Source organism: Rhinoraja longicauda, chromosome 41 (genome assembly GCF_053455715.1).
Source record: "Rhinoraja longicauda isolate Sanriku21f chromosome 41, sRhiLon1.1, whole genome shotgun sequence".
Classification (NCBI taxonomy): Eukaryota; Metazoa; Chordata; class Chondrichthyes; order Rajiformes; family Arhynchobatidae; genus Rhinoraja; species Rhinoraja longicauda.
This window is the reverse complement of record NC_135993.1, coordinates 4,449,231-4,520,878: the sequence shown is the minus strand read 5'-3', so window position 1 is coordinate 4,520,878 and position 71,648 is coordinate 4,449,231. Positions and strand designations below refer to the sequence as shown.

The 71,648-nt window shown below is 48.7% G+C and overlaps 1 protein-coding gene and 1 non-coding gene across 3 annotated transcripts; one reads left to right on the top strand and one right to left on the bottom strand.

Moving 5' to 3' along the window:
* The first annotated feature begins 16,744 nt into the window (after positions 1-16,744).
* Positions 16,745-70,915, top strand: LOC144611669 (coiled-coil domain-containing protein 9-like). 2 transcript variants are annotated; one of them, XM_078430874.1, is made up of 16 exons: positions 16,745-16,845; positions 24,122-24,175; positions 24,555-24,665; positions 25,476-25,619; positions 27,194-27,505; positions 31,930-32,013; positions 38,738-38,899; positions 44,140-44,321; positions 50,963-51,006; positions 54,162-54,206; positions 56,967-57,069; positions 59,077-59,128; positions 60,364-60,901; positions 62,173-62,385; positions 63,969-64,040; positions 70,550-70,915. In XM_078430874.1, the coding sequence occupies exons 2-16, from the start codon at positions 24,173-24,175 to the stop codon at positions 70,552-70,554; spliced, it is 2,070 nt and encodes a 689-aa protein (XP_078287000.1). In that variant the 5' UTR covers positions 16,745-16,845; positions 24,122-24,172; the 3' UTR covers positions 70,555-70,915. The 2 variants fall into 2 exon arrangements, with proteins under 2 accessions (XP_078287000.1, XP_078287001.1); XM_078430875.1 differs by lacking the exon at positions 63,969-64,040.
* On the bottom strand, positions 53,727-53,854 carry LOC144611894 (U6atac minor spliceosomal RNA). The gene has a single exon (XR_013549593.1). It is a non-coding gene; the product is annotated as a U6atac minor spliceosomal RNA (small nuclear RNA).
* Positions 70,916-71,648: the final 733 nt, after the last annotated feature.

Here is a 71,648-nt window from a genome sequence, read left to right as displayed (position 1 = left end):
TCTGGAGAAAAAGAATGGGTGACGTTTAGGGGTCGAGACCCTTCTTCAGACCCGACCCGAAACGTCACCCATTCCTTCTCTCCAGAGGTGCTGCCTGTCCCGCTGAGTTACTCCAGCATTTTGTGTCTCTCTTTGGTTTAAACCAGCATCTGCAGTTCCTTCCTAAACTAAACATTGAACAGTCGGCGCCTCGGTGATTGGAGGTGGTAGGTTATGCATCAAGACCTCCAGAGGATCTGTCCAACCAGAATTGCTAAGTGCAGTCAGGGGGAGAAATAATTCCCAGAGGATTGCATGGATTTAACGAGATCCTTTGTGTTGCTGGAATTTCCCTTCAGAGTGGCAGGATGGAGGGTAAAACCTGCATCATTCAAGATTCAAGATTCAAGATTCAAGATAGCTATATTTGTCATCCAATATTGGACGAAATTCAGTCATGCATTCATGGGAACTTTCCCACAGTCAAACACATTCCCACTTGCCATTTAGTTCATCAGGATGTTTAGGAAAAAAACTGCAGATGCCGGTTTAAATGGCAGGTAGACACAAAATGCTGGAGTAACTCAGCGGGTCAGGCAGCATCCCTGGAGAGAAGGAATGGGTGACGTTTCGGGTCGAGTCCGAAGAAGGGTCTTGACCCGAAACGTCACCCATTCCTTCTCTCCAGAGATGCTGCCTGACCCGCTGAGTTACTCCAGCACTTTGTGTCTACCTGCCATTTAGTTCAGTTTAGTTTAGAGATACACCACGGAAACAGGCCCTTCAGCCCACTGAGTCCATGCCGACCAGCGATCCCCGTACATTAACACTGTCCTCCACATCGCTGGCAGCATCTCTGGAGTACATTGATCGATGACATTTCGGGTCGGGGCCCTTCTTCAGACTTGCTGTATCCACCTATCACTTGTCCTGCCCACACCTCTCCCCCAACTCTCCCCCCTCCCCCCCCCCCCCCCCCCACCACCTCAGTCTGTAGAAGGGTCCCGACTCCGAAACGTCAACTATCCATGTTCTCCAGAGATGGTCTCGACCCGAAACGTCGCCCATTCCTTCTCTCCAGAGATGCTGCCTGTCCCGCTGAGACACTCCAGCTTTTTTGTGTCTTTCTCCAGAGGTGCTGCCTGGCCCGCTGAGTTACTCCGGCACTTTGTGCCTTTTTTTTTTTTTTGGACCAGCACCTGCAGTTCCAAAGAGTAAACAGTGGCAGTTTAGAGATCCTCAACTGTTTTGCAAAGAGATCTCAGTGAACCAGTCGCTCCACATTTTTCAGTGTTTAGTGTGACCTCTGCAGGGACTCACCAGAGTGGATTCACCAGGCGTAGAATTCCCCCTGAAGGCAGCTTTTGCATATTTATTTGTTCTTATTGTGTTTAATGATGCAGTAAAGCTGCAGCTAGTGGGGGTGTCATTGCTCCTCTCATAGGGTTGCCAACTCCCTCACTCCCAAATACAGGACAAAGTGATGTCACCGCCCCGCCATTGGTGGAGCGGGAGCACGTGGCCGCTGGCTGGGTGAGGTCACGTGGGGCGCGGGGCGGTGACGTCACCCTTTGTCCCTTATTTGGGAGTGAGGGAGTTGGCAACCCTACTAACACGGGACAAGGGCAGTCCCGTACGGGACAAACTAATTTAGACAATAGACAATAGGTGCAGGAGGAGGCCATATCATATCATATCATATCATATATCATATCATATATATACAGCCGGAAACAGGCCTTTTCGACCCTCCAAGTCCGTGCCGCCCAGCGATCCCCGTACATTAACATTATCCTACACCCACTAGGGACAATTTTTACATTTACCCATTCGGCCCTTCGAGCCAGATCCGCCATTCAATGTGATCATGGCTGATCATTCTCAATCAGTACCCCGTTCCTGCCTTCTCCCCATACCCCCTGACTCCGCTATCCTTAAGAGCTCTATCCAGCTCTCTCTTGAATGCATTCAGAGAATTGGCCTCCACTGCCTTCTGAGGCAGAGAATTCCACAGATTCACAACTCTCTGATGAAAAAGTTTTTCCTCATCTCAGTTCTAAATGGCCTACCCCTTATTCTTAAACTGTGGCCCCTTGTTCTGGACTCCCCCAACATTGGGAACATGTTTCCTGCCTCTAACGTGTCCAACCTCTTATACGTTTCAATAAGATCTCCTCTCATCCTTCTTTAGCCCAAAATACGGGATGTCCCGGCTAATACGGGACAGTTGGCGACCCGATCCTCTCATGATCAATTATGAGGGATACACATAGAGTAGATGGGTCATAGAGTCTAAAACCAGAGGACATAGTTGAGTTTATTACAAATATAGGCACAAAAAGCTGGAGCAACTCAGCGGGTCAGGCAGCATCTCTGGGGGAAAGGAATAGGTGACGTTTCGAGACCCTTCTTCGGACTGAGATTCAGGGAAAGGGGGAACAAGAGGTGTAGACGGTGATGTGGAGAGATACAGGACCAATGAACGAAAGATTTGCAAAAAAGTAACGATGATAAAGGAAACAGGCCATTGTTGGCTGTGGGCTAGGTGAAAACCAGCTACGGACAACGAGACTCAACAAGACGACTTTGAAACTGATACATTGGCTCGGGTGGAGGAGGGACAAAGAGAGAGGGGTTGCAAGGGTTACTTAAAGTTAGAGAAATCAATGTTCATTGTTTATTATTGTCACGTGCACCAGGATACAGTGAAAAGTTTTTTTGTGGCGTGCTATCTAGTCAGCAAAAGACTATACATGATTACAATCCAGCCGTCCAATAGACAATAGGTGCAGGAGGAGGCCATTCGGCCCTTCGAGCCTGTACGCACCGCCATTCAATGTGATCATGGCTGATCATTCTCAATCAGTACCCCGTTCCTGCCTTCTCCCCATACCCCCTGACTCCGCTATCCTTAAGAGCTCTATCCAGCTCTCTCTTGAATGCGTTCAGAGAATCGGCCTCCACTGCCTTCTGAGGCAGAGAATTCCACAGATTCACAACTCTCTGACTGAAAAAGTTTTTCCTCATCTCAGTTCTAAATGGCCGACCCCTTATTCTTAAACTGTGGCCCCTTGTTCTGGACTCCCCCAACATTGGGAACATGTTTCCTGCCTCTAACGTGTCCAACCCCTTAATAATCTTATACGTTTCGATACGATCTCCTCTCATCCTTCTAAATTCCGGTGTAATCAAGCCTAGTCGCTCCAGTCTTTCAACATATGATAGTCCCGCCATTCCGGGAATTAACCTAGTAAACCTACGCTGCACGCCCTCAATAGCAAGAATATCCTTCCTCAAATTTGGAGACCAAAACTGCACACAGTACTCCAGGTGTGGTCTCACTAGGGACCTGTACAACTGCAGAAGGACCTCTTTGCTCCTATACTCAACTCCTCTTGTTATGAACATTCCATTGGCTTTCTTCACTGCCTGCTGTACCTGCATGTTTCCTTTCAGTGACTGATGCACTAGGACACCCAGATCTCGTTGTACGCCCACAATGTACTGATACAGGATAAAGGGAATAAGGTTTAGTCCAAGGCAAAGTCTAGAAAAGTCCGATTAAAGATAGACCAAGGGTCTCCAATGAGGTTGATGAGAGGTCATAGATAGAGGCAAAAAGCTGGAGTAACTCAGCAGGTCAGACAGCACCTCTGGAGAAAAGGAATGGGTGACATTTCGGGTCGAGAACCCTCTTCAGACTGACGTATCACAAAATGCTGGAGTAACTCAGGAGGTCAGGCAGCATCTACGAGAGAGGGAATGGGTGACGTTTCGGGTCGAGACCCTTCTTCAGACTGAGAGTCAGGAGAGAGAGAAACGAGAAAACTTTTTCAGTCAGCGAGTTGTGAATCTGTGGAATTCTCTGCCTCAGAAGGCAGTGGAGGCCAATTCTCTGAATGCATTCAAGAGAGAGCTGGATAGAGCTCTTAAGGATAGCGGAGTCAGGGGGGTATGGGGAGAAGGCAGGAACGGGGTACTGATTGAGAATGATCAGCCATGATCACATTGAATGGCGGTGCTGGCTCGAAGGGCCAAATGGCCTCCTCCTGCACCTATTGTCTATTGTCTATTGAGAGATACCAGAGGTGCAAGTGAAACGAGAGAATGGTACGTCAGTTTAAAGAAAGAGAGGATATATTTGAAAGAATCCTGAAGGAAAAGTGCTTTATACAGAGGGTCGTGGATATATGGGACAAGTGGCCAGAGGAGCTGAGAGGGGGAGGAATGACCAGGGTGGGACAAGTTATTGGTTGTGTGCAGGAATGAACTGCAGATGCTGGTTTACACCGAAGTTGGACACAAAACGCTGGAGTAACTCAGCGGGACAGGCAGCATCTCTGGAGAGAAGGGAGGGGTGACGTTTCGGGTCGAGACCCTTCTTCAGCCTCGCTGTCACCTTCCCCACTGCCAACGATGAACCATTCATATCATCATATCATATCATATATATACAGCCGGAAACAGGCCTTTTCGGCCCTCCAAGTCCGTGCCGCCCAGTGATCCCCGCACATTAACACTATCCTACACCCACTAGGGACAATTTTCACATTTACCCAGCCAATTAACCTACATATACCTGTACGTCTTTGGAGTGTGGGAGGAAACCGAAGATCTCGGAGAAAACCCACGCAGGTCACGGGGAGAACGTACAAACTCCTTACAGTGCAGCACCCGTAGTCAGGATCGAACCTGAGTCTCCGGCGCTGTCTACCGTGCCTTAGTCTGAAGAAGGGTCTCGACCCAAAACGTCACCCATTCCTTCCCTCCTGAGGTGCTGCCTGACCTGCTGAGTTACTCCAACGTTTTGTGAATAAATACCTTCGATTTGTACCAGCATCTGCAGTTATTTTCTTATTCTACCTTGCCTTGATCAGCGTCTGCTTTGATCTGTCGTTTTCACACCTTACATTCTCTTTTGTACCCTTCCATATCCCCAGTTTCCCTCCCCCCCCTGACCATCCTTTCCTCCACAGGTGCTGCCTGACCTGCTGAGTTACTCCAGCTTTATGCCTCTATCTATGACCTACCATCAACCTCACTGGAGACCCTCGGACTATCGTTAATCGGACTTTTTCTAGACTTTGCCTTGAAGGATGAGAGGGGATCTTATCGAAACGTATAAGATTATTAAGGGGTTGGACACGTTAGAGGCAGGAAACATGTTCCCAATGTTGGGGGAGTCCAGAACAAGGGGCCACAGTTTCAGAATAAGGGGTAGGCCATTTAGAACTGAGATGGCCTACCCCTTGTGAATCTGTGGAATTCTCTGCCTCAGAAGGCAGTGGAGGCCAATTCTCTGAATGCATATGTTGAAAGACTGGAGCGACTAGGCTTGTATACACTGGAATTTAGAAGGATGAGAGGGGATCTTATCGAAACGTATAAGATTATTAAGGGGTTGGACACATTAGAGGCAGGAAACATGTTCCCAATGTTGGGGGAGTCCAGAACAAGGGGCCACTGTTTAAGAATAAGGGGTAGGCCATTTAGAACTGAGATGAGGAAAAACCTTTTCAGTCAGAAAGTTGTGAATCTGTAGAATTCTCTGCCTCAGAAGGCAGTGGAGGCCAATTCTCTGAATGCATTCAAGAGAGAGCTGGATAGAGCTCTTAAGGATAGCGGAGTCAGGGGGCATGGGGAGAAGGCAGGAACGAGGTACTGATTGAGAATGATCAGCCATGATCACATTGAATGGCGGTGCTGGCTCGAAGGGCCGAATGGCCTCCTCCTGTACCTATTGTCTATTGTCTATAAGAAGGGTCTCGATCCGAAAACGTTACCCCTCCCTTCTCTCCAGAGATGCTGCCTGTCCCGCTGAGTTATTCCAGCAGTCTGTGTAAGTCATTGATTATGTTGGCTGCTTCTCCCAGGAGCAGCGTAAAGTGTAGATGGAGTCAATGGTTTACACAGATAGCATCTGATTCCACTCTGGGTTGAGATGAATGCCAACTGCAGTGGTTGTCGCCACCTAGTGGCTGTGCACATTGCAGCCTCAAGCGACCTCCCTCGAACTTCACTTCACTTACAATCCCAGTCTAAATGCACAGATTCCAGGGAAAGGCTGCTCCATCGTTGATCTTTCAGTGGAAATAAGGAACCGCAGCTAGGCACAAAACGCTGGAGTAACTCAGCAGGACAGGCAGCATCTCCGGAGAGAAGGAACGGGTGACATTTCGGGTCGAGACCCTTCTTCAGATCTGCAACTGCCGGTTATCACACAAAAGGACACGAAGGATACTATCTACCCCATTAGCGATCCTCAGACTATCCTTGTTCCGACTTTGCTGGCTTCACCCTCACACTAAATGTACGGTTGCCAACTTCCCTCACCCTGAACATAGGATCCCCCCAGGGTTGCGTCCTTAGCCCCCTACTGTACTCCCTGTACACACATGACTGTGAGGCCAGGTTCAGCTCAAACTCCATCATCAAGTTTGCTGATGACACTGTGGTGGTGGGCCGGATCTCCGACAACGATGAGAAGGAGGAGGTGGCTGATCTGGCACTCTGGTGTCAGGACAATAGCCTCCTCTTGAATGTCACTAAAACTAAGGAGCTGATTGTGGACTTTAGAAGGGCTAAACATCCAAGGACGTACACGCCACTGGAGATAAATGGGTCTACTGTGGATAGGGTGAGCAGCTTTAAATACTTGGGAGTCCGCATCACAGAGGATCTGACATGGACAACACACATTGCCGCACTGGTGGGTAAGGCAAGGCAGCGCCTTTACCACCTTAGACAGCTGAGGAAATTCAGAGTGTCTCTGAGGATCCTTCATTGCTTCTACTCTGGGGCTGTAGAGAGCATCCTGTCCGGCAACATCACAGTCTGGTTTGGGAACAGCTCTGCCCAGGACAGGAAGGCCCTGCAGAGAGTAGTGCGTTCGGCAGAACGCACCATGGGAACTACACTCGCCCCCCTGCAGGACCTATACATCAGGAGGTGCAGATCCAGAGCAAGTAAGATCATGAGGGACCCCTGCCACCCCAGTAACGGACTGTTCCAGATGCTACGGTCAGGCAAACGCCTCCGCTGTCACGCTGTGAAAACGGAGAGGATGAGACGGAGTTTCTTCCCACAGGCCATCAGGACTGTCAACTTTTATAACTCCAGACACTAAATTTTTGTCTACACTATAGTAACTTATTAACTTTATTTATATGCTGTAACTCTAATTCTTTTTTGTGCACAATCCGCAGGCATTGCCACTTTCATTTCACTGCACATCGTGTATGTGTATGTGACAAATAAACTTGACTTGACTTTCCTGGGAAGTTGATGGGATGTGACACAGCTGGCGTCCTGGTGCCATCGCAACTACCTGGAGCTCAATACAATACAATACAATACAATACAATACAATATATCTTTATTGTCATTGTACAGGGGTACAACGAGATTGGGAATGCACCTCCCATACAATGCAATAATTTAATTAGCTAGTCAGTATTAGTTTAAACAACCCAATGAAACAAATTGTAACAGTTTTAAAACAGAATAAAGTGCAAGTAGATCTGTGCCGGTTCACTGTGCGATGTGACCATCCGGCTCAGCAGGACCGGTTCATAGCAGCTATGGCCCTGGGGATGAAGCTGTTCCTGAGTCTGGAGGTGCGGGCGTAGAAGGCCTTGTATCGTCTGCCCGATGGTAGAAGTTCGAACAGACTGTTGCAGGGGTGTGAAGAGTCTTTGTGGATGCTGGTGGCTTTTCAGAGGCATTGTGTGTTGTAGATGCCCTCCAAGGCTGGTAGCTGTGTTCCGATGGTCCTCTGAGCTCTATGGACTACATGCTGAAGAGCTTTCCTCTCTGCCACCGTGCAGCTGAGATACCACACAGGGATGCCATGTGCTAGGATGCTCTCTATGGTGCAGCGGTAGAAGGTCGTCAGCAGCTGTTGGGGTAGACCAGACTTTTTCAGTGTTCTTAGGTAGAACAGTCGTTGCTGTGCCTTCTTGACCAGCGCAGCAGTGTTATTGGACCATGTTAGGTCCTCCGAAATGTGAGTGCCCAGAAACTTGAAGCTGCAACATTGGCGATCTTCAGATTATCCTTGTTCCGACTTTGCTGGCTTCACCCTCGCAATCAATGTACGGTTGCCAACTTCCTGGGAAGTTGATGGGAAGTTGATGGGAAGTGACACAGCTGGCGTCCTGGTGCCATCGCAACAACCTGGAGCTCAATGCTCTCAAGACAGTGGAACTAATTGTAGACTTTCGAAGAGATCCCCCTCCCCTCCCCCCACTCACCATCAACAACACCATAGTCACATCTGTGGAGTCATTGAAGTTCCTTGGAACCATCATCTCCAGGGACCTTAAATGGGGGGCCACCATCGACTCCACAGTCAAAAAAGGCCCAACAGAGGATGTACTTCCTGCGGCAACTGAAGAAACACAATCTGCCACAGGCAATGATGGTCCAATTCTATACTGCTATCATTGAGTCCGTCCTCACCTTCTCCATCATGGTCTGGTTTGGCTCAGCCACCAAGCACGACATCCGGAGGCTGCAACGGATCGTTGGCACAGCTGAGAAGGTTGGTGGCTGCAACCTTCCCCCCATTGACGAACTGTACACTGCAAGGGCCAGGAAGCGAGCGGGCACGATCATCTCTGACCCCTCTCACCCTGGCCACAAACTCTTCAAAGCACTTCCCTCTGGAAGACGACTCCGGACTGTTAAAGCAGCCACAGCCAGACATAAAAACAGTTTTTTTCCCACGAATGATAGTTATTTTCACCCACATGTTTAGACCGTAATGGTGTATCCTTATTGTTTTGAGGTGTTTATGCTTTATTCTTAATTGTTAACTGTATGTTTGTGTTGTCATTTGTGAGCGGAGCACCAAGGCACATTCCTTGTATCTGCATACTTGGCCAATAAACGTATTCATTCATTCATTCATTCATTCCTCACTCCCAAATACGGGACAAAGGGTGACGTCACCGCCCCACACCCCATGTGACCTCACCGAGCCAGTGGCCACGTGCTCCCGCTCCACCAATGGCGGCCGCCATTGGTGGAGCGGGAGCACGTGGCCGCTGGCTGGGTGAGGTCACACGGGGCGCGGGGCGGTAACATAGAAACATAGAAAATAGGTGCAGGAGTAGGCCATTCGGCCCTTCGAGCCTGCACCTCCATTCAATATGATCATGGCTGATCATCCAACTCAGTATCCCGTACCTGCCTTCTCTCCATACCCCCTGATCCCTTTAGCCACAAGTGCCACATCTAACTCCCTCTTAAATATAGCCAATGAACTGGCCTCAACTATCTCTGTACTTCCTCTATGGCAAGAATGTCTTTCCTTAGATTAGGAGACCAAAACTGTACGCAATACTCCAGGTGTGGTCTCACCAATGCCCTGTACAACTGCAGCCGATCCTCCCTGCTCCTATACTCAAATCCCCTCGCTATGAATGCCAACATACCATTCGCTTCCTTCACTGCCTTCGTCACGCTCTGTCCCGTATTTGGGAGTGAGGAAGTTGGCAACCCTACTAATACGGGACAAGGGCGGTCCCGTACGGGACAAACCAATGTAGCCCAAAATACAGGATGTCCCGGCTAATACGGGACAGTTGGCAACCCTAACTAAATATTATTCCCTTATCATGTATCTATACACTGTAATTGTTCAATTGTAATCGTGTATTGTCTTTCCGCTGACTGGCTGGCACGCCACAAAAAGCTTTTCACTGTACCTCGGCACACGTGACAATAAACTAAACTGACGCTGAAACTGAAACAAAGTGCTGGAGTAACTCAGCGGGGTCAGGCAGCATCTCTGGAGAGCGTGGACTGGTGACGTTTCGGGATCTTTCTTCAGCACCGTGTATTAATCTTCCAGGCTGTTATTAGGTCGTAAGGGTTAGGAGTAGAATTAGGCCATTCAGCCCATCAAGTCTACTCTGCCATTCAATCATGGCTGATCTATCTCTCCTAACTCCATTCTCCTGCCTTTTCCCCTTAACCTCTGACACCCGTACTAATCAAAAATCTATCTATATCTCTGTCTTAAAATTATCTACTGGCTCGGCCGCCTATTGTGTGGCAAATAATTCCACAGGTTCACCACCCTCTGACTAGATTTTAGATTTAAATTTAGAGATACAGCGTGGAAACAGGCCCTTCGGCCCACCGAGTCCGCGCCGCCCAGCGATCCCCGCACACTGACACTATCCTACACCCACTAGGGACAATTTTTACATTTACCCAGCCAATTAACCTACATACCTGTACGTCTTTGGAGTGTGGGAGGAAACCGAATATCTCGGAGAAAACCCACGCAGGTCACGGGGAGAACGTACAAACTCCGTACAGACGGCGCCCGTAGTCAGGATCGAACATGAGTCTCCGGCGCTGCATTCGCTGTAAGGCAGCAACTCTACCGCTGTGCCACCGCCACTAAAGACATTCCTCCTCATCTCCTTCAAAAAAGAACTTCCTTTAATTCTGAGGCTGTGGCCTCTAGTCCTAGACTCTCCTACTAGTGGAAATATCCTCTCCGCGTTCACTGTATCCAAGCCTTTCACATCTAGACCAACTGAAATCATTGCTGGAGCCTCACAAACACTTTTTTGGAGTGGGGATGGAAAGAAACTACTCGCACAATCGGAACAATTGAGACTAGTTTAGTTTACACTGGAATTTAGAAGGATGAGAGGAGATCTTATCGAAATGTATAAGATTATTAAGGGGTTGGACACGTTAGAGGCAGGAAACATGTTCCCAATGTTGGGGGAGTCCAGAACAAGGGGCCACAGTTTAAGAATAAGGGGTAGGCCATTTAGAACTGAGATGAGGAAAAAAAAATTCAATCAGAGAGTTGTGAATCTGTGGAATTCTCTGCCTCAGAAGGCAGTGGAGGCCAATTCTCTGAATGCATTCAAGTGAGAGGTAGATAGAGCTCTTAAGGATAGCGGAGTCAGGGGGTATGGGGAGAAGGCAGGAACGGGGTACTGATTGAGAATGATCAGCCATGATCACATTGAATGGCGGTGCTGTCTCGAAGGGCCGAATGGCCTCCTCCTGCACCTATTGTCTATTGTTTAGCGATACTGTGCGGAAACAGACCCTTTAGTCCACACTGACCAGCACTATCCAACACACTAGGAACAATTTACAGAGGCCAAACACCCTACAAACTTGTACGTCTTTGGAATGTGGGAGGAAACCGGAGCACCCGGAGAAAACCCACACAACCCACAGGCAGAACATACAAACTCCATACAAACAGCTCCCATAGTCAGGATCGAACCCGGGTCTTTGGCGCGGTGAGGCAGCAATTCTACCGCCTCGCCAACGTGCCGCCCAATCTCAAAACTGTATCTCTAAACTAAACCGTACTAAACGAATCAGGAGAATGATATCCAATGTTCCTACTTGTGTAGTACACAACTAGGGCGGCATGTTGGCACAGCAGTAGAGTTGCTGCCTTGCAGCGCTGTGTTCGATCCCGACTGCGGGTGCTGTCTGTACGATCTCCCCGTGACCTGCGTGGGTTTTCTCCGAGATCTTCGGTTTCCTCCCACACTCCAAAGACGTGCAGGTTTGTAGGTTAATTGGCATGGTGGGTGTGTGAGTTGGCCCTAATGTGTCACGGGGGAGCATGCACAAACTCCATACAGGCAGCACCAATGGTCGGGATCGAACCTGCGTCTCTGGCGCTGTAGCTCTATGGCCGCCCTTGACCCGAAACGTCGACGTACATCTTCAGCCTCCACGGACGCCGATCGACCCGCTGATTCTTCCAGCGTTTTGCCTCATTATATTCCAGAATCCGGCATCTGCTGCCTCTCCTGTCCCTGTGTAGGTGTGCACTGACTGACAAGCCACAAGGAGGAGACAATTGCCTTGAAATTGTACAGCAGCCACTGCAGCGAGCGTTTCAGGGCAGTAGTGAGCTGTGTAGGAAGGAACTGCAGATGCTGGTTTACACAAAAAGCTGGAGTAACTCAGCGGGACAGGCAGTATCTCTGGAGAGAAGGGATGGGGGACATGTCGAGTCGAGACCCTTCTTCAGACCCTGAATGTCAGGCTCAGTAATGGATTGCTCTTCTCCGCGGATTGTCACCTTGTCGTGGTGGAGAAGCTCGTGTGGTCCTGAGATCCTGAGGGCGATGCCGTCTGGAGCTAAGCTCCTGGTAGGGTCACCATGGCGGTATGGTCGAGGGGGAGGTCCCAGACAAAGAGCGATCCAACCAAGACCTCAATGGTGGAACAGGCGGAGGGAGGATGATGGCTGACTTTAGTGGAGCGTCACAGCGGCTGGGAAGGCGGATGGATGAAGGCTGCAGTAGAAAAGGGTCCCCGGTCGTCTTGGACTCCACGCCACTGGATCCTGACCCAGATCTGTCAAGGACCGTCTGTGCACCAGTCTCCCCACGTTAAACAAAGTCACGCACAGGCGTCCTTTCAAGAGGACAGTCATACTCTCTTCCAGTGACCGCCGATGAATGAACTGCTACATGTTTCAGTGGCACCAAGAGGCTCTCGAACACTTCCCTGGGACTGGGCTAGAGGAAATGAAGGGACCTGTGTGGCAGATGAATGGAAAAATGAGAAGGAAGGAAGGAACACAAAGATTTTTGCAGTACCTCAGTACAGGTTACAATAATAAACCTAATAAACCTATTGATAATAAACCTAATAGAAAATACCTACAAGTCAAAAACCGTGCAAAAACTTAATACATTCTTGATCTTTTTGAGGTGTATAAAATCACGAGAGGAATAGATCGGGTAGATTCCCAGTAGGAAAAAAACTGCAGATGCTGGTATAAATCGAAGGTAGACAAAAAATGCTGGAGTAACTCAGCGGGCAGATGCTCAGAGGCTCTTGCCCAGAGTAGGTGAATCGAGGAACAGATTCTGGTTTAAGGTGAAGGGGAAAAGATTTAATAGGAATCTGAGGGGTAACTTTTTCACACAAAGGGTGGTGGGTGTATGGAACGAGCTGCCAGAGGAGGTAGTTGAGGCTGGGACTGTCCCAACGTTTAAGAAACAGTTAGACAGGTACATGGATAGGGCAGGTTTGGAGGGATATGGGCCAAGCGCAGGCTGGTGAATTAATTAATTAATTACGCAATTAATTGATTGATTAATTGATTGATTGATTACTGCTTTATTGTCACACGTCACAATTAAATTCTTTGCTTGAATACCAAAGGTATACAATAGTCGCTACATAAAGAGCACTTACAAAGTTACAAAATGTACACGAAGGACTCGTGTAGCTGGTAGACACAAAATGCCGGAGTAACTCAGCGGGACAGGCAGCAACTCTGGAGAGAAGGAATGGGCGACGTTTCGGGTCGAGACCCTTCCTCAGACGTCTTCAGACCCGAAACCTGCGTGGGTTTCTCCCCGTGACCTGCGCGGGTTTTCTTCGAGATCTTCGGTTTCCTCCCACACTCCAAAGACGTACAGGTTTGTAGGTTAATTGACTGGGTAAATGTAAAAATTGTCCCTAGTGTGTGTAGGATAGTGTTAGTGTGCGGGGATCGCTGGGAGGCGCGGACTCGGTGGGCCGAAGGGCCTGTTTCCGCGCTGTATCTCTAAATCTAAATCTAAAATCTAGTCAGAGGGTGGTGAATCTGTGGAATTATTTGCCACACAATAGGAGGCCGAGCCAGTAGATAATTTTAAGACAGATATAGATAGATTCTTGATTAGTACGGGTGTCAGAGGTTAAGGGGAAAAGGCAGGAGAATGGGGTTAGGAGGGAGAGATGGATCAGCCCGTTAGAAACGTCGGCCATTAAACGGGCCCATTCCTTCTCTCCAGAGATGCTGCCTGTCCCGCTGAGTTACTCCAGCATTTTGCGTCCACCTTCGATTTAAACCAGCACCTGCAGTTCTTTCCTAGGGCCTCAGGGCCTGTTTTCACGTTGTATTCACTCTGTGATTCTTTGTGACTCGATTCTTAGTGTCTTACATTCAATATTGTGAGTGTAATTGTACTTGTAGCAATGTTGATACATCTTGATGTACTTGACAGTCTCCTTTCCTGTGCCTTGCTACTCTGTCTCTGAATACTGTCCCACAGCGCTCAGTCACAGTGCACTAACCTGAGGGACTCTCAGCTCACCTGATACTGTGTATCGGCGCTGAACACAGAGTTCTGCTCCTGGTGTCTCCTCAATCCAGTCTGAGCGTCTTCAATGAGGTTAGTCAGTTTTAGGTAGACAGACACAATGCTGGAGTAACCCAGCGGGTCAGGCAGCATCTCAGGAGAGAAGGAATGGGTGACGTTTCGGGTCCAGACCCTCCTTCAGACTGATGTCAGGCGAGGGGGGCGGGGACAAAGATAGGATGTAGTAGGAGACAGGAAGACTAGTGGGAGAACTGGGAAGGGGAGGGGATAGAGAGAGAAAGCAAGGGCTAAGAAGTTGTGCCCTACTCGACCCGAAACGTCACCCATTCCTTCTCTCCCGAGACACTGCCTGACCCGCTGAGTTACTCCAGCATTTTGTGTCTACCTTCGATTTAATTCAGCCTCTGCAGATTTTTTTCCCAGTTTAGTTTATTGTCACGTGTGCCGAGGTACAGTGAAAAGCTTTTGTTGCGTGCTAACCAGTCAGCGGAAAGACAATACATGGTTACAAACGAGCCGTCCGCAGTGTATATAAGTGTACGTGATATGGGAATAACGTTAGTGCAAGGTAAATCCCAGTAAAATCCAATCAAAGATAGTCCGAGGGTCTCCAATGAGGTAGATTGTAGTTCAGGACTGCTCTCTGGTTGTGGTAGGATGGTTCAGTGGCCTGATAACAGCTGGGAAGAAACTGCTCCTGAATCTGGAGGTGTGCGTTTTCACACTTCTGTACCTCTTGCCCGATGGGAGAGGGGTGAAGAGAGAGTGGCCAGGGTGCGACTCGCCCTTCATTATGTCCTGCACGGAACGTACCATCCAGTAGCCACGGCTGGGAATAGATGGGTGACATTTCGGAAGGGCACCCTTCTTCAGACTTGTTCTGCACTGTCAAGAAACTGCAGACGCAGGTTGACACAAAAATAACACAAAATACTGGAGTAACTCACCAGAGCATGGTGACACAGAGGCAGAGTTGCTGCGTCACAGCGCCAGAGACCCGGGTTCGATCCTAACTACCTGTACGTGTCGGTACGGAGTTTATCCGTTCTTCCCGTGACCTGCGTGGGTTTTCTCCGAGATCTTCGGTTTCCTCCACATTCCAAAGACGTACAGGTTCGGAGGTTAATTGGCTTGGTATAAATATTTTTTTAATTGTCCCCAGTGTTAGTGTTAGTGTGCGGGGATCGCTGGTCGGCATGGACTCGGTGGGCCGAAGGGCCTGTTTCCGTGCTGTATCTCTAAACTAAACTAAACTAAATCAGGCAGCGTCCTCAAGCTACTTTGAAAAAGTTCTCCTGATGCTGTCTGACCTGCTGAGTTACTCCAGCACTATGTGTCTTTTTTTCCCTACTTTCAATAAGTCACATGTGGACAGGTACATGAATAAGAAAGGTTTAGAGGGATATGTGTCAAACTCTGGCAGGTGGGGCTAGTATAGATGGGGCACCTTGGTCGGTGTGGGCAATATGGGCCAAAGGGCTGTATCTATGACTCCTCTGTTCTCCTCTGGTCTGAAGAAGGGTCCCGACCCGAAACGTCACCTGTTCTCCAGAGATGCTGCCTGACCCACCGAGTTACTCCAGCACTTTGTGTCTTTTCCCCCCATTCTGCAGCCTCTTGGGTCTCTTCGTTAAGAAAGAATCGAAGGATTATTTTCAACGTTGTCAGGGGTTTATGGGGAGAAGGCAGGAGAATGGGGTTCGGAGGGAGAGATAGATCAGCCATGATTGAATGGCGGAGTAGAATTAATGGGCCGATTGGCCTAATTCTGCCTAATCAAGACGGCAGGGGAAGAGAAAAGACATTCTAGCCTTCCATCACAGTGAGGAGGTGACTGGAGGAGACTCACTGTGATGGATGTTTCTTTTTGTTTGGTGTTGGTTTATGATTGTGTGCGTTGTTGCTTATTTTTATTGCTCTTATTGTTGGGTAATCTTTCATTTCACTGCACATTTATGTGTATGTGACAAATATACACATCAGTCTGAAGAAGGGTCTCGACCCGAAATGTCACCCATTCCTTCTCTCCAGAGATGCTGCCTGACCCGCTGAGTTACTCCAGCATTTTGTGAATAAATACCTTCGATTTGTACCAGCATCTGCAGTTATTTTCTTATACTAAATATACACATCAGTCTGAAGAAGGGTCTCGACCCGAAACGTCGCCCATTCCTTCTCTCCTGAGATGCTGCCCGACCCCCTGAGTTACTCCAGCATTTTGTGAATAAATACCTTCGATTTGTACCAGCATCTGCAGTTATTTCCTTATACTAAATATACACATCAGTCTGAAGAAGGGTCTCGACCCGAAACGTCACCCATTCCTTCTCCCCTGAGATGCTGCCTGAGTTACTCCAGCATTTTGTGAATTAATACCTTCGATTTGTACCAGCATCTGCAGTTCATTTCTTATAAATAAAATGGACTATTGACTATTTTATGTGCAGACACAAATTCAATGTGCATTGCCTTTAAGAGTGGTTATCCTTTGAGCCTCCTTGCAAAGCTGTTTAATGCAACATTTGATACGTTTTTGAGGGCATTGCATTGAGTGGGATTGCATTGAGTGGGGTGAGTGAGGTTTTCTTCTCTATTAGAGAGTTTTACAGGCAGGGCAGGGCTCAGTATTTGGCAGGAAACGTGGGTCCTTGTGTGCAGGAAGTGGGCGGAGAGGGGGGAGCAGGATTTGGCAGCTGAGAGCGGTGGTGGGACCTGGGACCTGGGACCGGGACCGTCCGCGCCCCCCGAGGCTCCGGAGATACAGGTAGAGGGGGCGCCGCGGGGAGGGAGGGAGAAGGGGACGGGTGGCTGGGTGGGTGGGGGGCAGCCAGCCAGCTCAGCCGGAGCTTGGAGCACACCAGCCGGGGAGAGTGAGCAGCCCGACCCAGGGACAAGGGAAGGCCCTGCCTGGGCTGGTGCAGAGAGAGAGAGGGGGGGGGAGAGAGGGGGACAGGGGGAGGCTCAGGTTGGGTTTGGTGGGACCCCTTGCCTTGTAACTCCAGACCCAGTGCCCCCTGCACTGACTCCCGGTGTGGGCTTCGCCCGTGTGGGCCCGGAGGAGGACCTCCTCTGTTCGGCCCAGGGTCTTGAGGACCTCTGCCCGGCACATGGACATGGTCATGAGGGGATCTCCTCTCGTTAGCCTCAGCTCAGGGTCTTGTGGACCTCCTCTGTTTGGCCCAGGGTCTTGAGGACCTCCTCTGTTCGGCCCAGGGTCTTGTGGACCTCCTCTGCTCGGCACATGGACATGGTCATGAGGGGATCTCCTCTCTTTAGCCTCAGGGTCTTGTGGACCTCCTCTGTTTGGCCCAGGGTCTTGAGGACCTCCTCTGTTTGGCCCAGGGTCTTGTGGACCTCCTCTGTTTGGCCCAGGGTCTTGAGGACCTCCTCTGTTTGGCCCAGGGTCTTGTGGACCTCCTCTACTCAGCACATGGACATGGTCATGAGGGGATCTCCTCTCGTTAGCCTCAGCTCAGGGTCTTGTGGACCTCCTCTGCTCGGCACATGGACATGGTCATGAGGGGATCTCCTCTCTTTAGCCTCAGGGTCTTGTGGACCTCCTCTGTTTGGCCCAGGGTCTTGTGGACCTCCTCTGTTTGGCCCAGGGTCTTGTGGACCTCCTCTACTCAGCACATGGACATGGTCATGAGGGGATCTCCTCTCGTTAGCCTCAGCTCAGGGTCTTGTGGACCTCCTCTGCTCGGTCCCAGGACCTTCTCTGCTTGGATCAGGGTCTTGAGAAGATTTCCTCTGCTTGATCCCAGGGTCTTGTGGACCTCCTCTGCTCGGTCCCAGGACCTTCTCTGCTTGGATCAGGGTCTTGAGAAGATCTCTTCTGCTTGGCCCAGGGTCTTGAGAACCTCTGCCCGGCACAGGGTCATGAGGGGATCTCCTCTCTTTAGCCTCAGCTCAGGGTCTTGTGGACCTCCTCTGCTCGGTCCCAGGACCTTCTCTGCTTGGATCAGGGTCTTGAGAAGATCTCCTCTACTTGCCCCAGGGTCTTGTGGACCTCCTCTGCTCGGTCCCAGGACCTTCTCTGCTTGGATCAGGGTCTTGGGAAGATCTCCTCTGTTTGGCCCAGGGTCTTGAGGACCTCTGCTCGGCACATGGACATGGTCATGAGGGGATTGAGGGCGTGCAGCATAGGTTTACTAGGTTAATTCCCGGAATGGCGGGACTGTCATATGTTGAAAGACTGGAGCGACTAGGCTTGTATACACTGGAATTTAGAAGGATGAGAGGGGATCTTATCGAAACGTATAAGATTATTAAGGGGTTGGACACGTTAGAGGCAGGAAACATGTTCCCAATGTTGGGGGAGTCCAGAACCAGGGGTCACAGTTTAAGAATAAGGGGTAGGCCGTTTAGAACCGAGATGAGGAAAAACTTTTTTAATCAGAGAGTTGTGAATCTGTGGAATTCTCTGCCTCAGAAGGCAGTGGAGGCCTATTCTCTGAATACATTCAAGAGAGAGCTAGATAGAGCTCTTAAGGATAGCGGAGTCAGGGGGTATGGGGAGAAAGCAGGAACGGGGTACTGATTGCGAATGATCAGCCATGATCACATTGAATGGCGGTGCTGGCTCGAAGGGCCGAATGGCCTACTCCTGCACCTATTGTCTATTGTCTATCTCCTCTCGTTAGCCTCAGCTCAGGGTCTTGTGGACCTCCTCTGCTCGGTCCCAGGACCTGCTCTGTTTGGCCCAGGGTCTTGAGATCTCTGCCCGCCACATGGACATGGACATAGAAACATAGAAAATAGGTGCAGGAGTAGGCCGTTCGGCCCTTCGAGCCTGTACGCACCGCCATTCAATATGATCATGGCTGATCATCCAACTAAGTATCCCGTACCTGCCTTCTCTCCATACCCCCGATCCCCTTTAGCCACAAGGGCCACATCTAACTCCCTCTTAAATATAGCCAATGAACTGGCCTCAACTACCTTCTGTGGCAGAGAATTCCACAGATTCACCGCTCTCTGTGTGAAAAAAAAAAGTTCTCATCTCGGTCCTAAAAGACTTCCCCCTTATCCTTAAACTGTGACCCCTTGTTCTGGACTTCCCCAACATCGGGAACAATCTTCCTGCATCATGAGGGGATCTCTTCTCTTTAGCCTCAGGGTCTTGAGGACCTCTGCTCGGTCCCAGGACCTTCTCTGCTTGGCCCAGGGTCTTGAGGACTGTCTTTTCTCGGTCCAGGGCCTTGAGAAGATCTCCTCTACTTGGTCGCTGGGCCTTGAGGACCTGGGGTGCTGCACCAATGCAGGAGAGGTTTGGGCCCAACTTTGTCTAGTAGATGTTAAAGCTGCTGAGAACACTAGAGTTGCAAGGTAGAATAAAACTAGTCAGAAGAGCAAAAGACTGCAGATGCTGGATTCTTGAACTAAATATAAGCCCTAGAGTATCTCAGCAGGTCAGGCAGCGACAATGGAAGAAATGGGGAGTGTGGCGGTAGAGTTGCTGCCTTACAGCACTTGCAGTGCCAGAGACCCTGGTTCGGTCCCAACTACGGGTGCTGTCTATACGGAGTTCCCCCAGTGACTGCGTGGATTTTCTCCGAGCCTCACAGCGAATGCAGCGCCTGAGACTCAGGTTCGATCCTGACTACGGGCGCCGTCTGTACGGAGTTTGTACGTTCTCCCCGTGACCTGCGTGGGTTTTCTCCGAGATCTTCGTTTTCCTCCCACACTCCAAAGACGTATAGGTATGTAGGTTAATTGACTGGGTAAAATGTAAAAATTGTCCCTAGTGTGTGTAGGATAGTGTTAATGTGCGGGGATCGCTGGGCGGCGCGGACCCGGTGGGCCGAAGGGCCTGTTTCCGTGCTGTATCTCTAAATCTAAATCTAAAAAAAATCTTCGGTTTCCTCCCACACTCCAAAGACGTGCAGGTTAATTGTAAGTGTAAATTGTCCCCAGTGTGTGTGCAGGATAGTGTTAAAGTGCGGGGATCGCTGGTTGGTGCGCACTAGGTGGGCCGAAGGGCCTGTTTCCCACGATGTATTTCTAAACTAAACTAAACTAGAGATTTACAAAGCGTGGCGCGATTGTAATAAGTGATTGTAGATCTGTTTCTGTGGCCAGCAAGCAAATAGTGGCCTGGGTTGGGCGCCATCTTGGAACTCTTGGTGCGGTCTGTAGCTGGGTCTGATTTCTTTGTAGGAATCTACTCGTGTTGGAGGTCACGTAGTGTGGATGTGCTGACTGGATAATCGTGGCCAGGTTTAGTGTTTCACTGCCCGCTGCGCTCTGTCACTTCATTAATCTCCTGAGCTGGGATTTCCTTGGTGATGAAGCATTCAGGTGAACTTTCTTCCAAGGTCACCAAAGTGCTGGAGTAACTCAGCGGGCCAGGCGGCATCGCTGGAGAACATGGGGAGCTGACGTTTCAGGTCGGGAGTCTATACAGTTCAGTTTAGTTTCGGTTCACTTTAGTTTATTGTCACGTGTACTGAGAGAGGTACAGTGAAAAGCTTTTGTTGCATCAGCAGAAAGATAGTACATGATCCCAATCGATCCATTTACAGTGTACAGAAACATGATAAGGGAACAATGGTACCGAGCGAGGTACAGTGAAGAGCTTTTGTTGTATAGATTTGAGTATAGGAGCAGGGAGGTTCTGCTGCAGTTGTACAGGGCATTGGTGAGACCGCACCTGGAGTATTGTGTGCAGTTTTGGTCTCCTAATCTGAGGAAAGACGTTCTTGCCTTAGAGGGAGTACAGAGAAGGTTCACCAGATTGATCCCTGGGATGGCGGGACTTTCATATGAAGAAAGACTGGATAGACTAGGCTTGTACTCGCTGGAATTTAGAAGACTGAGGGGGGATCTTATAGAAACATATAAAATTCTTAAGGGGTTGGAGAGGCTAGATGCGGGAAGATTGTTTCCGATGTTGGGGGAGTCCAGAACCAGGGGTCACAGCTTAAGGATAAGGAGGAAGTCTTTTAGGACCGAGATGAGAAAACATTTCTTCACACAGAGAGTGGTGAGTCTGTGGAATTCTCTGCCACAGAAAGTAGTTGAGGCCAGTTCATTGGCTATATTTAAGAGGGAGTTAGATGTGGCCCTTGTGGCTAAAGGGATCAGGGGGTATGGAGAGAAGGCATGTACAGGTTACTGAACTGGATGATCAGCCATGATCATATTGAATGGCGGTGCGTACAGGCTCGAAGGGCCGAATAGCCTACTCCTGCACCTATTTTCTATGTTTCTATGTTTCAATTGATCCATTTACAGTGTACAGATACATGATAAGGGAATAATGGTACCGAGGTACAGTGAAAAGCTTTTGTTGCATGCTAACCAGTCAGCAGAAAGACAATGCAGGATTACAATCGATTACAAAAGAGGGTCTTGTCCCGAAATTCTTCCGCCGTTTCAAGTTTAACTGTTCACTTGCATGGAGTTTGTATGTTCTCCATGTGACCACGTGGGTTTTCTCCAGGTGCTCTGTGTTCCGCCCACACTCCACAAAGACGTGGAGGTTTGTAGGTTAATTGGCTTCTGTAAATTGTCCTTGTGTGTGCAGGATATCATATCATATCATATATATACAGCCGGAAACAGGCCTTTTCGGCCCACCAAGTCCGTGCCGCCCAGCGATCCCCGTACATTAACACTATCCTACACCCACTAAGGACAATTTTTTTTACATTTACCCAGCCAATTAACCTACATACCTGTACGTCTTTGGAGTGTGGGAGGAAACCGAAGATCTCGGAGAAAACCCACGCAGGTCACGGGGAGAACGTACAAACTCCTTACAGTGCAGCACCCGTAGTCAGGATCGAACCCGAGTCTCCGGCGCTGCATTCGCTGTAAAGCAGCAACTCTACCGCTGCGCTACCGTACCGTGTCAGTGTGTGGGGAACGGCGCGGTCTCGGTGGGCCGAAGGGCCTGTTTCTGCACTGTATCTCTAATCCAAACTGAACTAGAGGGGCTGAATGGCCTGCTCCTGCTAATTTCCCAAAACGTTACCATTTCCGATGTGGACGTATAAAATGGTAGCCTTGATCCTTGTATACTTATCTGGAACGCCAACCACAGCCACATCCTTTGATGTGCAAATTGATTCCAGATGCCAGGAGCTGCATTTACTTAAAGCTGCTGTGTTTCGATACGTGCATGTTGCTGTGTCTGTAGCTCTTGACATCAGCAGACACCATCTGACTATGACTGTGTCTTGGAGAAATCCCATCTCGTTCTTGTGTTCTCCCTCACACACCCGTTTCCCAGTCCCTTCCCCCTCTCGTGATGCTCCCACCCACCACACCGGGGATACTTTGCAGCTGGCATCAGCCAACAACCTGCATGTCCATGGGAAGGGCAAAATCCAGCAGGGTCACAGGGAGAACCACGGTGGCGCAGCGGTAGAGTTGCTGCCTTACAGCGCTACAGACCCGAGTTCGATCCTATATATAAAATCGTGTGGGGAATTGCAAAATCATGAGAGGAATAGATCGGGTAGATGCACACAGTCTTTTACCCAGAGTAGGGGAATCGAGGACCAGAGGACACAGGTTCATGGTGAAGGGGGAAAGATTTAATAGGAATCCAAGGGGTAACCTTTCCACACAGAGAGTGGTGGGTGTATGGAACGAGCTGCCAGAGGAGGTAGTTGAGGCTGGGACTATCCCATCGTTTAAGAAACAGTTGGACAGGTACATGGACAGGACAGGTTTGGAGGGTTATGGACCAAGCGCAGGCAGGTGGGACTAGGGTAGCTGGGACATTGTTGGGTGGTGTGGGCGAGTTGGGCCGAAGGGCCTGTTTCCACACTGTCAATCTATGATTCTGTATAAAACACAGCGTGGTACAGCAGGTGCTGTCTGTATGGTGTTTGTACGTTGTCCCCGTGACCTGTGTGGGTTTTCTCCAGGCGTGCAGCGTAGGTTTACTAGGTTAATTCCCAGAATGGCGGGACTGTCATATATTGAAAGACTGGAGCAACGAGGCTTGTATACACTGGAATTTAGCAGGATGAGAGGGGATCTTATCGAAACGTATAAGATTATTACGGGGTTGGACACGTTAGAGGCAGGAAACATGTTCCCAATGTTGGGGGAGTCCAGAACAAGGGGCCACAGTTTAAGAATAAGGGGTAGGCCATTTAGAACGGAGATGAGGAAAAACTTTTTCAGTCAGAGAGTTGTGAATCTGTGGAATTCTCTGCCTCAGAAGGCAGTGGAGGCCAATTCTCTGAATGCATTCAAGAGAGAGATAGATAGAGCTCTTAAGGATAGCGGAGTCAGGGGGTATGGGGAGAAGGCAGGAACGGGGGTACTGATTGAGAATGGCGGTGCTGGCTCGAAGGGCCGAATGGCCTCCTCCTGCACCTATTGTCTATTGTCTCCGGGATCTCTAGTTTCCACCCACACTTCAAAGATGTACAGGATCGAACCCAGGTCTCTGGCGCTGTAAGGCAGTAACTCTACTGCTGCACCACTGTGCTGCCCACAGTCTCATCGCATCTCCGGTGACTGAGTAGACTCAGGGTGGGCACAAAGGTATGGTGGGGGGGGTGGGGGGGGGGGGGGGGGGGAGGGGTGGGGATGTGCCAATAATTTAAGATGACAGCCCTTACTCTCCAGGTGAGAGCAGTAAGATGGACTCTTTAATAACTCTCTCAGCCAGGATCAAGAAAATCATCAAAGCCCCACAGAGATTCACAATCTGTTCTCAACACCACCGATGCAGCTTAGTTTAGTTTAGAGATACAGCGCGGAAACAGGCCCTTCGGCCCACCGAGCCCACGCCGACCAGCGATCCCCGCACATTAACACTATCCTACACACACTAGGGACAATTTACACATACACCAAGCCAATGAACCTACATACCTGTACGTCTTTGGAGTGTGGGAGGAAATCGAAGATCTCGGAGAAAACTCGCGCGGTCACCAGGAGAACGTACAGACAGCGCCCGTAGTCGGGATCGATCCTGGGTTTTTGGCGCTGTAAGGCAGCAGCTCTACCCGCTGCACCACCGTGGCCGCCCCGACTACTTGTGTGACCGAGTTTTTGCTTTACCTTTCCTGCAGGAGTTGAAGAGAAGACGACTTGTTGTCATTGTTGGTGGTCTGCTGCTCAGGATGGTAAGTTTACTGTAACTTCTAGGCTGGTATAAAACTACTCTTTATATTTATATTTTTCCTGCCTGATGGGAGAGGGGAGGAGAGGGAGTGCCCAGGTTGCGACCCGTCCTTGGTTATGCTACTGGCCTTGCCGAGGCGATGGACAGAAATGTTTCTTAGTGTGTGAAGCGTTCAAAAGAACAGCTATCTTTATTCGCGTCGCACGAGCGATTCGGGTCTCTGGGTCTCGGCTCCCAGCTCATAAACACGCACGGTCTGTCTGAGCGAATGAATGGAATCAGGGGATATGGGGGAAAAGCAGGAACGGGGTACTGATTTTGGATGGTCGGCCATGATGATATTGAATGACGGCAAGTGATCCTCTCTCCTCTACCCTCAGTCGGCGACCACCGATCCCAGTTTGAAGAGTCGCGAAGAGCAGGATGCAGAGTTGGACCGGAGGATCGAAGCTCTGAGGAAGAAGAATGAAGCTCTGATGAAGAGACATCAAGTGAGTCACGATACGATAGAACTTGATTTACCCCAGGAGGGAATTTGATCTGCCAACTCTTGGAGGATTGCACAGGCTAGATGCAGGAATAAATGTTCCCAATGTTGGGGGAAGTCCAGAACCACGGGCCACACAGTCTTAGAATAAAGGGGAGCCCATTTAAAACTGAGGTGAGAAGGAACGTTTTCACCCAGAGTGTTGTGAATTTGTGGAATTCTCTGCCACAGAGGGCAGTGGAGGCCAAATCACTGGATGGATTTAAGAGAGAGTTAGGTAGAGCTCGAGGGGCTAGTGGAATCAAGGGATATGGGGAGAAGGCGGGCACGGGTTATTGATTGGGGACGATCAGCCATGATCACAATGAATGGCGGTGCTGGTCCGAAGGGCCGAATGGCCTCCTCCTGCACCTATTTTCTATGTTTCTATGAAATTGATCTGCCAATTCTTAGAGGATTGGACACTTTAGAGGCAGGAAAAACGTTCCCCATGTTGGGGGAGTCCAGAACCAGGGGCCACAGTTTAAGAATAAGGGGGAGGCCATTTAGAACTGAGATGAGGAAAAACCTTTTCCCCCAGAGAGTTGTGAACCTGTGGAATTCTCTGCCACAGAAGGCAGTGAAGGCCAATTCACTGGATGTTTTCGAGAGAGAGTTAGATCTAGCTCTTGGGGCTAACGGAATCAAGGGATATGGGGGAAAAGCAGGAACGGGGCACTGATTTCGGATGGTCGGCCATGACCATATTGAGTGGCGGCAAGTGGTCTATCTTGTTCCTCTAGTATCTTTGGTAAAAACTTAAACTGGTTTCTAGGAAATTGAGGAAGACCGGAAGAAGGCAGAAGAGGACGGCATCTCGGTAACCACCCGGAGACCCAAGTACGAGGCGGAGAACGACCGCAAGCAGAATGGGAAGGGCATCGCCACCGTGACCAGTGACCCCGTCAAGCCCCCAGCGGTGGGTAGACAGACCCCACCCTGCCCTCTGCCACATACGTGCATCTTCCATCTCCCAATTCTAGACAGAGACGATCCTTCTAAGTTTTCGTCGGAACGGGATGCGGGGGCAGAGAGGTCATTGTGCGGTTGCAAGTGGGGCATTGTGCTAGTAGAACTGCAAGGGGCCGAATGGACTGTGCAGCACCTGGTGCCCCGTCATGGGGAAATTATGCATTGACCTCTGCACTGATCAGGAGGGTGGGAGCCGATCTTGGATCCAACGGAGGGGGGGGGGGTCATAATGTGGGGGGTCACAGATTAATCGGGGGGGGGGGTTGTCACAGAGTCAATGTGGGGGTTCACAGAGTCAATGGAGGTCACGGAGTCAATAGAGGTCATGGAGTCAATGGGGGGTAGTTCACAATGGAGGTCATAGAGTCAATGTGGGGGTTCACAGAGTCAATGGGGGGGTTCACAGAGTTAATGTGGGGGTTCAGAGAATCAATGGAGGTCACAGAGTCAATGTGTGGGTTCACAGAGTCAATGTGTGGGTTCACAAAGTCAATGGAGGTCACGGAGTCAATGGAGGTCACGGAGTCAATGGGGGGTAGTTCACAATGGAGGTCATAGAGTCAATGTGGGGGTTCACAGAGTCAATGGAGGTCACGGAGTCAATGGGGGTAGTTCACAATGGAGGTCATAGTCAATGGAGGTCACGGAGTCAATGGGGGTAGTTCACAATGGAGGTCATAGAGTCAATGTGGGGGTTCACAGAGTCAATGGGGAGTTCTTGGATCCACAATGGAGGTCATAGAGTCAATGGAGGTCACAGTCATTGTGGGGGTACAGAGAGTCAATGGAGGTCACAGAGTCAAAGGACGTCACAGAGTCAATGTGGAGGTTCAGAGAGTCAATGGAGGTCACAGAGTCAATGGGGGAGTCACAGAGTCAATGAGGGGGTTCACAGAGTCAATGTGGGGGTTCACATAGTCAATGTGGAGGTTCACAGAGTCAATGTGGGGGTTTAGAGAGTCAATGGAGGTCACAGAGTCAATGGGGGAGTCATGGAGTCAGTGGGGAGTTCTTGGATCCATTGATGTCGGGGGTGGGGGGGGTCTTGGAGCCAACCAAGTCATCCCAACTCCTCCATGCCGACCAAGTTGCTCCATCTGAGCTAGTTCCACTTGTCCGTGTTTGGCCCACATCCTTCAGACATTCCCGTCCTAAGGTCATGAGGAACAGGAGTATAGTTAGGCCATTCGGCCCATCAAGTCTCCTCTGCCATTCAACCATGGCTGATCTATCTCTCCCTCCTAACCCCATTCTCCTGCGTTCACCCCATAACCTCTGACACCCGCGCTGATCAAGGAATGTCTTCTGGACTGGGTCTTCTCGAGAGCTGGACTGGTGACTTTGGCACGGCAAGGCCATGGCCACATTGGCACGGCAAGGCCATCCGCAGTGGAAGCTTGTTGCCGTCGCTGCCTGGGGGGGGTTGGGAGCCGTCGGCAAGGGGGCCGGGCGGCGTACGCGGGAGTCCGGTTCCGCGAGGTTTCCCCGCGTCTGAACCGTCCGCCGTTTATTCCCCCGCAGGAGAGGCATGAGAGGCGGGCGCCGATGGACAGGAGGCCGCGGGGCGGTATGGAATCGGCCGGCCGGCGGCCCTGGGTTGTGAACGCCGACACTGCACCCCACTACACCTCCCCCAGCAACCGGCCCGACAGGACGCCGCGGGCCGAACGGACCCAGTGGGCCCCCCGGGAATTCCCCGAGGAACCCGAGGGGGACCGGAGGGGCCGCGGGAGGAGGGGACGAGGAGGCAGAGGTGGTGGAGGAGGAGGAGGAGGAGGAGGAATTGATGGAGGAATCCCGGCTGGAGTTTCGCCTCCGGACAGGAGAGTAAAGGTGAGATGAGGATCATTATGTGTAGCCAGAGTGTGGTGACCTGGAACATCACCCATCCTCTCTCCTCCAGAGATGCTGCCTGGCCCGCTGAGTTACTCCAGCACTCTGAAACGTCACCTATCCATGTTCCCCACAGATGCTGCCTGACCTGCTGAGTTACTCCAGCACTCTGTGAAACGTCACCTATCCATGTTCCCCACAGATGCTGCCTGACCTGCTGAGTTACTCCAGCACTCTGTGAAACGTCACCTATCCATGTTCCCCACAGATGCTGCCTGACCCGCTGAGTTACTCCAGCTCTCTGTGAAACGTCACCTATCCATGTTCTCCACAGATGCTGCCTGACCCGCTGAGTTACTCCAGCACTCTGTGAAACGTCACCTATCCATGTTCCCCACAGATGCTGCCTGACCCGCTGAGTTACTCCAGCACTCTGTAAAACGTCACCTATCCATGTTCTCCAGAGATGCTGCCTGACCCGCTGAGTTACTCCAGCACTAGCGTTGAGTTGAGTTTAGTTATCGTTCACGTGTATTTTTAGATTTTTTAGAGATACAGCGCGGAAACAGGCCCTTCGGCCCACCGGGTCCGCGCCGCCCAGCGATCCCCGCACACTAACACTAACCTACACCCACTAGGGACAATTTTTACATTTGCCCAGACAATTAACCTACATACCTGTAAGTCTTTGCAAACGTATCGTGTACCGAGGTAGAGTGAAAAGCCTTTGTGTGCTAACCAGTCAGCTGAAAAGGCAATACATGGTTACAATTGAGCCATCCACAGTTTACAGATATGATAAAGGGAATAACGTTTATTGCAAGGTAAAGTCCGATCAAAGATAGTCCCATGGTCTTCAAAGAGGTAGATAGTAGTTCAGCACTGCTCTCTGGTTGTGGTAGGATGGTTCTGTTCCCTGATAACAGCTGGGAAGAAATTGTCCCTGAATCTGGAGGTGTGCGTTTTTACACTTCTATAACTTTTGCCCGATGGGAGAGGGGAGAAGAGGGAGTGGCCTGGGTGCGACTCGTCCTTGATTATGCTGCTGGCCTTGCCGAGGCAGCGTGAGGTGTAGATGGAGTCAATGGAAGGGAGGTTGGTTTGTGTTGTGGCCTGGGATTCTCTGCAATCTCTTGCGGTCTTGGATGGAGCTGTTGCAAAACCAAGCAGTGATGCTTCCCGATAAAATGCCTTTCACGGCAGTGGCGAATCTGTGGAATTTGTTGCCACAGACAGCAGTATTTTTAAAAGCAGAGATTGACAGGTTCTTGATTAGTAAGGTGTCAGGGGTTTTGGGGAGAAGGCAGGAGAATGGGGTTAAGAGGGAGAAATTGATCCGCGATTGGAATAATCTGCAGAAATTTGCCGCTTAGCCAAAACACTGCATATTTCAGCCCAGAAAGGAACCTGAGAATGGTCTGGATGTGTAGGAAACAAAACTGCAGATGCTGGTTAAAATCGAAGGTAGACACAAAATGCTGAAGTCAAGTCAAGTCAATATTATTTGTACAGCACATTTAAAAACAACCCACGTTGACCAAAGTGCTGTACAACAGTTCAGGTACTAAGAACGAATATACAATGGCACACAAACATAACAGCACATACATAAACAGTTCACAGCGCCCCCTCAGAGGGCCTCAAACGCTAGGGAGTAGAAATAGGTTTTGAGCCTGGACTTAAAGGAGTCGATGGAGGGGGCAGTTCTGATGGGGAGAGGGATGCTGTTCCACAGTCTAGGAGCTGCAACTGCAAAAGCGCGGTCACCCCTGAGCTTAAGCCTAGACCGCGGGATAGTGAGTAGCCCCAAGTCGGCCGACCTGAGGGACCTGGAGCTAGAGTGGTGGGTTAGAAGATTTTTGATGTGGGGGGGGGAATGTCCATTTAGGGCTTTGTATGTGAACAGGAGGAGCTTGAAGTTGGAGTAACTCAGCGGGTCAGGCAGCATCTCGGGAGAGAAGGAATGGGTGACGTTTCGGGTCCTTTGTTTAATTTACCATTCTCTGTGTTACCTGTGAGGGCCCAGAGGCGGAACCACAGAAGGCCGAGGACAACTTCTCATTCGGAAGTGAATGCACCTGTTTCAGTGATTGGGCCCAGGGGGGAGATCAATGACTTGGCATCCGGCATCTCGAGGCCCCTGAGTACCTCCTTGTTTAACGTCAGGAGCCAGGAGCAGAATCAGGCAATTTGGCCCATTAAGTCTGTTCTGCCATTCAATCATGGCTGATCTATCTCTCCCTCCTAACCACATTCTCCTGCCTTCTCCCCATAACCCCTGACACACGTACTAATCAAGAATCTATCCATCTCTGCCTTAAAAATATCCATTGACTTGGCCTCCACAGCCTTCTGTGGCAATGAATTCCACAGATTCTCCACCCTCAGATATGAGGGTATAAGATCATGAGGGGGATAGATACAGTAGGGCGAATGCATAGAGTCTTTTGGCAGGTTAGGGGGAATCAAGAACGTTTAATAAGGTTAAAAGGTCATAAGTGATAGGAGTAGAATTAAGCCATTCGGCCCAACAAGTCTACTCCGCCATTCAATCTATATCTCCCTCCTAATCCCATTCTCCTGCCATCTACCCATAACCCCTGACACCCGCACTAATCAAGAATCTATCCATCTCTGCCTTAAAAATATCCATTGACTTGGCCTCCACAGCCTTCTGTGGCAAAGAATTCCACAGGTTCACCACCCTCTGACTAAAGAAATTCCTCCTCATCTCCTTCCTAAAGGAACATCCTTTAATTCTGAGGCTATGACCTCTGATCCTAGACTCTCCCACTGGTGGAAACATCCTCTCCACATCCATTCTGTCCAAGCCTTTCACTATTCGGTAAGTTTCAATGAGAATCCCGCTCATCCTTCTAAACCGCAGTGCTGTCAAACACTCGTATGTTAACCCAATCATTCCTGGGATTCAATGATACTTTATTCACATGTACCTCAAGTAAAGTCATACAGCAGACCTCATCTCGACAGTACACAAGTATCGCCACAAAGGCAATATATGATTACAATCGAGTCGTCCACAGTGTACCATTCTCCCAGAGACTGGTGGGTTTCCCTGGGTTCGGTGGGCCAAAGGGCCTCGTTCCTTACTGTATCACTAAACCAAACCAATCTAAACCAAACCTAGCAGTCCAGTCTTCGAGATACCAGACCAGTCATAGACAATAGGTGCAGGAGGAGGCCATTCGGCCCTTCGAGCCAGCACCGCCATTCAATGTGATCATGGCTGATCATTCTCAATCAGTACCCCATTCGTGCCTTCTCCCCATACCCCCTGACTCCGCTATCCTTAAGAGCTCTATCCAGCTCTCTCTTGAATGCATTCAGAGAATTAGCCTCCACTCCTGAGGCAGAGAATTCCACAGATTCACAACTCTGACTGAAAAAGTTTTTCCTCATCTCCGTTCTAAATGGCCTACCCCTTATTCTTAAACTGTGGCCCCTGGTTCTGGACTCCCCCAACATTGGGAACATGTTTCCTGCCTCTAATGTGTCCAACCCCTTAATAATCTTATATGTTTCGATAAGATCCCCTCTCATCTTTCTAAATTCCAGTGTATACAATAGACAATAGGTGCAGGAGTAGGCCATTCAGCCCTTCGAGCCAGCACCGCCATTCAATGCGATCATGGCTGATCACTCTCAATCAGTACCCCGTTCCTGCCTTCTCCCCATACCCCCTCACTCCGCTATCCTTAAGAGCTCTATCCAGCTCTCTCTTGAAAGCATCCAACGAACTGGCCTCCACTGCCTTCTGAGGCAGAGAATTCCACACCTTCACCACTCTCTGACTGAAAAAGTTCTTCCTCATCTCCGTTCTAAATGGCCTACCCCTTATTCTTAAACTGTGGCCCCTTGTTCTGGACTCCCCCAACATTGGGAACATGTTTCCTGCCTCTAATGTGTCCAATCCCCTCATTATCTTATATGTTTCAATAAGATCCCCCCTCATCCTTCTAAATTCCAGTGTATACAAGCCTAGTCGCTCCAGTCTTTCAACATACGACAGTCCCGCCATTCCGGGAATTAACCTAGTAAACCTACGCTGCACGCCCTCAATAGCAAGAATATCCTTCCTCAAATTTGGAGACCAAAACTGCACACAGCACTCCAGGTGCGGTCTCACCAGGGCCCTGTACAACTGCACACAGTACTCCAGGTGCGGTCTCACCAGGGCCCTGTACAACTGCACACAGTACTCCAGGTGCGGTCTCACCAGGGCCCTGTACAACTGCACACAGTACTCCAGGTGCGGTCTCACCAGGGCCCTGTACAACTGCACACAGTACTCCAGGTGCGGTCTCACCAGGGCCCTGTACAACTGCAGAAGGACATCTTTGCTCCTATACTCAACTCCTCTTGTCATGTAGAGGCTAAACTTTTAAAACCATTTCTCCTGACAGGAATGGGAAGAGAAGCGAAGACAGAACATCGAGAAAATGAACGAAGAGATGGAGCAGATTGCGGAGTACGAGAGAGGCCAGATGGTGAGAAGGCCAAACCGCTGAGCAAATATCCGGGCATTTCCATCCCCATCTCTATCTCCCACCCACCATCTCGTATGATCTTGTCCGTCTCTCCCCCCACCCTTCCCCTCACCTCCATCTGCCTGTTCATCCCTCGTGCAAGGTGATTTGCTGCAAAAGACTATTGCATCGTATTTCTTTCCTGTCGAGACACAGGGCGGAAACAGGCCCTTCGGCCCATCGAGTCTGCACCGACCTGCGATCCCCGCACATTAACACTACCCAACACACACACTAGGGCCAATTTTACGTACAAGTTTACCAAGCCTATTAACCTACAAACCTGCACGTCTTTGGAGTGTGGGAAGAAACCGGAGATCTCGGAGAAAACCCACGCAGGTTACGGGGAGAACGTATAAACTCCGTACAGACGGCGCCCGTAGTCGGGATTGAAACCGGGTTTCTGGCGCTGTAAGGCAGCAACTCTACTAGTGAGGAAATCCGGGCCGACCAGCAATCGGCATACACCTGCGCTATCCCACATACTAAGGCCAGTTTGCAATTTTATCCAAGCTAATTAACCTACAAACCTGCACGTCTTCGGAGTGTGGGAAGAAACCGGAGCACCCGGAGAAAACCCACTTGGTCACGGAGAACGTACAAACTCTGTACAGACAAGCAGGTTCGAATCCGGGTCTCAGGCACTGTAAGGCAGCAACGGTAGTAGAGTTGCTGCCTCACAGCGCCAGAGACCCGGTTTCGATCCCGACTACGGGTGCTGTCTGTATTGAGTTTGTACGTTCTCCCCGTGTCCTGTGTGGGTTTTCTCCGAGATCTCCGGTTTCTTCCCACACTCCAAAGACGTGCAGGTTTGTATGTTAATTGGCTTGGTGAACTTGTACGTAAAACTGTCCCTTGTGTGCGTTGGGTGGTGTTAGTGTGCAGGGATTGCAGGTCGGTGCGGACTCAGCCTGTTTCTGCCCTGTGTCTCTAAACTGAACTGAACAAAACTAAGCAGAAGTGGTTATAAATGTGTAAAAAGTAGGATCAGAAGTCAGGTAGAGGTGGTGTGTGTCTCTGCATCTTGCCTGGGGTGGTGACAGAGAGAGACAGGGGTCCCTTGCTACCCGTGACAGGATGCAGGAGCCTCTGAAACATCAATCATCAGCGTGCGTTATCTTCATCCACCCCCGATGACGCACAGCATCTGAAGCTGCTGTAACCCACAGCAGCAATTAAACGTCCATGTGAGCTGGTTCCCATCTCCGCAAACCCTATGGGCACTAAAACTTCCTCAGAGAGATCAACTCCAGGGCGGCACGGTGGCGCAGCGGTAGAGTTGCTGCCTTACAGCGAATGCAGCGCCGGAGACTCGGGTTCGTTCCTGACTACGGGCGCCGTCTGTACGGAGTTTTTATGTTCTCCCCGTGACCTGCGGGGGGTTTTCTCCGAGATCTTCGGTTTCCTCCCACACTCCAAAGACGTACAGGTATGTAGGTTAATTGGCTAGGCAAATGTAAAAATTAAAAAAAAATGAAAAAGAAATTGTCCCTAGTGTGTAGGATAGTGTTAATGTGCGGGGATTGCTGGGCGGCGCGGACCCGGTCGACCGAAGGGCCTGTTTCCGCGCTGTATCTCTAAATCTAAATCTAAATCTCCCCTGTGTAAAACAGAAGATAAGTCGTGATCACCAGCAATCTAAAGTGCATTCAACAGATGCTGGAGTTTCACTTAAAAATCGAGTTACATGATGTGTCTAAGCAAGAAATTTATAGCTGTCCACAATCCTGAGGCACTGTGTTCCTACGGTGGTTTAAAGTTAGGTTTAGGTATGCGCGAGTCTGTGCACTAATCAGCGATCACCCCGTACACTAGGACTATCCTAGGGACAATTTACAGAAGCCAATCGGCCTACACACCTGCACGTCAATAGACAATAGACAATAGGTGCAGGAGTAGGCCATTCAGCCCTTCGAGCCAGCACCGCCATTCAATGCGATAATGGCTGATCACTCTCAATCAGTACCCCGTTCCTGCCTTCTCCCCATACCCCCTCACTCCGCTATCCTTAAGAGCTCTATCCAGCTCTCTCTTGAAAGCATCCAACGAACTGGCCTCCACTGTCTTCTGAGGCAGAGAATTCCACACCTTCACCACTCTCTGACTGAAAAAGTTCTTCCTCATCTCCGTTCTAGTGGGAGTGTGGGAGGAAACCAGAGCACCCGGAGGAAACCCACACGGTCAAGGGGAGAATGTACAAACTCCGTACAGCCAGGACCCATTGTCGGTATTTATTCACAAAATGCTGGAGTAACTCAGCAGGTCAGGCAGCATCTCAGGAGAGAAGGAATGGGCGATGTTTCGGGTCGAGACCCTTCTTCAGACCCATTGTCGGAATCGAACGCGGGTCCCTGGTGCTTTAAGGCAGCAACTTTACCGCTTCGCCACCGTGCCGCCCAAGTCAAACTGAAGTACAATTAGTAGAGGACACAAAGTGCTGGAATAACTCAGTGGGTCCAGCACTCTGTGTCCTTTTGTGTAAACCAGTATCTGCAGGTCCTTGTTTCTACAATAGGTAGAATATATAGCCGTGTTCGATGCTGACAATGGGTGCGGTCTGTACGGAGTTTGTACGTTCTCCCTGTGACCTGCGTGGGTTTTCTCCAGGTAATCCTGTTTCCTCCAACACTCCACAGACATAGAGGTCTGTAGGTTAATCGGCTTTTTAAAAAAAATAATAATAATTTTAAAAAAAAAAAAAAATTATTTTTGAAAAGCATATGTACAAATAGAAATAAAAGACAAATTTGTTACAAAGTTCTTACATAGCTTCAATTTTTTAATTTTTAAAGAGAGAAAATAAAAAATAAAGCAGAAAGAAAAAAAAACTATAAGCTATTGGAAAGAGAGAATAAGAAAATTTAAAAAAAGGTATAACTATAAAAATTAAAGGGGGTAGATCCGGGAGACAATAACCACAGTTGTACATCCAACCCTAAACGCAAGTTTCAACTTATAACTTTAAATTTTTATTTTAGTCCTGTGCCAAACCCATTTACTTTTCTAAAAATTCAATAAATGGAGACCATATTTTAAAAAATAACTCAGGTTTGTCAATTAAGGTAAATCTTATTTTTTCCAAATGCAGGATCTCTGTCATTTCCGTAGTCCACATTTTAATTGTGGGGGTTATTGGTTTTTTCCAAAATTTAGGTATTAATTTTTTCGCAGTTATTAAACTGTAATCAAGAAAATGTACCTGACTTGTTGTAAAGTTTGTAGTATGTTCTGATAATCCTAATATAATTAATTTTGGATCCATATCCAATTGCTTGTTGATAACTTTAGAAACTATTTTAAAAATCTCCAACCAGAAATTTTGCATTTTTGTGCAAGTTACGAAAATATGAGTTAAATTAGCTTCTTGAAATTGACATTTATCACAAGTAGGAGAGATACTAGGAAAAATCCTATTTAATTTCGTCTTCGAATAATGTAATCTATGTATTATTTTAAATTGTATTAAGGAATGTCTAGTATTTAATGAACATTGGTGTATATGTTGTAAACTTTCATCCCATATATCTTGCGTTATAAGTTGATTCAATTCGTCCTCCCATGCTCGTCTATAAGATTCTGATGACGGAATGTCAGTATCTAGGAGAGTATTATAAATAAAGGATATTAATTTATTTGAATTATAATGTCGATTCAGGCATACATCAAGAGTTTCTGGACCTCTAAACTTATATTCTTGCATGTGTACTTTTACATAATCTCTAAGTTGTAAATATCTAAAATAATTATTAACATGTAATCCATACTTCTGCTGTAAATCCTGAAAAGAAAGAAAAGTTCCCTTATGATAAAGATCTCCCACCCTTTTAATTCCATAACTTTTCCATTGAGCAAATCCTCTATCTAAGACAGACGGTTTAAAAGAAGGGTTATTCGCAATAGGGAGGAAAGCAGATAATTTACTCCGTTTTAAAGTAAGATTTAATTGTTTCCAGGTACTGTGTATAATGGGATTACCTCCATATGTTTTTTTATTTAAATTTATTGGAGCTAAGAGGATCGCACCAATATCAAATGGTAAACAATCCTCTTTCTCCATCTTTAACCAATCCGGTTGTTGATCAGTGTCATCCAACCAGCAGGTTATATTTTTAATATTAACCGCCCAATAATAAAATAAGAAGTTAGGTAAGGCAATTCCTCCATTAGTTTTAGACTTACATAGATGTCTTTTATTTATTCTATGAGTCTTGTAGTCCCAAATAAAATTAGTGATAATTGAATCAATTTTTTTAAAAAACTTTTTTGGAAGGTAGATCGGAATTGCTTGAAATAAGTATAGTAGCTGTGGGAGAAAGATCATCTTTATAGCATTACTACGACCAACTAATGATATAGGAAGTGTTTTCCAAAATTGGATATTTCTGTGTAATTTAGTGAGTAAAGGAGGAAAATTTAATTTAAATAAAGAAGTATATTTCCTAGTCACGTAAATTCCAAGATATTTAAACTTTTCATAGGCAATTTTAAAAGGAAATTGTTGAAGTATGGCCGGATTGTGCTCAAATATTGGCATAATTTCACTTTTGTACCAGTTAATTCTATAACCTGAAAATGAACCAAATTGAGTTATGAGTTATGAGGTAATCCTGTTTCCTCCAACACTCCAGACATAGAGGTCTGTAGGTTAATCGGCTTTGTTAAAAATTGTAACATTGCCCCGTGTGTAGGATAGTCAAGTCAAGTCAAGTCAATTTTATTTGTATAGCACATTTAAAAACAACCCACGTTGACCAAAGTGCTGCACATCTGATTAGGAAAAAAAAAAAAGAAACATGCTCGTGTGCGGGGATCGCTGGTCGGCGTGGACTGGATAGGCCGATGAGCCTGTTTCTGCGCTGTATCACTAAACTAAACCAAACTAAACTTGGCATTGTGTTCGGCACAAACGTTATGGGTTGAAGGGCTGCATTATTCTGTGCGCAGGAAGGAACTGCAGATGCTGGTTTACACTGAAGGTAGACACAAAAAGCTGGAGTAACTCAGCGGGACAGGCAGCATCTCTGGAGAAATGGAATGGGTGATGGGTGTCTGAAGAAGAAATGGAATGGGTGATGGAATGGAATGGGTGTCTGAAGAAGGGTCTCGACCCGAAACGTCACCCATTCCTTCTCTCCCGAGATGCTGCCTGACCTGCTGAGTTACTCCAGCATTTTGTGAATAAATCGATTTGTACCAGCATCTGCAGTTATTTTCTTATACTATGGAATGGGTGATGTTTTGGGTCGAGAAACGGGCCTGAAGTCGGTTCTCGACCCGAAAAGAAAAATGGGATTAGGAGGCAGAGTTCAGCCATGATTGAATGGCGGGGTAGACTCGAAGGGCCGAATGGCCTAATTCTACTCCTATAACTTGTGGAACGTCAACTATTCCTTTTCTCCAGAGATGCTGCCTGACCCGCTGAGTTACTCCAGCATTTTGTTCACTGTTCTCTCTATGTTCTAACAATCTGGGAGAGGGTAAATGCAGCGTGGTGCTGGGACAAGCACTGGGATAACACAGGGAGTGGACAGGATGGGAGGAATTAAGTCCCTCTCCTCTCTTCCTGCAGATTAGTGACATTCATCTCCGGAGAGAGGGTTTGTATCTTTATAAACGAACACACAGCTGTGTTTAATGAAGCCTAATCCTTACGGATGTAGTCTCTGTTGCTGTGTCATGTCATACCTCTGTCAGAGTGACTGGTCTATTTAGATTTAATTAGCTCCTGTTATTTTTATTGCAAATCGAGGAGGAAGTATTAGTAGACTTGAGCAGCTTAGCTTCTCCGCCTTCAACCACAATTATATTCTCGGCGGTTGGAAATGAAAAATAAATCTCGTGTTTATTTTAGATTTTAGACTTCAGCGTGGAAGCAGGCCCTTCTGCGTCCTTACCAACCAACCCCGTACACTTGTGCCTCCAGGCACGCACTAGGAACAATTTACAGCATTACCGACCTCTCGTAATGTTCCAATCTACCTGGGTGGCTTGGTGGCACAGCGGAGAGTTGCTGCCTTACAGTGCTATTGACGCCAGAGACCCGGGTTCGATCCCGCCTACAGGTGCCATCTGTACGATCTCCCTGTGACTGCGTGGGTTTTCTCCGGGTTCTCCGGTTTCAACCCACACTCCAAAGACGTACAGGATTGTCGGTTAATCGGCTTGGTATAAATGGTAAAATTATCCCTAGTGTGTAGTGTTAGAGGCAGGAAACATGTTCCCAATGTTGGGGGAGTCCAGAACAAGGGGCCACACAGTTTAAGAATAAGATGAGGAACTGAGATGAGGAAAAACCTTTCCAGTCAGAGAGTTGTGAATCTGTGGAATTCTCTGCCTCAGAAGGCAGTGGAGGCCAATTCTCTGAATGCATTCAAGAGAGAGCTAGATAGAGCTTTTAAGGATAGCGGAGTCAAGGGGTATGGGGAGAAGGCAGGAACGGGGTACTGATTGAGAATGATCAGCCATGATCACATTGAATGGCGGTGCTGGCTCGAAGGGCTGAATGGCCTCCTCCTGAACCTATTGTCTATTGTTAGTGTGTGTCGTGGGATAGTGTTAGCGTGCGGGGATCGCTGGTCGGCGCGGACCCGATGGGCCGAAGTGCCCGTTTCTCCAAAATCACTGCATCTCTGAAACTTAAAAACTAAACTGAATGTTGAAAATGTCCCCGGATTCTCGATTTCAGGACAATTTTGGGGAGAAGAATCCCATGCGGAACTTCCTGGACGATCCCCGGCGTTTGGGATCGCTTCCTGACGGCGACCGGAAGGAAGGCAGCCGTCGGCACGTGCGCAACTGGGACTTCGAGAAGGTGAAGGCCGGCGTGGACTGGGGCAAGGACAGGCAGGTGAGACAACGAGCGGTCAGTCCCCAGGTCTCCAAGTTCTCGGAGCAGAATTTGGCCACTCGTCCCATCAAGTCCACTCCGCCGTTCAATCACGGTTCCCCCTCAACCCCATTCTCCCGCCTTATCCCCATAACTCGGCACGGCGGTAGAGCTGCTGCCTTCCAGAGCCAGAGACCCAAGCTCGATCCTGACCAAGGTTGCTGTCTCTACGTTCTACCTGTGACCTGCGTGGGTTCTCTTTGGCTTCCTCCCACATTTCCAAAGACGTGCAGGTTTGTAGGTTAATTGCTCTCTGTCTATCTTCCCTAGATAGTGCTGGTGTACGGGAGATCTCTGGTTAGCGTGGAGTCGATGGGCCGAAGGGCCTGTTTCCATACTGTATCTCCAAACACCCTCACTAATCAAGAACCTGTCAACCCACCTTATAAATATCACAGAATGCTGGAGTAACTCAGCGGATCAGGCAGCATCTCAGGAGAGAAGGAATGGGTGACGTTTCGGGTCGAACCCCTTCTTCAGTCTGAAGAATAATAATAATAATAATAATAATATTCATTTATTGTCATTGCAACGAGTACAACGAAATTAAAAAACAGCCAATCCTGACGGTGCGTACAAACATATATGCAATAAATGCAAAAACAAATAAATACATAAATACAATTAAATTAAGTACAAGATTTTTTAACGGTGTTGCCTAGTGCACAGGTAGTGTTCAGTTCTCGTATGGCCCTGGGGTAAAAACTGTTCTTAAGTCTGTTTGTTCGGGATTTGATTGACCTGAAACGTCGACCAGAGGGCAGATGAACAAACAGACGGTGGCCGGGGTGGGATGGATCTTTTATTATTTTGCCTGCTCTACTGAGGCAGCGCAGGCTGAACAGGTGCTCCAGGGAGGGCAGTGAGCAGCCGATGATTTTCTGGGCCGTCGTGATGACCCTCTGAAGGGCCTTCCTGTCCTTTTCTGAGCAGCTGGCATACCATGTGGTTATACAGTATGCCAGCACACTCTCGATGGAGCAGCGATAGAAGGACAACATGAGCTTCTCCTGCAGGTTGGTTTTCCTGAGGATCCTCAGGAAGTGGAGTCTCTGCTGTGCCTTCTTTACTGTGGTGATGGTGTTGGTAGACCAGGTGAGATCCTCTGCGATGTGCGTACCCAGGAACCTGAAAGCTGGTACCCTTTCCACGCAGACCCCATTGATGTAGAGTGGGTCGTAATCTCCACTGGTTTTTCTAAAGTCAATTATAAGTTCCTTTGTTTTGGAGGAGTTCAGGACCAGATTGTTCACTGAACACCATGCTGCCAGCCTTTGGATTTCATCCCTATAGGCTGTCTCATCTCCTTCTGAGATAAGTCCAACCACAGTCGTGTCATCCGCGAACTTGATGATGGTGTTGGTGGGATGGGTGGGGGCGCAGTCGTGAGTGTAGAGGGAGTAAAGGATGGGGCTCAACACACAGCCCTGTGGTGAGCCGGTGCTCAGTGTAATGGTGGAGGAGAGGTGAGGGCCTATTTTGACTGTCTGGGGGCGGTTGGTCAGGAAGTCCTTGATCCATTTGCAGATGGTTAGGGAAAATCCAAGGTCGGAAAGTTTGGTGACCAGTCTGCTCGGGATGACCGTGTTAAAGGCAGAGCTGAAGTCGAGAAAGAGCATCCTCACATAGCTCCCCTGGTGTTCAAGGTGGGTCAGTGCAGTGTGAAGAGCAGTGTCGATGGCATCCCCTGTAGACCTATTTGCTCTGTAGGCAAACTGGTATGGGTCGAAGGTGGGTGGGAGGCTGGCTTTGATGTGCTGCAGGACCAGTCTCTCGAAGCACTGGTCTCGAAGGGTCTCGACCCAAAGCGTCGCCCATTCCTTCTCTCCTGAGATGCTGCCTGATCCGCTGAGATACTCCAGCATTTTGTGATACCTTCGATTTGCACCAGCATCTGCAGTTATTTTCCTACACACCGTATAAATATCCATTGACTTGGCCTCCACAGCTTTCTGTGGCAATGAATTTCACAGATTCACCACCCTCTGACTAAAGAAATTTCTCCTAAAGGTATGTCCTTTTATTCTGAGGCTGTGGCCTCTGATCCTAGACTGTCCCACTAGTGGAAACATTCTCTCCACATCTACTCTATCCATGCCCTAAACTATTCGGTATGTTTCAATGACTCCCCCCCCCCCCTCCCACCATCCAGCCCAGTGCCGTCAAACACTCATCCTGGGATCGTTCGCGTAAACCTCCTCTGGACCCTCTCCTTAACCAGCACATCCTTTCTCAGAAATGGTGCCCAAAACTGCTCACAATACTCCAAATACTGTCTGACCAGTGCATTATATAGCCCTGCTTTACATACACATGTAAAAAACTTTTTCAGTCAGAGAGTTGTGAATCTGTGGAATTCTCTGCCTCAGAAGGCAGTGGAGGCCAATTCTCTGAATGCATTCAAGAGAGAGCTAGATAGAGCTCTTAAGGATAGCGGAGTCAGGGGGTATGGGGAGAAGGCAGGAACGGGGTACTGATTGAGAATGATCAGTCATGATCACATTGAATGGCGGTGCCGTCTCGAAGGGCCGAATGGTCTACTCCTGCACCTATTGTCTATCCCTGTTTTTATATTCTAGTCCCCTCGAAGTAAAAGCTAGCAGTTCCCAGCTATTCCATCCCCCATGGCCCATTCACTCCCTGCTCTTGGGAAGAACCATTCCAAGCGAACTTCGGCCAACCGAGTCCGTGCTGACCAACAATCACCCCGTAGATTAGTTCTACACACACAATAGGGACAAAGGCAATTAACCTACAAACCTGTACGTCTTTGGAACGTGGGAGGAAACCGGAGCACCCGGAGAAAACCCACGCAGTCACAGGGAGAACGTACAAACTCCGTACAGACAGCACCTGTAGTCGGGATCGAACCTGGGTCTGTACGGCAGCAACTCTACCACTGCGTCCCAGTGCTGTCCCTGTTGAGGTGAGAGAGGCAAATTTTAAAGACTATATGAAGTTTTTAGTCTCACAGCGTGGAAACAAGCCCTTCGGCCCAACTTGCCCACACCGGCCGACATGTCCCATCTGCACTAGTCCCACCTGCCTGCATTTAGCCGGTCCTATCCTAAAGGGCTAGGTGGTGTAGCGGTAGAGTTACTGCCATGCAGTGCCAGAGACCCGGGTTCGATCCTGACTGTGGGTGCTTGTCTATGTGGAGTTTGTACGTTCTCCCCATGACCTGCGTGGGTTGCCTTTCCTCCCACACTCCAAAGATGTACAGGTTTGTGGGTTAATTGGTGGGGTATTAATGTAAAGTTGTCCGAATGTGCGTAGGACGGTGTAAGTGTTCGGGGATCACTGGTCGGTGCGGACTCGGTGGGCCGAAGGGCCTTTTTCTGTACTGTATCCGTAAACTAAACTAAACTATCCTTGTACCTGTCTAAACATTGTGATAGTCCCTGCCTCAACTACCTACTCCGACAGCTCATTCCATACACACACCACCCTCTGTGTGGAAAAGTTACCACTCAGATTCCTGTCAAATCTTTTTCTTTGCTCGCACTTGTTAAACAACTCTGTACTTAGTCCCTCGTTCCTCAGACCCTCTCATTGGAAGAACAGCATCTCATATTTCGCTCGGGCAGCTTACACCCCAGTGGTATGAATATTGATTTATCTAATGGCGGCACGGTGGCGCAGCGGTAGAGTTGCTGCCTTACAGCGAATGCAGCGCCGGAGACCCGGGTGCTGTCTGTACGGAGTTTGTACGTTCTCCCCGTGACTTGTCTCTGAGATCTTCGGTTTCCTCCCACACTCCAAAGACGTACAGGTATGTAGGTTAATTGGCTTGGTAAATGTAAAAATTGTCCCTAGTGTGTGTAGGATAGTGTTAGTGTGCGGGGATCGCTGGTCGGCGCGGACCCGGTGGGCCAAAGGGCCTGTTTCCGTGCTGGATCTCTAAACTATACTAAACTAAACTTCAAGTAACCCCTGCATTCCCTCTCTCTCCATCCCTCCGCCACCCAAGTCGTACCAGCTTCAAAGTCATCTTGTTGAGTCTCGTTGTCTGTAACTCGTTTTCACCTAGCCCACAGCTAACAATGGCCAGTTTCCTTTATCGTCGTTACTTTTTTTGCACATCTTCCGTTCATTTGTTCTCCATCTCTCTGCCTCGTTTCCCTTTCCCCAGACTCTCAGTTTATCATGTGTAGGAAGGAACTGCAGATGCTGGTTTAAACTGAAGATAGACTCAAAAAGTAACTCAGCGGGTCGGACAACCTCTGTGGAGAAAAGGAATAGGTGATGTTTCGGGTCGAAACCATTCTGCAGTCTGTACACCCTTCGTCTGAAGAAGGGTCTCTACCCAAAACGTCACCTATTCCTTTGATGCTGTCTGACCCGCTGAGTTACTCCAGCATTTTGTGTCTAATCCAGTCAGGTGAAATAAGAAAGTCATTGTTCTGTCTTGGACAAATGACAATCAGACACTCTCTTGAGTCATAGAAACATAGAAACATAGAAAATAGGTGCAGGAGTAGGCCATTCGGCCCTTCGAACCTGCACCGCCATTCAATATGATCATGGCTGATCATCCAACTCAGTATCCTGTACCTGCCTTCTCTCCATACCCCCTGATCCATTTAGCCACAAGGGCCACATCTAACTCCCTCTTAAATATAGCCAATGAACTGGCCTCAACTACCTTCTGTGGCAGAGAATTCCACAGATTCACCACTCTGTGTGAAAAAAAACGTTCTCATCTCGGTCCTAAAAGACTTCCCCCTTATCCTTAAACTGTGACCCCTTGTTCTGGACTTCCCCAACATCGGGAACAATCTTCTTGCATCTAGCCTGTCCAACCCCTTAAGAATTTTGTAAGTTTCTATAAGATGTTTCTATAAGATGACTCCGCTATCATTATGTAGGAAATTAACTGCAGATGCTGGTACAAATGGAAGGTATTTATTTCACAAAATGCTGGAGTAACTCAGCAGGTCAGGCAGCGTCTCTGGAGAGTAGGAATGGGTGACGTTTCAGGTCGAGACCCTTCTTCAGACTGAAGAAGGGTCTCGACCCGAAACGCCACCCATTCCTTCTCCCCAGAGATGCTGCCTGACCCGCTGAGTTACTCCAGCATTTTGTGAAAGCTTCTGCCTGCTGTTTAAGTCGGAGGTGAGTCTGTAATGTATCACTGGGCTCCTGTCCCAGTGACGCTTGCTGTAGCCGTTGGTAAACCGCTTTACCGCCCCTCCCCGCAGGTCCGGCGCCAGGACCCCAAGGATTCCTTCGACATCACCCTGTCCATGACGGGCCGGGAGAGAGCGGAGTACACCCGCTGGAAGAAGGAGCGGGATCAGATCGACCAGGAGAGGCTGGCCAGGCATCGCAACGCCACGGGACAGTGGAAGCGCGAGTGGGACGCGGAGAAGACGGAGCCCATGTACGTCCGTGTTTGCTCCGTAACTCACTCCATCCCTCCCCCCCCTCCCCTCCCTGTGTACACGATCGTGAGAGGAATAGATGGGATGGATGTAGTACCTGAGATATAGGGAGAGCATGGTAAGGATAGGACTTTATTCCTCAGAGCGCAAGAGGCTGAGGGGTGAACGTATAGAGATGTTTAAGATCATGAGAGGAATAGATGGGGTGAATATAAGGCCTGAGCTATCGGGAGAGGTTGGGAAGCCTAGGAATTTATTCCTTGGTGCGCAGGAGGCTGAGGGGTGATGTTAAGAGGTGTGTAAGATCATGAGAGGAATAGACAATAGACAACAGGTGCAGGAGGAGGCCATTCGGCCCTTCGAGCCAGCACCGCCATTCAATGTGATCATGGCTGATCATTCTTAATCAGTACCCCATTCCTGCCTTCTCCCCATACCCCCTCACTCCGCTATCCTTAAGAGCTCTATCTAGCTCTCTCTTGAATGCATTCAGAGAATTGGCCTCCACTGCCTTCTGAGGCAGAGAATTCCACAGATTTACAACTCTCTGACTGAAAACGTTTTTCCTCATCTCCGTTCTAAATGGCCTACCCCTTATTCTTAAACTGTGGCCCCTGGTTCTGGACTCCCCCAACATTGGGAACATGTTTCCTGCCTCTAACGTGTCCAACCCCTTAATAATCTTATATGTTTTGATAAGATCCCCTCTCATCCTTCTAAATTCCAGTGTATACAAGCCTAGCCGCTCCAGTCTTTCAACATATGACAGTCCTGCCATTCCGGGAATTAACCTAGTGAACCTACGTGGCACGCCCTCAATAGCAAGAATAGATGGGGTTAATGTAATGTGTGAGCTGTAGGAAGAGGTTCACAAGTGATAGGAGCAGAATGAGGCCATTCAGCCCATTGAGTCTACTCCGCCATTCAATCATGGCTGATCTATCTTTCCCTTAACCTCATTCTCCTGCTTTATCCCCATTACCCCTGACACCTGTACTAATCAAGAATCTATCTATCTCTACCTTAAATATATCCATTGACTCGGCCTCCACAGCCTCCTGTAGCAATGAATTCCACAGATTCACCACCCTCGGACTGAAGAAGTTTCCCCTAAAGGAACGTCCTTTATTCTGAGGCTGTGGCCTCTGGTCCTAGACTCTCCCACACAGGCTGGGAAGGCTAGGACTTTATTCCTTCGAGCGCAGGAGGCTGAGGGCTGATCTTACAGAGGTGTACAAGATCATGAGAGGAATAGATTTGGTAAACGCAGAGCCTTTTCCTCAGAGAAGGGGAATCAAGAACCAGAGGTGATTAAGGTAGGGGGGGGAATATTTAATAGGACCCTAAGGTGCATCTTTTTTACACAAAGAGTGGTGGGTATTTGGAACGAGCTTGCACCCTGTGGGTTTTGCTGTGCCAAGTGGGTTTTCTCCGGGTGCTCCGGTTTCAATAGACAATAGGTGCAGGAGGAGGCCATTTGGCCCATTGAGCCAGCACCACCATTCAATGTGATCATGGCTGATCATTCTCAATCAGTACCCCGTTCCTGCCTTCTCCCCATACCCCCTGACTCCGCTATCCTTAAGAGCTCTATCTAGCTCTCTCTTGAATGCATTCAGAGTTTCCTCCCATATTCCAAAGAGGTTGCAGGTTTATAGGTTAAGTGGCTTCGGTGAAGATTGTAAATTGTCCCTGGTGTGTAGGAGGCTGCTGGTGAAATGGGGATCGCTGGTCGGCGCGGACTCGGTGGGCCGAAGAGCCTGTTTCCGTTCTGTATCTCTAAAACTAAACTGAACTAAATGTGTCGGAAGGAACTGGAGATGCTGTTTGCACCAAAGATAGACACAAAATGCTGGAGTAACTCATTGGGACAGGCAGCATCTTTGGAGAGAATAAGAAAATAACTGCAGATGCTGGTACAAATCGAAGGTATTTATTCACAAAATGCTGGAGTAACTCAGCAGGTCAGGCAGCATCTCAGGAGAGAAGGAATGGGTGACGTTTCGGGTTGCCTCAACCATTCCTTCTCTCCAGAGACGCTGCCAGTCCCGATGAGTTACTCCAGCAGTTTGGGTCTACACTACACTAAATGTATGCTCAGCTTTTGAAATCTAGCTGACGTAGGGTTAATGTCTTCACACCTTGAATCTCATTTCAAACACCCAGCATTAATTTTCACACCTTTTTTTAATCCCTTGCTTGCTTATTTACACCGCGCTGCCAGAATGACAGCTGTGATCATAATCCTAGTGGTGATATACTCTACCCTGATCACTGCTTCTTGACTGTCTTGTTGCAAAATGGTCGAGTTTTTTTTTTCTCCCTGTTCTCGATGATTAAAATGAATCGTAATATTTCACAAAATGCTGGAGTAACTCAGCGGGTCAGGCAGCATCTCAGGAGAGAAGGAATGGGTGACGTTTCAGGTCGAGACCCTTCTTCAAACTGAAGAAGGGTCTCGACCTGAAACGTCACCCATTCCTTCTCTCCTGAGATGCTGCCTGACCTGAGTTACTCCAGCATTTTGTGAAATAAATACCTTCGATTTGTACCAGCATCTGCAGTTATTTTCTTACAAAATAAATCGTAAAATCAATTAAACGATTTTGAACGTCGGCACAGATCACACCAAGACCCAATAGCCAGCTAGGCATGCTGCTACCAACCCAGCCAGTCTGTCCGAGGAAGGGTCTCGACCCGAAACGTCACCCATTCCTTCTCTCCAGAGATGCTGCCTGTCCCGCTGAGTTACTCCAGCATTTTGTGTCTCTTTCTGCAGGAGATACATAGAAACATAGGAAATAGGTGCAGGAGGAGGCCAGGATAGGTCGAGGAGGAATAGGAGCAGTGTTGGTAAAAAAAGACACAGAGTGCTGGAGTAACTCAGCGGTTCAGGCAGCATCCCTGGAGAACATGGATGGGTGACGTTTCGGGTTGGGACCCTTCTTCAGAATGTTTGGCGAGGTGGGGGGGTGGGGGAGAATAGAAGAGAGGCGGGGCCGGGACGAGCGATAGGTGGATACTGCTGAGGAGGGTTCAGATCGGAAGATGGGTGAACACAGATGAAAAGGCAAAAGACTGTGAGATAAGGTGGCAGAGACACAAAATGTGAAGCTAGAGGAAGGGATCAATGAAGAAGGGGACGGGGGAAAGTGGGGCAGGATAGCGGGTGACATGTGCAGGTGGGGTTAGAGGGAGGACAGAATGGAACAGAGGGCTACACAGTGTGGGCGGCAGGGTGGAGCAGTGGCAGAGCTGTTGCCTGACAGCGCCAGAGACCCAGGTTCGATCCTGACTAGGGGTGCTGTCTGTACGGGGTTTGTACGTTCACCCTAAGCCTGCGTGGGCTTTCTCCAGGTGCTACGGTTTCCTCCCACACTCCAAAGATGTAGGTTATTTGGCTGTGGTAAAATTGTAAATTGTCCCTAGTGTGTAGGATAGTGTTAATGTGCAGGGATCGCTGGTCGGCACGGACTCGGTGGACCGAAGAGCCTGCTTCCGCGCTATATCTCTAATCTCTAAACTCTACTTGTCCAAATGTCTTTTAAATGTTGTTATTGTACGTGCCTCAACTACCTCTTTGGGCAGCTCGTTCCATGCACCCACCACCCTCTGTGTGGATAAAGTTGCCCCTCGTGTTCCTATTAAATCCTTCCCTTCTCACCTTAATTGAGGAGGATAGTTCTCGGCATTGAAGTGTAGCAGTCCCGCGGGCAAAGTCCATTGTCTGACGTTGGTTTAGGAGGTGGCATTGGCTTTGACATTTGCAGATGCAAAAGGACACAAAAGAGTAACTCAGCGGGTCGGACAGCATCTCCGGTGAACAAGGATAGGTGACGATTCAGTTCGGGTGTGAAGAAGGGCCCCAACTCATAACGCCACTGATCTAAAGTTCCTACCTGGCATCGCCCCTTCTGGTTGGCACATCTCAGCCACAGTGTGCCACTGGAGCGGTGGGTAGGGGCGGTGAACAGTTGTGAACCTGCGACATTAATATTCTAGGAGCAAGGAACTGTGGATGCTGGTCTATACCAAAGATAGATGCTGGTCTTTATCCAAAGATAGATCTATCCAAAGATAGATGCAAAATGCTGGTGGGGTAACTCAGCGGGTCAGGCAGCATCTAGGAGAGAGGGAATGGGTGACGTTTCGGGTCGAGACCCTTCTTCAGACTGAAGAAGGGTCTCGACCCGAAACGTCACCCATTCCCTCTCTCCTAGATGCTGCCTGACCTGCTGAGTTACTCCAGCATTTTGTGATGCCTTCCATTTGTACCAGCATCTGCAGTTATTTTCCTGCAAAATGCTGGAGTAACTCAGTGGTTCGGGCAGCATCTCTGGAGAGCAAGGATGGAGGAAAAGAATGGGTAACGTGCGGGACGATGGGTCCCGACACGAAATGTCCCCCCATCCTTTCTCTCCAGACACGCTGTGCTACTCCGGAACTATGTGTGTACGATTAATGTTCTGCTTTCCTGTCAGTCGCCGGCTGCCTCTCTCACCCTTCGCCACAAGGGGCAGCACCCAACTGTGCAGTATATTGCTGCTTGACTGTTAGTCCTCCGGCCCCTGCTGGGTGTTCTGGTCAGTTAAAGGGGCAGTCCCTCTGTTTACTTTCAGTACAACGCTGAGCAGTTTGTAAACCGCGCTTGGATTCCCTGCAGTCTCCCTGTGCCGTGTAGTTTACAGAAACAGGCCCTTCCTCCCAACGAGTCCATCCCCGACCAGCAATTCCCACACACTAAATTTTCATTGAAATAATGAAAGGCGCAGATAGAGTGGATGTGGAGAGGATGTTTTCCACTGGTGGGAGAGTTTAGGACCAGAGGGCACAGCCTCAGAATTAAAGGGCGCTCTTTTAGAAAGGAGGTGATGAGGAACTTCTTTAGTCAGAGGGTGGTTAATCTGTGGAACTCATTGCCACAGAGGGCTGTGGAGGCCAAGTCAGTGGATATTTTTAAGACAGGGATAGACAGATTCTTGATTGGAACGGGTGTCAAGGGTTATGGGGAGAAGGCAGGAGAATGGGATTAGGAGGCAGAGATCAGCCATGATTGAATGGCGGAGTAGACTCGATGGGCTGAATGGCCTAATTCTACTCCTATAACTTGTGAACTAGCATCATCCCACACACTAGAGACAACTTACAATTTTTACCGTCTTAAATGTGGGAGGAAACCGGAGCACCTGGGGAAAACCCACAGAGTCACAGGGGAGAACGTACAAACTTCGTACAGACAGCGCCTGTTGTTAGGATCGAACCCGGGTCTCTGGCGCTGTAAGGTAGCAACTCTACCGCTGCGCCATCGATCGTGCCACCCCTGTTCTGGTCTGTCTGAGAAAAGCTGGAGAGAATTTAGTCCCCGCTCACTTGAGCCAAACACATGCAAGTCAAAAACAGACGTAAAGCTGGAGTAACTCAGCGGGTCAGGCAGAATCTCCGGAGAGAAGGAATAGGTGACGTTTCGGGTCGAGACCCTCTTTCAGACAGAGAGTCGGGGATATGAGAAGCTAGCGGTATGAAAAGGTGCAGAACAAATCGGAGCCGGCACCAATGACCAAGGAATGGTGGAGCCCACAATGGTCCATTGTTGGCTGTGGAAGAGGTGTTAACGAAGGGATACAAACAGTGAAACTAGCAGGATGACTTGGGTGGGGGAGGGACGGAGAGAGAGGGAGTGTAAGACTGCTTGAAGTTAGCGACATCAATATTCATACTGTTGGATTGTAAGCTGCTCAAGCGAAAGATGAGGTGCTGATCCTCCAGTTTGCGTGTGGCCTCACTCTGACAATGGAGGAGGCCCAGGACAGAAAAGTCGGTGTGGGAATGGGAAGGCGAGTTAAACCGTTTGGCAACCGGGAGATCGCGTAGGACAAGGCGGGCTGAGCGAAGGTGTTCAGCGAAACGATCACCCAGTCTGTGCTTGGTCTCGCCGATATATAGGAAACCACGCCTGGAATAACGGATATCGTAGTCAAAGAGTCGAAAGTCAAGAATGATTTATTGTCATATGTCCCAGATAGAATAATGAAATTCTTACTTGCAGCAGCACAACAGAATATGTAAATATAGTACACTGTAAACAAGATAATAAACAAGAAAAATAATTTTGTTTATCAATAGACAATAGGTGCAGGAGGAGGCCATTCGGCCCTTCGAGGCAGCACTGCCATTCAATGTGATCATGGCTGATCATTCACAATCAGTACCCCATTCCTGCCTTCTCTCCATACCCCCCCGACTCCGCTATCCTTAAGAGCTCTATCTAGCTCTCTCTTGAATGCGTTCAGAGAATTGGCCTCCAATGCCTTCTGAGGCAGAGAATTCCACAGATTCACAACTCTCTGACTGAAAAAGTTTTTCCTCATCTCAGTTCTAAATGGCCTACCCCTTATTCTTAAACTGTGTGGCCCTTTGTTCTGGATTCCTCCAACATTGGGAACATGTTTCCTGCCTCTAACGTGTCCAACCCCTTAATAATCTTATACGTTTCGATAAGATCCCCTCTCATCCGTCTAAATTCCAGTGTATATAAGCCCAGTCGCTCCAGTCTTTCAACATATCGCTGGCACCTGAAGGTGAACTTCTTCCCTGATGAGAGTAGTCTGATTTTTAATGTATGTTTTCCTTCTCCCACTAGGTTCAAAGAGAGTACTCGTCCTACTGAGGAATGCAACGTCAGAGGTAAGGGCCGAGTGTGGAGGGCCTACTTCTTCCGTGTCCATCATCCATGTTTCAAATGTTACATCACTGTCATCATCCGTCCTGTAAAGGACGCAAGCTTCCGGCGACAATCCGTGGGAGCCATCACTTGTACAGTAGATGGTGGTGGTAGCAGAATTAGCTCAGGACACTTCCAATTTCCAGCAGCACGACGTGGTCCCTTCTGCTATGCGGCCATTTGTGGAGGGTAGTGATTCCTCTCTCAGAGATATTATAAGAAAATAACTGGAGATGCTGGTACAAAGCGAAGGTATTTATTCACAAAATGCTGGAGTAACTCAGCGGGTCAGGCAGCATCTCGGGAGAGAAGGAATGGGTGACGTTTCGGGTCGAGACCCTTCTTCAGACTGATGTCAGGGGGGCGGGACAAAGGAAGGATATAGGTGGAGACAGGAAGATAGAGGGAGATCTGGGAAGGGAAGAGAGGGACAGAGGAACTATCTAAAGTTGGAGAAGTCGATGTTCATACCACTGGGCTGCAACACAAAATGCTGGAGTAACTCAGCAGGTCAGGCAGCATCTCGGGAGACACTGGTATGAACATCGACTTCTCCAACTTTAGATAGTTCCTCTGTCCTTCTCTTCCCCTTCCCAGATCTCCCTCTATCTTCCTGTCTCCACCTATATCCTTCCTTTGTCCCGCCCCCCTGACATCAGTCTGAAGAAGGGTCTCGATTCAAAACGCCACCCATTCCTTCTCTCCCGAGATGCTGCCTGACCTGCTGAGTTACTCCAGCATTTTGTGAATAAATACCCTCTCTCAGAGATGATCTTATTGGGAATTCTGAATCCAAATATCCAGGAATGTGCCTGTCCCTCCCGCTTTCCTGAGCCACTAAGATTGGGATTGTCAAAAATTGATATTGACGTATTACTGTCACATGTACCGAGTTCAGTTTAATTTATTCGTTTATTGTCACGTGTACTGAGGTACAGTGTAAAGCTTTTGTTGCATGCTATCCAGTCAGCAGAATAGACAATAGCCAATAGACAATAGGTGCAGGAGGAGGCCATTCAGCTCTTCGAGCCAGCACCGCCATTCAATGCGATCATGGCTGATCACTCTCAATCAGTACCCCGTTCCTGCCTTCTCCCCATACCCCCTCACTCCGCTATCCTTAAGAGCTCTATCCAGCTCTCTCTTGAAAGCATCCAACGAACTGGCCTCCACTGCCTTCTGAGGCAGAGAATTCCACACCTTCACCACTCTCTGACTGAAAAAGTTCTTCCTCATATCCGTTCTAAATGGCCTACCCCTTATTCTTAAACTGTGGTCCCTTGTTCTGGACTCCCCCAACATTGGGAACATGTTTCCTGCCTCTAATGTGTCCAATCCCCTAATTATCTTATATGTTTCAATAAGATCCCCCCTCATCCTTCTAAATTCCAGTGTATACAAGCCCAATCGCTCCAGCCTTTCAACATACGACAGTCCCGCCATTCCGGGAATTAACCTAGTGAACCTACGCTGCACGCCCTCCATAGCAAGAATATCCTTCCTCAAATTTGGAGACCAAAACTGCACACAGTACTCCAGGTGCGGTCTCACCAGGGCCCGGTACAACTGTAGAAGGACCTCTTTGCTCCGATACTCAACTCCTCTTGTTACGAAGGCCAACATTCCATTGGCTTTCTTCACTGCCTGCTGTACCTGCATGCTTCCTTTCATTGACTGACAATACATGATTACAATCGAACCATTTACAGTGTACAGATACATGATCAGGGAATAATGTTTAGTGCAAGGTAAAGCCAGCAAAGTCCAAGGATAGACACAAAATGCTGGAGTAACTCAGCAGGGCAGGCAGCATCTCTGGATTGAAGGAATGAGTGACGTTTCGGATCGAGATCCGACACTGTGCATTATACTCTACACAATATACAAACCTGTGCGCCTTTGGAGTGTGGGAGGAAACTGGAGCACCCGGAGAAAACCCACGCGGTCACAGTGAGAACCTGAAGAAGGGTCTCGACCCGAAACGTCACCCATTCCTTCTCTCCCGAGAAGCTGCCTGACCCGCTGAGTTACTCCAGCATTTTGTGAATAAATACCTTCGATTTGTACCAGCATCTGCAGTTATTTTCTTACACTATATTGCACCCCTAGTCAGGATCGAACCTGATTTCTCTGGCGTTGCACTGCAGCAACTCTACCGCTGCGCCACCGTGTAGAGCTGCAACAAAATGCCGCAGTCATAGATCTATACCACACAGAAACTGGCCCTTCCCCCCACCCTGTCTGTTGTCTACCATATTGGGCTATTCCCATCTGCTCGCGTTGCCTCCAAACCCTTCCCCACCATAGTATGGACACAAAGAAGGGTCTCGACCCGAAACATCACCCACACCCTCTCTTCAAAGACGCTGCCTGACCCGCTGAGTCTCTCCAGCATTTTGTGCCCATCTTCATAGAAACGTAGAAAATAGGTGCAGGAGTAGGCCATTCGGACCTTTGAGCCAGCACCGCCATTCAATACGATCATAGCTGATCATCCAAAATCAGTAGCCCCTTCCTGCTTTTTCCCCCATATCCCTTGAATCCGTTAGCCCTAAGAGCTAAATCTAACTCTCTCGATGGAAACTACTGAAGAAGGGTCTCGACCCAGAACGTCACCCATTCCTTCTCTCCGGAGATGCTGCCTGACCCGCTGAGTTACTCCAGCATCTTGTGTCTACCTTCGATGTAAACATGGTTAGATGCCACTAAGTAGATGGCAATGGCTTAACCGTTTGCGTGTTGTAAGTCCAACCGGGGCCCCTTCCATCCTGATCAAGGGGAGTGCTAACCTTCAATCCTTTCATACAATTCGGTGTAAACCACCATCTACAGATCCTTCCCGCACCTTACCGACCACATTTTTCTGTTGTGCAGCAGCAAGTAAGAATTTCATTGTTCTATCTGGAACGCATGACAATAAAACACTCTTGACTCTTGATATATTTGTCCAGACCTTCTACCCTGGCTAAGTTTGTCTTGTGTAGATCAAGAAATCTGCGAGAAAATTGGTAAATTATTTTGGCTGCATGGATTAATGAACACTTAATGTAATGATTCTGTCCTCTGTTTTCCAATGTCTAGAGATATCTCCCTCTCTCTTATTTCTACCTGTCTGTAGGTCTGAAGAACTCTAAGAAATCATATTTAAGTAGCAGGCGCACAGGTTTGCCGAGTCTCTCCTCTGCATGTGTTTGGTTTGTGTGTGTGTGTGAATTATGTCGCCTTTTGCGTGTTTATGTGGCCTTCCCTTGGGTTGAGGGGCGACGCCCAGGGTTGCCAACTCCCTCGCTCCCAGGTAAGGGACAAAGGGTGACGTCACCGCCCCACGTGACCTCACCCAGCCAGCGGCCACGCGCTCCCGCTCCACCAATGGCGGCCGCCATTGGTGGAGCGGGAGCACGTGGCCGCTGGCTGGGTGAGGTCACGTGGGGCGGTGACGTCACCCTTTGTCCCTTATTTGGGAGTGAGGAAGTTGGCAACCCTACTAATACGGGACGAGGGCGGTCCCCATACGGGACAAACCAATTTAGCCCAAAATACGGGATGTCCCGGCTGATACGGGACAGTTGGCGACCCTGGTGACACCACTACCTCAGAGTCGAATTCTTGGTTCAAGTCCCACTGCTGAAAGTTTAAGCACAGGCTCCTAAAGGACTGGGGAAGGTGGGCTGCATATTTGGACGAGATTATGTTTAGTTTAGAGATACAGCGCGGAAACAGGCCCTTCAGCCCACTGGGTCCGCGCCGACCAGCGATCCCCGCACACTAACACTATCCGATACCCACTAGGGACAATTTTTACATTTACCAAGCCAATTAACCTACATACCTGCATGACTTTGGAGTGTGGGAGGAAACCGAAGATTTTGGAGAAAACCCATGCATGTCACGGGGAGAACGTACAAACTCCGTACAGACAGCACCCGTAGTCGGGATCGAACCCGGGTCTTGCTATTGAGGGCGTGCAGCATAGGTTTACTAGGTTAATTCCCGGAATGGCGGGACTGTCATATGTTGAAAGACTGGAGGGACGAGGCTTGTATACACTGGAATTTAGAAGGATGAGAGGAGATCTTATCGAAACGTATAAGATTATTAAGGGGTTGGACACGTTAGAGGCAGGAAACATGTTCCCAATGTTGGGGGAGTCCAGAACAAGGAGCCACAGTTTAAGAATAAGGGGTAGGCCATTTAGAACTGAGATGAGGAAAAACCTTTTCGGTCAGAGAGTTGTAAATCTGTGGAATTCTCTGCCTCAGAAGGCAGTGGAGGCCAGTTCTCTGAATGCATTCAAGAGAGAGCTAGATAGAGCTCTTAAGGATAGCGGAGTCAGGGGGTATGGGGAGAAGGCAGGAACGGGGTACTGATTGAGAATGATCAGCCATGATCACATTGAATGGCCGAATGGCTGGCTCGAAGGGCCGAATGGCCTCCTCCTGCACCTATTGTCTATTGTCTCCGGCGCTGTAAGGCAGCAACTCTACCACTGCGCCACCGCGCCGTCCTGTTTGGAGGTACAGCGTGGAAACAGTGGCCCTTCGGTCCATCGAGTATACGCCAGTGATGGACACAAAGTGCCGAAGTAACTGGAGGGCGGCACGGTGGCGCAGCTGGTCGAGCTGCTGCCTCACAGCGCCAGGGACCCGGGTTCGATCCTGGCCTCTGGTGCTGTGGAGTTGTGGTGTGGAGTTTGCACGTTCTCCCTGTGACCATGTGGGTTTCGTCTGGGTGCTCTGGTGCCCTCCCACTTCCAAAGCACATGCAGGTCGGTAGGTTAATTGACCTCTGTAAATCTCCCCAAGTGTGTAGCGAGTGGAAGAGAAAGTGGGATAACATAGGACTCGTGTGAACAGCTGGCCGATGGTCAGCATGCGCCCGGTGGGCCGAAGGGCCTGTTTCCACGCTGTATTCCTAAACTCAACGGGTCAGGGTGACGTTTCGGGTCAGGACCCATGCATTACCTCTATTCTACGCTGGTCGGCGTGGTCTCAGAGCGCTGAAGGGCGCGTTTCTAAGCTGTATCTCCGTTGTCTAAAGTAACGTCTCAAAGACTTTGTGATTATCCATCGCATATATAAAACATGCGATAGAACTGTGGCATGTTTTAGACTGGTATAGGCCCAAGTTACGTTAATTAAGCTGTGGGTGGGGTGCAAGGGGTTAACTGATGGGGCTGTAACTAATAGAACGCCTTGGAGGCTAAGTCAATGGATGTTATTAAGGCAAAAACATAGAAACATAGAAAATAGGTGCAGGAGGAGGCCATTCGGCCCTTCGAGCCAACATCACCTTTCACTGTGATCGCGGCTGATCATCCACAATCAGTAACCTGTGCCTGCCTTCTCCCCATATCCCTTGATTCCACTAGCCCCCAGAGCTCCATCTAACTCTCTCTTAAATTCATCCAGTGATTTGGCCTCCACTGCCCTCTGTGGCAGAGAATTCCACAAATTCACAACTCTCTGGGTGAAAAAGTTCCTTCTCACCTCAGTTTTAAATGGCCTCCTCTTTACTCTAAGACTGTGTGGCCCCTGGTTCTGGACTTCCCCAACATTGGGAACATTTTTCCTGCATCTAGCTTGTCCAGTCCTTTTATAATTTTATATGTCTCTCTATGAGATCCCCTCTCGTCCTTCTGAACTCCAGTGAATACAAGCCTAGTCTTTTCAATCTTTCTTCGTATGACAGTCCCGCCATCCCAGGGATCAATCTCGTGAACCTATGCTGCACTGCCTCAATGCCCAAGAGATAGATAGATTCTTGATTAGTACGGGTATCAAGGGTTATGGGGGGAAGGTTGGAGGATGGGGTTAGGAGGGAAAGATAGATCAGCCACGATTGAATGGCGGAGTAGACTTGATGGGCCGAATGGCCTAATTGTGCTCCTATAAATTATGAACTAACAACATGGTTGATTTTTCAGATGAACAAAAACCATCCAAGCCACCAACGATTTCTGACTACATCTTTCAATCCAAAAATAAGGATACCAAGAGAGGGGGAGTGAAACGCAGAGAGAACTACAGGTGGGCAATGCCTGGCTTGCTGCCTACTGCTCCCAGTCCCTGCTCTCTCCAATGACCGGAAGAGTGGATCTCTCCAGCACTGTTCATAAAAGTGGGAATGTTACCCTGGAATGTGGAGATAGCAAACAGCAGGAAATGTGTAGGAAGGAACTGCAGATGCTGGTTTGAACTGAAGATAATCACAAAATGCTGGAGTAACTCAGCGGGACAGGCAGCATCTCAGGAGAGAAGGAATGGGTGACGTTTTGGGTCTGAAGAAGGGGTCTCGACCCAAAACGTCACCCATTCCTTCCCTCCAGAGATGCTGCCTGTCCCACTGAGTTACTCCAGCATTTTTGTGTCTATCTGACAAACAGCAGAGGCAGGCAACTAACTCACTGGAGTTTAGAAGGATGAGCGGGGGACTTCATTGAAACTTACCGAATAATGAAAGGCCTGGATAGGGTGGCTGTGGAGAGGATGTTTCCACTAGTGGGAGAGTCTAGGACCAGAGGGCACAGCCTCAGAATAGAAGGATGTACCTTTAGAAAGGAGACAAGGAGGAATTCCGTTAGCCAGAGGGTGGCGAATCTGCGGAATCATTGCCACAGATGGCTGTGGAGGCCAAGTCAGTGGGTATTTTTGAAGTGGTTCCTGATTAGTACGGGTGTCTGGGGTTACGGGGAGAAGGCAGGATAATGGGGTTGAGGGGGAGAGATAGATCAGCCATGATCGAATGGTGGAGTAGACGCAATGGGCCGAATGGCCTAATCGTGCTCGTACGACTGATGAACTCATGAACCTGTATCTGTACCCAGACTGTGTTGAGATGTGAGTAGCTTAAACTAGGCCATTCAGCCCATCTCCCTTTTCCTATCCTTCCAACAAGCCCAGATTTGTTGGTTTATAAACGCCCACAAGGGGAGCGGCTGAGGGAAGATGGAGTGGGAATTTGGGGAGGGGGGCTTAATGAGTACCGAGTCCACCACTTTATCCCCCTGAATACATCCATGTCCTGCAATCTTTGCACCATTCTGGCCAACACGATCTAGTTCACAAGTTAGAGGAGTAGAATTAGGCCATTCGGCCCATCCCATCAGGATTGCACCTGGGTCTCAGCTTTACCAGCTGCACCAGTGTGCCATCTAAATAACAGCCACTATCGTACAGTTTACTACCACAAAACGTTCACATGTTATAGGAGTAGAATTAGGCCGTTCAGCCCATCGAGTCTACTCTGCCATTCAATCATGGGTGATCTCTGCCTCCTAATCCCATTTTCTTGCCTTCTCCCCATAACCCCTGACACCCGTTCTAACCAAGAATTTGTCTTATCTCTACTGTAAAAATATCCACTGACTTGGCCTCTATGGCCCTCTGTGGCAATGAGTTTGACAGATTAACTACCCTCTGACTAAAGAAGTTCCTCCTCACCTCCTTTCTAAAAGATAATAGACAATAGGTGCAGGAGGAGGCCCTTCGGCCCTTTGAGCCAGCACTGCCATTCAATGTGATCATGGCTGATCATTCTCAATCAGTACCCCGTTCCTGTCCTCTCCCCATACCCCCTGACTACGCTATCCTTAAGAGCTCTATCTAGCTCTCTCTTGAATGCATTCAGAGAATTGGCCTCCACTGCCTTCTGAGGCAGAGAATTCCACAGATTTACAACTCTCTGACTGAAAAAGTTTTTCCTCATCTCAGTTCTAAATGGCCTACACCTTATTCTTAAACTGTGGCCCCTTGTTCTGGACTCCCCCAACATTGGGAACATGTTTCCTGCCTCTGCCCCTTAATAATCTTATACGTTTCGATAAGATCTCCTCTCATCCTTCTAAATTCCAGTGTATACAAGCCTAGTCGATCCAGTCTTTCAACATACGACAGTCCCGCCATTCCGGGAATTAACCTAGTAAACCTACGCAGCGCCCTTTTAGTGATTTAGTGGACTTACTGGACTGGGAGTTGAGTGGGGAGAGTTCTCGAGATGCTGCAGTGGTGACATTTGTCCCGTTTCTCCCCCCTTAGTATGCACGACGACCGATGGGAAACACCAGAAGCTGAACAAGAGGAGGAAAAAGTAAGTGAACGACATGAGATCTTTTGTGTCTCATGCGATGTATCGATGTGGTGAACAAGATTATGAGGGGCATGGATATAGTGGACATTGTCCCTTCCCCAGGGCAGAGGATTCCAAAACTAGGGGTGGCATGGTGGCGCAGCGGTAGAGTTGCTGCCTTACAATGCCAGAGTCCCAGGTAGAGTTGCTGCCTGACAACACCAGAGTCCCGGGTAGATTTGCTGCCTTACAACACCAGAGTCCCGGGTTCGATCGTGACTCTGCTGACCAAATCAATGTGAGCTCTCTACCCTGCTAAGCCTTTACTGCACATCTTGTACATGGCCAAGGCTTGCAGATCCGCATTAATCTGCGTTAAACATCCCAACACCAATTGACCAGTTGGAGGGACTAGAGGCCCCTGTGACCTGGTTGTCCACCTTGACCTGGTTGTCCCAACAGTGAAATGTTTTAGACTATTATGTGAATGGTGGCCGATTAGGAGAAGGGGAGATGCAGCGGGACCTGGGTGTCGTGGTGCACCAGTCATTGAAAGTAGGCATGCAGGTGCAGCAGGCAGTGAAGAAAGCGAATGGTATGTTGGCATTCATAGCGAGGGGATTTGAGTATAGGAGCAGGGAGGTTCTGCTGCAGTTGTACAGGGCATTGGTGAGACCTGGAGTATTGCGTACAGTTTTGGTCTCCTAATCTGTGGAAAGATATTCTTGCCATAGAGGGAGTACAGAGAAGGTTCACCAGATTGATTCCTGGGATGGCAGGACTTTCATATGAAGAAAGACTGGATAGACTCGGCTTGTACTCGCTGGAATTTAGAAGATTGAGGGGGGATCTTATAGAAACTTACAAAATTCTTAAGGGGTTGGACAGGCTAGATGCAGGAAGATTGTTCCCGATGTTGGGGAAGTCCAGAACAAGGGGTCACAGTTTAAGGATAAGGGGGAGTCTTTTAGGACCGAGATGAGAGTTTTTTTTCACACAGAGTGGTGAGTCTGTGGAATTCTTTGCCACAGAAGGTAGTTGAGGCCAGTTCATTGGCTATATTTAAGAGGGAGTTAGATGTGGCCCTTGTGGCTAAAGGGATCAGGGGGTATGGAGAGAAGGCAGGTACAGGATACTGAGTTGGATGATCAGCCATGATCATATTGAATGGCGGTGCAGACTCGAAGGGCCGAATGGCCTACTCCTGCACCTATTTTCCATGTTTCTATGTTTTCCTCTTCATCTGACCTGTACAGGAAAAGGAATCCAAGCCACAACCCACCCAAGCTCCGGCTCCGGCTCCGGCTGAGAGCAAGGCCAACGTGGACGAGACTCCAGCGGATAATCCCGACGACGCGGACGAAGACCAATGGGAAGATGCCAGCGACAGTGAAGAGGAGATAGTGGGAGAAGACGTGTCGGCCAGCGAGGAGGAGGAGGAGGAGTTGGTGGAGACCACTGAGGAAAGGAAGAAAGATGGTGGTGGGACGAAGGAGCAGGTAGTGGTGGCAGATGTGGAGAGCACCAGGCGAGGTCCAGAGGTTAGACACAAAGAGCAGAGAGTGAGGAAATCCGCAGACAGGCCCAGACTACACATCCCGCCCACGGACGTGTCCCGAGAGGCGGCGGACGTGGAGACCAAACCGCTGAGTCCATTCTTGCTGGACGGGTACCAGCCGGTCAAAGACTGGGCAGAGGAGATGGAGGACATGTCGCCTAGGACCATCGTAGAACAGAGCCCCCTGCAGTCGGCCCCCACCGGCCCTCACGCCCAGGACCACGGCCAGCCTGATGGTAAGAACGTCACCCCTCAGACTCCTATAAAATCTTTCCCCTTCATCTTAAACCTGTGCCCTCCGGTTCTCAATAGACAATAGACAATAGAAAATAGATGCAGGAGAAGGCCATTCGGCCCTTCGAGCCAGCACCGCCATTCAATGTGATCATGGCTGATCATTCTCAATCAGTACCCCGTTCCTGCCTTCTCCCCATACCCCCTGACTCCGCTATCCTTAAGAGCTCTATCTAGCTCTCTCTTGAATGTATTCAGAGAATTGGCCTCCACTGCCCTCTGAGGCAGAGAATTCCACAGATTCACAACTCTCTGACTAAAAAAGTTTTCCCTCATCTCTGTTCTAAATGGCCTACCCCTTATTCTTAAACTGTGGCCCCTTGTTCTGGACTCCCCCAACATTGGGAACATGTTTCCTGCCTCTAACGTGTCCAACCCTTTAATAATTTTATACGTTTCGATAAGATCCCCTCTCATCCTTCTAAATTCCAGTGTATACAAACCTAGTCGCTCCAGTCTTTCAACATATGACAGTCCCGCCATTCCGGGAATTAACCTAGTAAACCTACGCTGCACGCCCTCAATAGCAAGGTTCTCGATTTCCCCTACTCTGGGCACGAGACCCTGTGCGTCCCCCCGATCTGTTCCTCTCAGGACTTGTGCCAAACATGATGCCAAGGTAAGATAATCTCACATGATCCCTGTCCCTCTATTCCCTGCACTTCCATGTGCCAACCCAAAAGCCTCTTCAGGGCCACGTTCGGATCGACAGCCACCACCAAAATTCCTTATGATCTTCCCTCGGGAACTCGCTGAAGTTTAGAAGGACGAGAGGGGGGACCTCATTGAAACTTACCAATTGGTGAAAGGCCTGGATTGAGTGGATGTGGAGAGGATGTTTCCACTAGTGGGAGAGTCTAGGACTAGAGGGCACAGCCTCAGAATTAAAGGACGTTCTTTTAGGAAGGAGATGAGGAGACGAGATGATAATTTCTTTAGTCAGAGGGTGGTGAATCTGTAATTCTTTGCCACAAAAGGCTGTGGAGGCCTAGTCAATAGATATTTTTAGGGCAGAGATAGATAGGTTCTTGATTAGTACGGGTGTCAGGGGTTATGGGGAGAAGGCAGGAGAATGGGGTTAAGAGGGAAAGATAGATCAGCCATGATTGAATGGCAGAGTAGACTTGATGGGCCGAATGGCCTAATTCTGCTCCTGTCACTTATTACCTCTTTCTCCAATGTCTTTAGATAATGGCCATGCTTTTGCTTCTAGTGTTGTTGCCAGTGGACTGTGGATCGCATGCCTCCCTAGTCCACACTGGGCAGGAGCCCGTGGCTACAGCTGAAGTCAATGGGAGTGCAGGTGACGTTCCTGCTGGTGAGATCGCGGAGGAGACAGTAGAGGGCGCCACTGATGAGGCGGCCACCATAGAGGCAGGGGTGATGGTGGAGCAAGGTTCGAGGACAGAGGTCGACCCGCAAGCAGGTGGGTGGTGTCGATGTCACGCAGGGATGCCCTTGATCCAAGTTACTAACCCCGGCCGTGGTATCACACGAGCGATCGGGGAAAACTGCGACCACATTTGGAGATCCAGGATTCTTTTCCCATAGGGTACAAGGGTCCAAGCTGACCATCAACCACCCGCTCCCACTAGTTCTACGTTATCCCACTTTCGCATCCACTCCCTACACTACAGGGACAATTTACACAGGGCCGATTAACCGACAAACCTGCACGTCTTTGGGATGTGGGAGGAAACCGAAGCACCCGGAGGAAACCCACGCGGTCTCAGGAAGAACGTGCAAACTCCATACAAGATGGAACCCGGGGTCTCTGGCGCTGTGAGGCAGTGGATCTACCTGAGGGCGTGCAGCGTAGGTTTACTAGGTTAATTCCCAGAATGGCGGGACTGTCATATGTTGAAAGACTGGAGCGACTAGGCTTGTATACACTGGAATTTAGAAGGATGAGAGGAGATCTTATCGAAACGTATAAGATTATTAAGGGGTTGGACACGTTAGAGGCAGGAAACATGTTCCCAATGTTGGGGGAGTCCAGAACAAGGGTCCACAGTTTAAGAATAAGGGGTAGGTCATTTAGAACTGAGATGAGGAAAAACTTTTTCAGTCAGAGAGTGGTGAATCTGTGGAGTTCTCTGCCTCAGAAGGCAGTGGAGGCCAATTCTCTGAATGCATTCAAGAGAGAGCTGGATAGAGCTCTTGAGGGTAGCGGTGTCAGGGGGTATGGGGAGAAGGCAGGAACGGGGTACTGATTGAGAATGATCAGCCATGATCACATTGAATGGTGGTGCTGGCTCGAAGGGCCAAATGGCCTCCTCCTGCACCTATTGTCTATTGTTGTCCGCCGAGTAATGTAGACATTTCCCTAGAAATTCATTTGCGTATTGGCCTTTTTAGATGTAAGGTAATTGCAGTTTAGTTTATTGTCACATGTACTGAGGTACAGTGAAAAGCTTTTTGTTGCATGCTATCCAGTCAGCAGAAAGACAATACATGACTACAATCGAGCCATTTATAGATACATGAGAAGGGAATATAGACAATAGGTGCAGGAGGAGGCCATTCGGCCCTTCGAGCCAGCACCGCCATTCAATGTGATCATGGCTGATCATTCTCAATCAGTACCCCGTTCCTGCCTTCTCCCCATACCCCCTGACTCCGCTATCCTTAAGAGCTCTATCCAGCTCTCCCTTGAATGCATTCAGAGAATTGGCCTCCATTGCCTTCTGAGGCAGAGAATTCCACGGATTCACAACTCTCTGACTGAAAAAGATTTTCCTCATCTCAGTTCTAAATGGCCTACCCCTTATTCTTAAACTGTGGTCCCTTGTTCTGGACTCCCCCAACATTGGAAACATATCATGTTTAGTGCAATATAAAGCCAGCAAAATCCGATCATGGATAGCCCGAGGGTCATCAAAGAGGTAGATAGTAGTTCAGCACTGCTGATTTTATAGACCGAGTGTGTTATGCTGAGTACCGATGTTTCTTGAGCACTAATCAATGAAATGGCCATTGATTTTTGTTGTTGTTGTCTCGTCTCTGAAGGTAAAGTCTTGGAACTGGCAAGCCAAACATCTCCGGGTGCAGATGGCGTGGAGGATAGTGAGCCCATCTCAGGTGCAGTTCGAATCACCAGCTTTGAGACTGTTTGCTTTCGTAAGGCTCCCCTCTCTCTGGGCTGAGCTCTCCCTTGGTGACCGACTAATTGCTAAACCTTTGCGTCACGCCAGCACCAGAACTAAAGCGGGCGTTGGCGGCAGCTTGGGGGCAAGGTTGGCGATCTTGGTGTTGCAACCCATTGGCGATGAACTGAACTCTTGGTGACTCTGTCTCCCTGCACTTTCTCTGTCTCAAGAATGCATGTGGCTGTGGCATTTCTGGCTGTTCTGCTTCTCTCTCTAAATGGAGAATAGCCGCACTTTAATGAAATGGATTTTAGTGACTCCTCTCTGGAATCTGCGTGCCGTCTGGCAACTTTTAAGCATATCATTTTTAAGTCCTAGACGCCTGATTGATATATTTTTTAAATACCATTCAAGTCGAGTATGTTGTAACGTGCACAAATCAGGTGCGGGTCCACCACGGATTTTCCGGCACCCTTGGTTCCAGAGTCTTGCTGGGTTATCCGTTTGTCTCGGCTCCGGTTGGTCTGACAAAAGTCGGCCGCGGAAGCCGGCTATGGGAACAGATCTGCCGGCTCCGGCCGAGCCGGAGTTCCAGAGCCCCAGCCGCAGGGGGCAAATTCGACCCGCCCATCAGTCGTGGAAGTCCCGACGAGGATGAGATTGGCCGCCTCACGGCCTAGGCGCCACCTAGTGGAGATTTTGTCCAGATTAAAGTGGGCGGGGGTGGACACCAGTGGCTGGAAAATCGGTGGTGGACCTGTACAATGAAAATCTTACTTGTAGCAGCATCAAACATACACTCACAGACAGTTAACAAGCACCAATTATACTAGAGAGTGAAAAGAAAAAGACTGTGTGTGCAAAATCACAATTGTTGAACAAATCCCTGGCAGTGCTGTATTCCTGGGTCTGTAGTATTCCGTTACTGAGGTGGGATTAGGCTCGTGCGGGTCGGCTCCTGAACCTGGTGGTGTGGGACTTCAGGCCTCTGTACCTCCTGCCAGACGGCAGCAGTGAGACGGGAGCACGACCCGGATGCTGGGGTTCCCTGATCATAGATGCCACCTTCCTGAGGCAAGGCCTGGTGCTTTGGTGTAGTTTCGACATACAGCGCGGAAACAGGCCCTTCGGCCCACCGAGTCCGCACCGACCAGCGATCCCCGCACACTAACCCGACCCTTCACGTACAATTTACACTTACGCCAAGCCAATTAACCTACAAACCTGCACGTCTTTGGAGTGTGGGAGGAAACCGAAGATCTGGGAGAAAACCCACTCGGTCACGGGGAGAGCGTACAAACTCCGTACAGACGGCACCCGTAGTCGGGATGGAACCCGGGTCTCCGGCGCTGTAAGCGCTGTCAGGTGGCAACTCTACCGCTGTGCCACCGTGATGTCGATGCTTTCAGTGGTGGGCAGGGCTGCCAATCAATCAATAGTCAATAGTCATTTATTTGTCACATACACATGAATGTGTAGTGAAATGAAAAATTACCCGCAGTTCAACAATAAGAATAATCAATAAAAATGCAATAACACATACAATCATAAACTAACACCAAACAAAAGAAACATCCATCACAGTGAGTCTCCTCCAGTCCCTCCTCACTGTGATGGATGACCAGAATGTCTTTTTCCCTTCCCCTGCCGTCTTCTCCCGTGGTCAGGCTGCGCCCGTGATGGAGTGGGCACTTGCTTTGTTTTTGTTTTCTGCATTGCTGGCTGTTTAGGTTAGCTTACGGTTTATTATTGTCACGTGCACCAAGGTACCGTGAAAATCTTTGCTCTGCGTGCTGCCCAATCTGACCAAGTTCTTGCCATTTCATTCCTCCTGTTTGCCAAGGATGTTTAATAAGTTTCCAGCTTTGTGCTGAACTCAGCTGCATCGTGATTAAGTATTATAGTTGGACAATCTGCAATTTCCTGACGGGCCAGAGATTTAAGTACTTTCTATCCAGCGTAGTATTTAACCAGTTGCACAGTTTCAACCCACTGTGCAAGGTAATTTAAGATCATAGATTTAGGGGCAGAATTAGGCCATTGGGCCCATCAAATCTGTTCGACCATTCAATCAGGGATTGTGTAGTGGCAGGTACGATAGTGGCATTTAAGAGGCTTTTAATTGGACGCATGGATGTGCAGGGAATGGAACATGGACATGGGTCATGTACAGGCAGAGGAGATTAGTTTAGCTTGGCACAGACATTGTGGGCCGAAGGGCCTGTTCCTAGGCAGTGCAGTTCCATGTTCCGTGTTCAAGTCCATCAATCAAGTACACAGTTCCCTCTGGAAAACTGCTGGGGAATCTGATTCTTTTGACAGCTGCAATGGAAAGTACTGCCCACACATTATACAGAATGATACTGGTGCTAATCACTGCCCCATGGCTGTGTGATTAAGACTTAAGTAAAGGTTTGTATACACAAGAGTTTATCATGTGCAGATGCTGGTTTAAACCGAAGATAGACACCAAATGCTGGAGTCACTCAGCGGGTCAGGCAGCATCTCTGGAGAAAAAGGAATAGGTGACGTTTCAGGTCGAGACCCTTCTTCAGACTGTACACCCTTCGCCTGAAGAAGGGTCTCGACCTGAAACATCGCCTATTACGTTTCTCCAGAGATGCTCTCTGACCCGCTGAGTTACTCCAATTTTTTGTGTCTGGAGTTTGTCAAAATCTCACCAGCATCTGTGAAAACCCTGCTAGAAGGAATAAGTGCAGATGCTGGTTTACAAAAGAAAGATACAAAGTACAGGAGTAACTCAGTGGGTCAGGCAGCATCTCTGAAGAACATGGATAGATGACATTTTGGGTCGGGACTCTTCTCCGGTCTGAAGAAGGGTCCCGACTTGAAATGTCGCCTAGCACATGTTCTCCGGAGATGCTGCCTGACCCGCTGAGTTACTCCAGCACTCTGTACTTCCCTGTTTACAAGAATTTGGAGGTGTTCTTGAAGAACTTTTAAGCAGAGAATATGCTATATTATTGAAGAATGGGCCCTTCTCGAGATAATCTCTCTTTTGCACATTTGAATTTAAAAAATGTTAGAGGTTCATGAACTTTATAAATAGTTGTGACTGTTACTGGAACCTTGTCAAACATTCCAATTGATAGATTTATAAATGCCAACGTTTGTAAATCCAAAGGATCTGTGTGGCAACTTAAAAAAAAAAAGATTTGACTACTTAGACCATTATTGTGGCAGATGTAAAAAAGCAGGTTCTGAGCTCTTGTGTTATGAAAGGAACATTTTCTATTAAAGCTTTTCTATAATATGTGTACAGTCTTAATGTTAAACTAGCTTTTCACTGACTGCTTTATTAACACTAACTTTAACACTATTTTAAAACGCTCCAGCGCACAAACCTCACTTTATTGCAGTGTTACAAAAGCTTTTCTATTTGCACCACATCTGTTTGTGACTGTTTCTGATGTTTAATGCACCTGCGCAACTCTTTTTGCATTTTTTAAGCAAATGGGCAAGAATATTAAAAATCGGCTTGCTCCCAAAACACCACCTGTTTTTCCTAAGTCCTCAGTTAAGTCATCTGCCCTTTCTTTCCCCCCCCGTGGGATTTTTTTGAGGTTTAGAGAAACATCGCAGAAACAAACCCTTCGGCCGACAGAGTCCGCACCGACCAGCGATCAACACACTAACACTATCCTACACACTAGGGACCATTTACAATTGTTACCGAAGCCAATTAACCTACAAACAGACACAAAATGCTGGAGTTACACAGTGGTAAAGGCAGCAATCCCTTGCTCTCCCTCTCTCTTCACTCCCCCTTCCCAGTTCTTCGACCAGTCTTACTGTCTCTGACTACATCTTATCTGTGTTTGCTCTGTTGTTATCTTCTCCCAGCTAACAATGATCTATTTTACACTTTCCTTGACTTCCATTCCCTTTGTCCTATTTTCACACCCTACACTTCCTTATCTATGTGGTTTTCTCCGAGGTCTTCGGTTTCCTCCCACACTCCAAAGACGTACAGTTATGTAGGTTAATTGGCTGGGTAAATGTTTTTTTTTAAATTGTCCCTAGTGGGTGTAGGATAGTGTTAATGTACGGGAATCGCTGGGCGGCACGGACTTGGTAGGCCGAAAAGGCCTGTTTCCGGCTGTATATATATGATATGATATGATATGATATGTGTCTCCCTCTATCTTCCTGTCTCCACCTATATCCTTCCTTTATCCCGCCCCCCTGACATCAGTCTGAAGAAGGGTCTCGACCCAAAACGTCACCCATTCCTTCTCTCCAGGGATGCTGCCTGACCCGCTGAGTTACTCCAGCATTTTGTGTCTACGGTTTAAACCAGCACCTGCAGTTCCTTCTGGCGCATGCCCAGGAGTCCGTGCCGACCAGTGACCCCCCCCGCACACTAGCGCTATCCTACACACTAGGGACGATCTACAATTTTTACCGGAGCCAATGAATCTACAAACATGTACGTCTTTGGAGTGTGGGAGGCAACTGGAGCACTCGGGGAAACCCCACACGGTCACTGGAAGAACGTATAAACTCCGTACATACATGCTCTCGTAGTCGGGGTTGAACCTGGCTCTCTGGCGCTGTAAGGCAGCAACTCTACTATTGCGCTACCATCCTCCCACCCTTTCCCGATCTCGGCTAAGTGGCCCGTTTCTTTGAATGGTAGGCAAGACAAGGGGCGGCACGGTGGCGCAGCGGTAGAGTTGCTGCTTTACAGCGAATGCAGCGCCGGAGACTCAGGTTCGATCCTGACTACGGGTGCTGCACTGTAAGGAGTTTGTACGTTCTCCCCGTGACCTGCGTGGGTTTTCTCCGAGATCTTCGGTTTCCTCCCACACTCCAAAGACGTACAGGTATGTAGGTTAATTGGCTGGGTAAATGTAAAAAAATTGTCCCTAGTGTGTGTAGGATAGTGTTAATGTACGGGGATCGCTGGGCGGCACGGACTTGGAGGGCCGAAAAGGCCTGTTTCCGGCTGTATATATATGATATGACAACAGGTAGAGCTGCTGCCTCTTAGCTCCAGGGACCCAGGTTCAATCCTGACAACCATCTCTCTTTGACCCGAGCCTATAGTCCCTTCCAAAATCCCCTTAACAGTGACTTTTGTGAAAGAGGCAAAGAGGGTTTAATTGTATCGACAGCGGAACAATGAAATTCTTACTTGCGGCAGCATAACAGCCCCTTAAAACTAATAACACACAGACAGCTATAAATTATTGAAGAAAAATTCAATAAAGTAAGATGTTTTCTGCAAAAAAAAGTTTCTAGTGCAACCAAAGACACAATCCTTTCAAGTTCACAGTTGTTGAGGCTAACTATTATAAATGATCCCCCATGTTGATGGATGGCAGGAGAATCCGAGGGTGTTTTTGGTATGGGAGAGGGAATTCTCTGCCACAGAAGGCAGCGGAGGCCAATTCACTGGATGAATTTAAAAGAGAGTTAGATAGAGCTCTGGGGGCTAGCGGTATCAAGGGATATGGGGAGATGGCAGGCACGGGATGATCAGCCATGATCACAATGAATGGCAGTGCTGGCTCGAAGGGCCAAATGGCCTCCTCCCGCACCTAGTTTCTACGTTTCTAATGGGTTACTGGGAAATGGAAGGGAATGACAGTGGGAATATTCTGAAAGCTGGCAATGACTTGATGGGCCAAATGGCGTCTTCCTGTCTTGCAAACCAAATACGGGAAGTAACATGGTTTACTCGACACGCGACCTCTGGCTCGCTAGCACTATCCTACACACACTGGGGACAATTTACAATTATACCAAGCCAATTAACCTACAAACCTGTAGGTCTTTGGAGTGTGGGAGGAAACCGGAGCACCCGGGGAAAACCCACGCAGGTCACATAGAAAACAGGTGCAGGAGTAGGCCATTCGGCCCTTCGAGCCTGTACCACCATTCAATATGATCATGGCTGATAATCCAACTCAGTATCCCGTACCTGCCTTCTCTCCATACCCCCTGATCCCTTTAGCCACAAGGGCCACATCTAACTCCCTCTTAAATATAGCCAATGAACTGGCCTCAACTACCTTCTGTGGCAGAGAATTCCACAGATTCACCACTCTCTGTGTGAAAAAATACTTTCTCATCTCGGTCCTAAAAGACTTCCCCCTTATCCTTAAACTGTGACCCCTTGTTCTGGACTTCCCCAACATCGGGAACAATCTTCCTGCATCTAGCCTGTCCAACCCCTTAAGTATTTTGTAAATTTCTATAAGATCCCCCCTCAATCTTCTAAATTCCAGCGAGTACAAGCCGAGTCTATCCAGTCTTTCTTCATATGAAAGTCCTGCCATCCCAGGGGAGGGGAGAACGTACCAACTCCATACGGACAGCACCCGTAGTCAGGATCGAACCCGGGTCGCTGGCGCTGTAAGGCAGCGACTCTACCGCTGCGCCACCGTGCCGCCCCGGGGAAAATTGGTTAATGAATTCTGTCAACATTTTTGCAAGTTGCCTTTTCTTCCTAACCAGTGCCCTTGTTGCTTTCAGGCTGACTCCAGCGGTTGGGCCGATGATCTTAGGATGAAGACCTGTGCTTCAACCCTACGGTGAAAAGGCATGGGGTAACCGATTGGAACATACCTTGTCAAGGCCTCCAACACACCTGTGAGAGGCTGTGGCAATCTGATTGAATTGAATTGAATTGAATACTTTATTGCCACAAGTCACAGAAATTTGTAAAACCTCAGACATCTATCATGTTTACACCAAAGAACTGGTGCACTATTTTTCCAATTAATTGCAACTTAAACAGCAACCTCTTCCTGTATTTTGTTTCTGCCACCAGCACAAAAAATGTAACAAATTAGAAGTGCCTTTTACTGTAAGAGGACAGGGACGAGTGGAATTGTAAATCATCTATATACTAAAACTCTCGTTTGTTTGTTTGTTTGTTCCTGCACTACAGCCAAAACGGTACACGATAGCGTGACAACTTTAGGCCCACCTTACTCACCGTCGTCCCTTTGGTGCTAATGGATGAAGTTTCATTGAAATCGGTGTTATATTTTTAAAGTTATTCACATTTTAAAGTTTAAATCTATCTCCTAAGGAGGGACGGGGGAGGGAGGGGGGTGGAGGAGGGAGTATAAGGGGGGTTGGGGGGAGTGGAAGGGAGGGGGTTGGGGGAGGGGAGGGTGCTGCACCATTGCAGGAGAGGTTTGGGCCCAACGGGTCCACTTGGTCCAGTTTTAATCTAAATTCAGCAAGGCTGTTCTGTAATAAACAATTTGTGTTGTTCTCTTAAATGGACTTGCTGATGAAGGTTTGAGCTCTCTAATTTTGGTGGTGCACCCAAAATCCCTCAGTCTTCTATGTCATGGGAGGCTCAGGGAATGCTGCAGCAAATTTGAGTTACTGACCAATATTTTGCCGATTTGTATCTTTGCTTTAATCGATTGCATTCTGCACAAGTGATCTCTCTTTCCCTCTCAACCCCATTATCCTGCCTTCCCCCCATAACCCCTGACACCCACACTAATCAAAAATCTCAATCTCAGCCTTAAAAATATTCATTGACTTGGCCTGCACAGCCATGTGCAGCAATGAATTCCACAGATTCACCACCCTCTGGCTAATTTTTGTGAGA

Bases quoted from the DNA above. Each gene is read 5' to 3' on its own strand.
- LOC144611669 (XM_078430874.1), top strand. The intron at 38,900-44,139 runs GTGAGACAACGA...CCCTCCCCGCAG, and splicing joins ACTGGGGCAAGGACAGGCAG to GTCCGGCGCCAGGACCCCAA. The intron at 59,129-60,363 runs GTAAGTGAACGA...TGACCTGTACAG, and splicing joins CTGAACAAGAGGAGGAAAAA to GAAAAGGAATCCAAGCCACA.